Source organism: Mobula birostris, chromosome 6 (genome assembly GCF_030028105.1).
Source record: "Mobula birostris isolate sMobBir1 chromosome 6, sMobBir1.hap1, whole genome shotgun sequence".
Taxonomy (NCBI): domain Eukaryota; kingdom Metazoa; phylum Chordata; class Chondrichthyes; order Myliobatiformes; family Myliobatidae; genus Mobula; species Mobula birostris.
In genome coordinates this window covers 120,664,132-120,736,220 of record NC_092375.1, presented here as the reverse complement: position 1 = coordinate 120,736,220, position 72,089 = coordinate 120,664,132, and the positions used below count along the sequence as shown (strand labels likewise).

Genomic DNA, 72,089 nt, shown 5'->3' with positions numbered 1-72,089 from the left:
AATGAACCTGATTCTGATTCTGATCTATCTTGCACTCTGTGAACTATTTCGAGAAATTTCAGCCAGCTCTATTCTGCTGTCATCCCGCCAATATCCCCTTCCAATCCACCTGGGCAAGCTCCTTCTCATGCCTCTGGAATTCCCTTTATTCCACTGCGATACTGATACATGTGACTTATGCTTCTCCCTCTCAAACTGCATTATGAATTCAATCATAGTATGATCACTGCCTCCTAAGAGGAGGCACAGTTAAACCTGTGCTCTCTAGTTCTAGACTCCCCTTGGGGAAATAAAGATTCTGAATAACTATTTCACCTATGGTTTTCATAATTTTATAAATCTCTAAGATTACCCCTCAGCCTCCTACATTCCAGTGAGAATCCAGTCTCTCCTTATAACTACATCCCACCAATCCAGGCAACATCCTGGTGAATCTCTTCTGCACTCTTTCGTTGCCATCACATCCTTCCTGTGGTGAGGTGACCAGACCTGTACTCAATACTCTGTCTAACCAATGTTTTGTGAAACTGCAACATGACTTTCCAGCTCTTATATTTGTTATGTTGGCCTACGAAAGCTAGCATATCAAATATCAATTTTACTAACCTTCAGGGACTATGGACTTGCACCCAAGGTACCTCTCTGCATCAATGCTCTTAAGGTCCTGGTTGTAAAACTCTTGAATGGACCTCTTCTATGTTATAAATGAACTCTTCATCTCTCAGTCTACATTGTTCTGGTCCTTGCTGCACTGCATTTTCACTGGAACATATATCCTGTATTCTGTTATTGTTTTTCCCTTTGTGCTACTTCGATGTACTTATGTCTAGATGGTATGCAAAACTGTATCCACACACATAAAATACTGGAGGAAATCAGCAGGCCAAGCAGCAATTCCCAATTTACTCCATAGTCCTATCAGAATCTGACATCCCAGAGTGGATTACCTGATACTTGCCTTGATTAATTTCACCCACCCAGCTCTCTAATTGAAACATCTCCCCGCTGTGTCCTTACATAACCATTTATTAAATCTCTGATTCCACCAATTTTTGTGCTTTCCTAATCGCACACCCACATTCACATCCAAGTCATTTATACAAAGGTCCTAACAACCAGCTGAAAAACAGTACCGACCCACCACTACCCTCTACCTACTATCACCCAGTCAATCTTGGATCTACCTTGCAATTTTTACCTGCACAAACACACTATAGCAATGATGTTCCCCAAATAACATGATTTCAGTAAGCACTGTCACACACTGGCAGCGTGCAACAAGTTAGAATCACAGCTCTCGGGCAACTGATCAGATGGCTTAGAGAACAGGTCCTCGGTTATACTTGGGTAGTCAGCCCAGGCACAGTTCCTCAGCAAATGACTCTTCAATATTTACTTATCCATCTACCTATCTGTCCATCTATCTATCTATCTATCTATCTATCTATAATCCATCTATCTATCTATTTATCTTTTTATCTGTCTTGCACATGGCCATGAGGAGAGCATACAAACTCCTTATAGATGACGCTGGAATTGAACTCTAGCCCTTGGAACACCCCGATCTGTAATAGCACCTCACTGCTACGCTACCGCGGTGCCGTAGTCAGATTTTCTGCGCATTTGTGACTGACAGCACACAGGGTACGACAGGAAGGTGCTGTGGGCTGGACCTGTGAGCCCACAGGGTAGAAAGAATGGTGAATACCAGAGAGGGGACAGCTACAGAGAGAAGGGGAGAGAGGGCACCCATACAGGGAGGAAGGGAGAAGGCAGAGAGGTACACAAACAGGGAGAGAGAGCACCAGAGGAAGGGAGACGGAGGTGGAGGAGACAAAAACAGTTTGTGTCTGAGTGAGCTGGCACAGTGTGTGTTGGTCACTGGCTTATTATTGTCATAAGTACTGAGATGTGGTGAAATGCTTTGTTTTGCATATTGTTCATACAGAGCATTTCATGCACAGGAGTACATGGAGGTAGTTACAAAGAAGCAGAAGATAGTGTTCCAGTTACTGAGGAAGGAAGTGCTGTGAAGGTAGACAATAAGGTGCAAAGGACACGACGAGGAAGATGGAGAGATCAGGAGCTCACTTTTATTGTACAGAGGACTGCTGAAGAGTCTGATAATGGTGGGATAGAAGCTGTCCCTCAGCCTGGAGGTACGTGTTACTCAGGCTTTTGCATTCTCTGCCATGGAAAGGGGGAGAAGAGGGAATGTTCCAGGTGGAGGGGAATGGAGGCAAAGTCAGAGATGCGAGATGTTATGAGCGGTCTTAAGGCCACCTTGAGAAATATTCCAAGATAGTGATACTGCCCTGTGCCAGGCGTCACTGAGGCCCCACCAGCCAGTGTGAGTAAACCCAGAGGGTCTGTGGGACCCTGAACACAGGGCTCCTCCAATGGGTGATGAAGTCCATGGGTCTCTCAGTCTACTTCACACTAGAGATGAGAGCACCTCTTTTCCCATTTACAAAAACACATTCATTCCAACTTCTAGATTACTACAAAACAACGACAAAAAACTCACCAGAGGTAACAACAATAACTAACATGAACTAAATTAAGATATTCCCATCCTCACCTGGGGTGCCAAGAGTTCTCAGAATGCCTCCGTGGTTCCTGTGGAGTCCACTTGTTCTTTCCTCAGAGTTACCCGGGCATGGGCACAGCCCCAGAAAATCACCAGCTTGTCAACTGGGGCAGAGCCCTTGGCTACCTATCTCCAGGACCCACGGATAGCTTGGCCAACCTCAGGAGCAAGTTTACTAGAACATCCTCCTTCCTCCTTCCTCCTCTCTGTATTGGATGACCAAATATTAAAAGGGTGGGGCTAAAGTGCATCTAGAAGGCAAGGAGTAGCCCCTTCAGATGTACGAAAAGAGGCTGCAGCCTCGCACACTCCACGTACTTGTGGTACACGGGCTCTTTCAGTCGGCAGGAGCGACAGACAGCTGAGAGATCTGCAGCACCCTCCACTCAGGTCTCAATACACAAGGGAAGGACACCTGTACAAGGAGGCTTCTAAGGGAACCCGACAGAAGGGAGGAGAAGATGGCGGCGCGACGCAGCACACACGGCCGTTCCGAATGATATTGATTATCTATAACTAGGGGGCCGTGCACAATCCGGATTTGATGGGGACAGCCGTGAGAAGCACAGAGGAACATCTGGAGTAACTTCTGAAATGCCTGCTTCACTGCCGCTGCTACTGTGTGATCGAGAATCTCCGGGGACGAAGGCCCCAAATCCTTGGTTTTGTGTATCCCCTGTTGCCGGGGCTGGGGCCGGGGTCAAAGCGCTCGGCAGAGATGGTGCTCGGTGCTCGGTATCGAATATGTGGTGGGAGGCTCGGAGTTTTTTGGACAGACTCGGAGTCGGACTGTGGTCGGATGCTTCCAGGATGCTACACTGGCGCGGGAGGTTTACCGTCTGCATGAGGTGATGGGACTTTCGAGAGACTTTGAGACTTTTACTGTGCCATGGTCTGGTTTTATCAAATTACGGTATTGCTTTGCACTGTTGTAACTATATGTTATAATTATGTGGTTTTTGTTAGTTTTTAATTCGGTTTGTCATGTGTTTCTGTGATATCATTCTGGAAAAACATTTTATCATTTCTTAATGCATGCATTACTAAATGACAATAAAAGGGGACTGCGTGTCCTCATAATCATAAAAATCTTCACTCCCAGGTAGAAAAACTGCATGCCACGCTTGTCTGGACAGTGAACAAGGGCTAGGAAGCGGAAGGTGTGGAGCAGTAACACACATACATCCCTCCTACCTGCCCCTCGGAATGGGACTGAGGGCATCAGTGAGAGACAGCTCAAGTTACATCCTGATGAAGGGTCTTGATCTAAAGTGTCAACCGTTTATTCCCCTGACCTGCTGATTTCCTCCAGTATTTTGTGTGTGTTGCTCAGGTCGTGTGGGACTGGCTCCCAGATAAGAGTCTGGGGCCTGGGTCTGAGGGGTAGACCATTCCCTCAGCTTGGGTAGGCACCACCCCCCCACTGGTGGAGAATGGTCCCGGCTGGAGGACTGTATTCCAGGCATTCAGTAGGTCCTGATAGAAGCCAAGCGACTCCCCACACCCTACCCACCTCCACAAACTCCCCCCACCAACCCACCACATTCCCACAGAGCTGGCTGTAACCACATCCCTTCATGAAGACGTCAGCCTCTCTGGAGAGAGCACACCGCCCGGGAGGATGCTAAGCAAAACAGGAACCTCTGGGCAGACAACCAGCTCTCCACAACAACCAGTGTCCGCCCACCCTCTCCAACCAGGACTCTCAGGACCGCTGCCGAGACCCAGTGTTTCTTACTGCCCCAGAAGAAGTCTATCATTAACTTCCTCCGCTTTCTTGCAGCAAAGGCAGCGGGTGGGGTCAAGGTGGCCCAGTCTGGTGCCACAGCATGGAGGGCACCTCCTGGTTTTTCACCACCACCCTGTCTCGGTAGCAAAACACCCTGAAGAGGCCTGCAAGAAGGACTCGGCAGCAGTGTGATCTTTCATATTGGGTCTCAAGTTCTTCCATCAGGGACCTGATCTGGGATTGTTAGCGCAAACACGAGGAAATCTGTAGATGCTGGAATTTCAAGCAACACACATAACCCTCCATTTTTCTATTACCCATGTGCCTATCTAAGAATTTGTTAAATACCACTAACATTTCTGCCTCTACCACCACCCTGGCATGTGTTCCACACACCCACCATGCTCTGTGTAAAAAACTTACTTCTGACATCTCTTGATACTTTCCTCCAATCATCTTAAAGTTATGTCCCCTTGTATTAGCCATTTCCACCCTGGAAAAATCTCTTACCTATTCACTCTATCTGTGCCTCTTATTATCTTGTACACCTCTATTAAGTCACCTCTCATCAACCTTTGCTCCAAAGCATAAAGCCCTAGCTCACTCAATGTATCTTTGTAAAACATGCACTCTAGTCCAGGCAGAACCCTAGAGGTAAATCTCCTCTGCAACCTCTCTAAAGCTTCCACATCCTTCCTATCATGAACTGAACACAATACTCTAAGTGTGGTCTAACCAGGGTTTCATAGACATATAACTTTACCTTTCGCTCTTGAATTCAATCCCCTGACTAATGAAGGGCAGCTCACCATATGCCTTCTAGAAACATAGAAACATAGAAATCTACATTGCATTACAGGCCTTTCGGCCCACATTGTTTTGTCGAGCATGTAACCTGCTCTAGAAACTGCCTAGAATTTTTCTACTGCACAGCCCCCTATTTTTCTAAGCTCCATGTACCTTTTTAAGAGTCTCTTAAAAGACCCTATTGTATCCACCCCTACCACCTTCGCTGGCAGTGCATTCCATGCACCCACCACTCTCTGTGTGAGAAACGTACCGCTGACATCCGCTTGGTATCTACTTCGAAACACCTTAAAACTATGCACCCTCATGTTAGCCATTTCAGCTCTAGGAAAAAGCCCCTGACTATCCACACGATCAATGCCTCTCATCATCCTATACACCTCTATCAGGTCACCTCTCAATCTCCGTCGCTCCAAGGAGAAAATGCCAAGTTCACTCAACCTATTCTCATAAGGCATGCTCCCCAATCCAGGCAATATCCTTGTAAATCTCCTCTGCACTCTCTCTTTAGTACCCACATCCTTCCTGTAATGAAGTGACCAGAACTGAATACAGTACTCCAAGTGGGGTGTAGGTAAGGTTTTATACACCTTAACCATCTTGTCAACTCGTGTGGCAATTCTGAGGGACCTATGGACATGGACCCCAAGATCTTTCTGTTCTTCCACACTGCAAAGAATCTTGCCATTAACCCTGTATTCTGCCTTCAAATTCAACTGACCAAATTGATAACTTCACAAATTTTCCGGGTTGAGACATTTGCTTAAAAGGAGGTCAACCAACCATCGACCAGATGGATCTCTGGGGCAAGGCTGTCTGCTGGAGAGGATACACCTGTGTTTCCTGGAGCATAGAAAACTGATTGAATCTGGGAGGTAGGAACTTGGCACTGAAATCAACTGTCTGGGGTGGAAAAGTGCAGATTCTTGGTCCCTGTACCACACAGCCAGAACCAGCTGTGGGTGCTCGGTATTCAAGTACACTGAAGAGTGAGAAGCTGAACTTCAATGAGGATGCGCTGGTGAGGGAAGGAGAGATTCACTGAACAGGCCGAGGGGAGGATTGCATCTTGCTCAGTCTGATGCAGAAACTCTGTAGGTCAGATTATTACCCTCAACCATCAGGCTCCTGGGCCAATGTGGACAACTTCACTCACCTCAACACTGAACTGATCCAGCAGCCTATGGACTCACTTTCAAGGACTCTACAACACATTTTCAGAATTATTTATTTACTTATTTATTACTATTAGTCTCAAACAACAGGAATTCTGCAGATGCTGGAAATTCCAGCAGCACACATCAAAGTTGCTGGTGAATGCAGCAGGCCAGGCAGCATCTCTAGGAAGAGGTATAGTCGACGTTTCGGGCCGAGACCCTTCGTCCTGACGTCCTAGACCCTTCATCCTAGAGATGCTGCCTGGCCTGCTGCGTTCACCAGCAACTTTTCTGTGTGTTGCTGGGATTGTTAGGGTGGATTCCCTTCATAGCACGCCTGTGCGTGACTTTGTTTAGTGCGGGGAGGTTGGTGCATGGGCAGTCACCACACGGTCCTTGACAAATCGGGGTCAGAGTTCAACGGTGCGGAATGTGAGACGACTGGGGACCCTTTTCTGCTGCAGCCGTTGTCCGTCTTCAGTGCCATTGTGATGCGATGTTCAGTGAGAGGCTAAAGTTGCCTCTGCATTTTAAATGCGCACTCTGCAGGTGTCGTATTACTTGAGTCTGGCAATTTGATTGGTTAACTGTAATCAAAGGAATTTTCTGTTATCTGTACGAGATGACCATGGTACTCTTGCTCTCTCTTGTTTTCTTCGTCTTTCGCCATGCTTTTCCTTCACATTCCTTCTTGCTCTTGTAACACTCGTTAAAATGATTGTAACCAACCAGTTTTATGCCTCATTCTTGAGTTCTGAAGAACATTTCGGTCACAAAAGCATCAGGAGTGGATAGGCTTTGCACTGGCTCAGTGTGACCTGGTGCTTGCAAAGGATATAAAGATCAATTCAATTAAAGAAATGATAGGCAGTGTATGGCTGGAATGCACTTTGAATTGAATTGACTTTATTAGTTACATCCTTCACATACACGAGTAAAAATCTTTACGTTACCTCTCCGTCTAAATTTGCAGTGTGCAATCATAGTGATTCATAGTAATTTATAATTAATAGAACAGTCAATGTAACATAGAAATATATTCAAATCAGTGTGAGTTTATCAGTCTGATGGCCTGGTGGAAGAAGCTGTCCCGGAGCCTGTTGGTCCTGGATGGTAGCAGCTGGAACAGTTAGTGGTTGGGGTGACTCAGGTCCCCAATGATCCTTAGGGCCCTTGTTACGCACCTGTCTCTGTAGATGTCCTGAATTATGGGAAGTTCACATCTACAGATGCACTGGGCTGTCCACACCACTCTCTGCAGAGTCCTGTGATTGAGGGAAGTACAGTTCCCATACCAGGCAGTGATGCAGCCAGTAAGGATGCTCTCAATTGTGTCCCTGTAGAAAGTTTTTGGGATCTGGGGGCCCATATCAAACTTCCTCAACTGTCTGAGGTGAAAGAGGCACTGTTGTGCTTTTTCTCACCACACAGCTGGTGTGCACAGACCACGTGAGGTCCTCAGTGATGTGGATGCCGAGGAATTTAAAGTTTCACTGTTCCTCAGTACAAGAAATGATAAGTCAATTTCCATTTACTTTTGCCTTATTATTTGGAAGGGCAGTTCACCCCAAAACATCCACATATGGCTGGTAACCAGTGCTCCAATGAAATCACATTAGTTGGTTTCTGTAAGTTACTCCCAGCTCAGGAGCATCAGGAGAAGTGAATGGGCACATGAGACAGAGAGATAGGCTACAGGAAGTATAGTGTAGAATGGATAGCTCTAAAAACTGCCACAACCTTGATGGGCCAAATGGCCTCCATTGCTGCTGTAAGAAAAAGTTGAAATATTGCCTCTTTAGATAGTACGAGCATTTCAAAATACAGTTATCAATGCTCATTTATGAGGCAATTTCAATAGACCAGATTTTCAAGTGTTGTGACAACGAGCTTTCTACCGTGTCACCGCTACTCTCTTAGAAGTCTGCACAGTTTCAGCATTTCATCTAAAACTTTGACAAAGAATAGTTGTACAGTGGAGATATGTCCTGACCAGCTGCATCATGGCCTGGTATGGAAACACCAAGGGCCAAGAACAGAAAAGCCGACAAAAACTGGTCAAAACAGCCCAGCCCTCATTGGCAAATCCTTCCCCATCTTTGAGCAAGGAGTGCTCCACCACCATCTAGTCCTTGCTTCTCTTCATTTCCTACATCGGGAAGGAGGTACAGGAGCCTTGGGTCTCATACCAGTGGGTTCTTGAACAGTTATTATCTCCCAGCTATCAGGCTCCTGAATTAGAGTAGATATCTTCACTCACCTTAACCCCAAACTGATTCTACAACTTATGGACACACTTTCAAGAAGTCTGCAATTCACGTTCTCAGGATTATTTATTTACTTTTTTTGTATTTGCACAGATTGTCTTCTTTTGCACATTGGTTATTTGTCTGTCTTTGTGTCTAGTTCTTCATTGATTCTGTTGGATTTCTCTATTCTACTGTGAATGCCTGCAAAATAATGAATCTCAGGGTAGTCTATGATGACATATACGCATTTTGATATAAAAAAACATGGAATTTTGGACTTTAAACTCTGAATTGATGGCAGTTGTAGGGCTGCCAGTAGATGGCAGCACAGAAGTCCATTTGGTATGAGACTATTGCAATCCTCTGGCTGGGTAACAATGTGCATTCAAGCAAACTAAATAAAATATCTTCAATTATAAAATGTTGCAGCAACAAAACAGCCAATAAACGGTTCTAATGTTTGCTTGCCTCAAAGGGCTAGGGATGTGGAGAGGTACGAGACCTTGGTGAGGTCACGGGAGGAGTTTTGTGTGTTTAGATTACAGCATATGAGAAGTTCCTGGGAGCAGACCCAAGAGAATGCAGATGCTGGAATCTGGAGCAACAAAACTCCAGCTGGAAGAACTCAACAGGTCGAACAGCGTCTTTGGAGGAGGTGGTGTGTGAGGGGATTGTTAGCATTACAGTCAACAGCCTGCAGCACTTCTTGGGCGTGTCTTGTGTGTGAAGAAGTGAAGCAAATCTGTGGAAGTGCTGCTTGCCACTTGGGTGTAACATGGTTACTGCTAGTAAGAGTCAACCTGTCTTCTGCAACCAATGTAGATGACATTTATAACCGTTCTTGTAAAAATTGATTATATTCTATACTTGTTGTGAGTACTGCTGGTATGATGTAATGGTGAAGCTCATGCTGCTGCAAGTAAGCTTTTCAGTGGTAAATTGGTTTATTGTTGTCACACATACCAAGGGACTGTGAAAACTTTGATTCTTCTGCCTTCCTGACTGATCATTTTATCACATTAATACAAGGGAGAATCTATGACAGAGTGCAGAATAAAGTGTTACAGTTACAGAAAGAGTGCAGCACAGGCAGCCAGTAAGATTCATGGCTCTAGCAAGGTAGACTGTGAGGATCCCACCACCAAACCGAAACTTCCGCCATCTCCAGCAGGGTTCCACCACCAAGCACGTCTTTCCTTGCCCCCACTTTCTGCTTTCCGCAGGGGTGTCTCCCTTTGTAACTCCCTTGTTCATTCATTCCCCCCCCCACTGATCTCCCTCCTGCAATCCGAACAAGTGCTATAGCTGCCCCTACAGCCCCTCCCTCAGTACCATACAGAGCCTAAACAGTCCTTCCAGGTGAGGCGACATTTCACCTGTGAGTCAGTAGGGGTCATTTACAGTGTTTGGTCCTCCTGGTGTTGCCTCCTGTATATCAGTGAGACCCAACATAGATTGGGAGACCGCTTTGCCCAGCACCTACACTCTGACCGTCAGAAAAAGCGGGATCTCCCAATGGCCACCCATTTTAATTCCACTTCCCATTCCCATTCCCATTCCGCTATGTCCATCCATGGCCTCCTCCACTGTCGTGAGGAGGCCACACTCAGGTTGGAGGAACAGCACCTGATATTCTGTTTGGGTAACCAGCCTGATGGCCTGAACATCGATTTTTCAAACTTCCAGTAATGCCCCCCACCCCTTCACCATTCCCCTTCCCCTTTTCCCTCTCTCACCTTATCTCCTTGCCTGCCCATCACCTCCCTCTGGAGCTCCTCTCCCCTTTTCTTTCTTCTGAGGCCCTCTGTTTCATCAATCAACTTCCCAGATCTTTACTTCATCCTCTCCCCCTTCAGGATTCACCCATCACCTTGTGTTTTCCTCATGCCTTCCCCTACCTTTTAAAACTACTCCTCAACTTTTTTTCTCCAGTCCTGCCGAAGGGTCTCGGCCCAAAACGTTGACTGTACTCTTTTCCGTAGATGCTGCCTGGCCTGCTGAGTTCCTCCAGCATTTTGTGTGTGTTGCTCAGACTGTGAGGTAAAGAGTCCAAAATTATCATACTAGGGGACCATTCAATAGTCTTGGACAATTCTCAGAGAAGCTGGGTGATCTGGGAACTACAGCATTCAAAAGGGAGCTGGATAAGCAACTGTACAAAAAGAGCACATAGAGTAATGGGGAGTGAGTCTGTACGGCAGAAGACATCACTGTTGTTGAATCAAGGAGTCAAATCTGCGTACAAGAGCCACATAGGGCTCTGGGTTACAAGAGAAACCTCTCACTCAATGCCAGCAAAACAAAACAAAACAAAACAAAACCAGCAAAACAAAGAGCCGATTGTTGACATCAGGAAAGGTACAGAAAGCGCACATCTAGCAGTGAATCGGTGGTGAAGGGGGTCAGCAGCTGAACTGAATTGAATTGACTTTATTACTCACGTCCTTCACATGCACGAGGAGTGAGAATCTTTATGTTATGTCTCCGTCTAAATGTGCAATGTGCAGTTTATAGTAATTTTCACACGCCTGTTGCCAGGCAGTTCTGGGGCAGATGCCAGTGGGGATCAGCACGCAGCCAAGGGCAAATGTAGGAGTTGATGGGGAGGTTTTGGTGAATGAATGCAATTGCTGCTAAGTTTGTAGAGAGAAGTTTGGGAGAAAAGCTGAAAAGAGTAATTGAAGACCACAGTAAAAATGATGATGCATTTCTACAGTAAGTGTAGAAAATGCTAAATCGTTGTCTGGATTGTGAATTGAAAGGCATCTGACTTGCAAGACAACACAAAGGATTGTGAGGACTGTTCAGAGGATCATTGGGATCTCTCTTCCAACCATCCAAGATATTTATCTACAGCAAGGCCCCTAGCCTTGTCAATGATCCATCCCATCCGTCCAACAATCTCTTCGACCTCTACCATCAGGCTGGAGGTACCGTAGCATTAAGACAAGGACTGTTAGGATGGGAGATATCTTCTTCCCCCAGGCGTGAGATTACTGAACTTCCTGCCACCACCCAGGTTTCATCACGTTCGAAGTGCTGGTAGTGTTATACTGTTTTCTTCTTAACTTGTGTTGCAAATGCGCTTTATTAGTTGTTAATTTACTAGTGGTAATATTTACTATATGGTAATATTACTTTGTGTATTCTGTGTGAGTTATATATAGTGTTGTGCACCTCGGTCTGGAGGAGCATTGTTTCATTTGGTGGTATACGGTACATGTGTACAGTTGAATGACAATAAATGACCTTGAACTTAAACTTGTGCAGAATTAGGCCATTTGGCCAATCAAGTCTGATCTGCCATACCATCCTGGCTGACTTACCACTCTCAAAGGCACTCTCCTGCTTTCTCCCTGTAACCATTAACGCCCTTATTAATCAAGAGCCTATCAACCTCCAGTTTAAATATACCCAATGACTTGGCCTCCACAGCCGTCTGTGGCAATTAATCCCACGGATTCACCACTCTCTAGCTAATGAAATTCCTCCTCATCTCTGTTTGAAAGGGACATCCCTCTATTCTGAGACTTGCGATTACAGCTGGATGAAATATTTGTGGGTACATGCTCAATATCTGAACAAGTTTATTGCTCATCCATTGGACAAGCTGAAAGCACTTGGAGATTTAATATGAGTTTAGAGTTCAAGGGTCTGGCGTTTGGGGTCCTGATATCGGTTAGTCCTGGGGCTGATACTGAAAACTGAAGCCTGAAGGTTAATCAGAAGTCTGGATGTCAAAGCCCTGTTATACGAGTCTAAGAGGCCACCGGAGAAGCTGGAGCCCATTGTCTGCACGTTTGTGAGTCTCCTGGTGGATGGAAGCCCGGAGGCCTGTTCTGGGGTGTGTGGGCGAGTGGGAGTGAGGAAAGAGGCTTGATTTGCTGTTTTCCTGTTGCTTGCCACGTTCTGCGTTGTACTGCTGAGCATTGTGGGCATGCTGTGTTGGCACCAGAGTGTATGGTGACACCTGCGAGCTGTCCCCAGCACATCCTTAGGTCGTGTTGGTTGTTAATGCAAATGCCGCATTTCACCGTAGGCTTCGATGTAGACGTGAAGAATAGATCTGGGTGCGGATCTGAATCTGAACCTAGATCTGGATACAGAGGGGTATAGTCACTGCTGAATGTGGAACTTTCTGGAGTCCACATGGCTCTGCAGAGAAAGCCACAGTGAGAATGAGCAGCAACTAATCTGCTGAAGGAACTCAGGACCATTGACACAGAGTTTTGACCCAAAACATCAACAATTCCTTTCCTCCCACTAACATTGCTCAACCCTCTGAGTTCCTTCAGCAGATTGTTCGTGGTTCCAAGTTCCAGCTTCTGCAGTCTCCAGTGCCTGCTGGCTTGTCAGTGAATTGTTCCATTTAATCAAATACCTCTGTTCCTTATTTGAATTGCTGGTCACTTTACCAGTATCTTAGAGAGGAGAGCCGTGACAATGGTGTTGGACTATTTGATGAAACTATGAGACCTCAGTGACAAGCTCAAATCAAAATACTTACTGAACATTGGGGGTGATCCCTCCTTTTTGAGAAAATGAGTGGACATTTGCCAACAGGGGACTGTGTGACTCCAGTGAAATGGTGGCTCAAAGATGCACAGCTATCTGGATATCTAGATAACTAACCCAGAGACAGGAGAAGATAGAATTTGTGTATACTGAGCTGGCTATGGTGGATTAAAGTGCAAAGAGAGGTGAAAATGCAGTATCCCATCGGTCACAAAGGGATAGACTATGAGGAAGAGGCCAATTTATTACCTCTTTTATCTCTCAACCCCATTTTCCTACATTCTTCTCATAATCTCTGACGCTGTTATTAATCAAGAACCTATCAACCTCTGCTTTAGATACCCCAATAGCTCATCCACAGCCATGGGTAGCAATAAGTCCCACAGATTCACCACCCTCTGCTTAAAGAAGTTCCTCCTCATCTCTGTTCTAAAAGGACGTCCTTCTATTCTGAGACTGTGCCCTCTGGTTCCAGACACCCCACTATAGGAAACATCCTCTTCGCATCTACTCTATCTAGGCCTTTCAAAATTCGATAGGTTTCAATGGGATCATTCTTGTAAACTCCAGTGAGTACAGGCCCTGAGCTGTTAAATACTCATCATTGGAGAGAATTGTACCATACGTGGCCTGGCTCATTTTACAGAACCAACTCCTGTTTTTCACCCTGGAGACCATTAGTTGCTCCACAAGTACACTGAAAGCTGCCTGGATGACCATGTGATTAGGAGTAAAGTGGGGGGACCGTTTGACACTTCCTCCGTGGATCTAAGTCAACAGCGGTGTCTCAGATAAGTTGTCCCCACTCATCGAGGATCAGTTCAGTTGTGGCATCCAAGAATGTAGCCCGGAAGAGGAGCTACCAAAGCCAGGCTAGAAATGCTAGTTGGCCAGCAGCAGGATGTAATAGTGTGGTCACTCAAGTCAAGTATGATGTTCTCCGGAGGGGTTGTCTATTGGTGAATCCTCAGATGCTGTAGAGGCCTATCTGGGATCCACGTATTCAACGGGACTTAATCCAGGGTGTTAGGGTGGATATTCTTAATGGTGAGTACCTGTGGGTGACTTTGTTTAACGTGGGGAGGCTGACGCATAGGCAGCCTCCACATGGTCCTTTACGGATTGACGTCAGGGTCCAGTGGCAAGGAGTGCAAGGAAATTGGGGGCTGCAGCCTTCCTCCATCTTCACTGCCGTTGTAAAGTGTCACTGTCTCCCACCAGCTCCTCCATTCAGGTCTTGGCCGGATCGCTCTTTGTCTGGAATCTCCCCCTTGACCTTGCTGCCATGGATGACCCTACAGGAGCTAAGCACTAGATGACTAAACTCCAGACAGCATTGCTCTTGGGACCTCAGAAACTCACAAGCCTCTCTGACATGACAATGTGACGATCCGCTGAGGAGATTCAGTGGCAGGTAAGGAAAAGGCAGGATATGGAAAGGACAGCCCAGGCTGCTTAATCCTGCGACTATTACCCGAGATGTATGAACCTCCAGCGGCTGACCAAGAACGTGGAAGGGTGCTGTTTAGGTGCTTGTAAGCTAACAGTCAGACAACTGAAAGGGAGTGTCACAGCAGAGCCTGTGTCATGATGCTTTGGTGATAAAAGGATTATGCACGGGCAGAAGCTTCCTGGAGCCTTGGAGCGTTGATCTTGCAGGAGGGATAACTGAGAGTATGTGGCAGAGCCAAGTAGAATGTGAGAAGGAACTAATCACTGTGATCCTTTGAGTGGAGACGTTTCATCAGCAATCGATTTCCTCACTGACAGACCCCAGCCTGTACAACAACATCTCCTTCGCAATCACCACCAGCACAGTTGCACCACAAGGCTGTGTGCTCAGCCCTCTGCTCTACTCTACACTTATGACTGTGTGGTGAAGCACGGCTCCAATGCCATAGTTAAGTTTGCTGATAAGGCCACTGCTGCTGGCTGAATCGAAGGTGGTGACAAATCAGCAGGTAGGAGTGAGACTGAAAATCTGTTTGAATGGTGTCACAACAACCACCTCTCACAGAACACCAGCAAAACCAAAGAGCTGATTGACTCCAGGAGGAAATCGGGGCTTCAGCAGCCATTTGTCATTAGGGGATCAGAGGTGGAGAGGGTCAGTAATTTCAGAATTTCTTGGCATTATCATATCAGAGGATCTGTTCTGGGACATGACACAATCGCCATCACAAAGAAGGCACAACGCAACCTCTACTTTCTTAGAAGTCTGAGCAGATTCAATGCCGTCTAATCCTTTGATAAACATCTAAAAATGCACACTGGGGAGTATCCTGACTGGTTGCATCACAGACTAGTGCGGAAACGCCAATGGCCAGGAAAGGAGAAACCAGCAAAAAGTAGTGGATACGGCCCAGTCCATCACAGGCAAAGCCCTCCCCACCACTGAGCACATCTACAGGGAGCAGTGCCACAGGAAAGCAGCATCCATCATCAAGGACCTCCCCCATCCAAGTCATGCCCCCTTCTCACAGCTGCCGTCGGGAAGGAAGTACAGGAGCCTCGGGTCCCACACCATCAGATTCATGAACAATTATTACCCTTCAAGCATCAGGCTCCTGAACCAGCATGGATAACTTCACTCACCCCAACACTGAACTGATTCCACAGCCCATGGATTCACTTTCAAGGACTCAACAACTCATGTTCTCAGTATTATTTATTGTTTATTTTCTATTTGCACAACGTCTTCTTTTGCATGTTGGTTGCCTGTCAGTCTTTGCGTGTAGTTTCTCACTGGTTCTGCTCTATTTCTTTGTTCTACTGTGAACTCCTGCAAGAAAATGCATCTCCGGGTTGTATACGGTGACATATATGTACTTTGATAATCAATTTACTTTAAGCTTTGAACTTTGAATTTGAGTAGGTATTGATTATCTGTGCAGAAATCACAGTGCTCTCGATCCTTGCTGTTTAGGCTGTCCAGAGAACACTAAAGAGTTACAAAGAGTGCAGGCTTACAACATGAAGCTTCAGTATCATCTGGGCTAAGACCTGCGTGTAACTGGTGCATTCAGTCGAGCCAAAGACATGAGATGCCACAGGTATATGCTAACCTGTTGGCCATTGACGCCACAGACTTCAGGGGTTATCAGACAAAGCTGCGACTGATCCAGACAGGATGGAAGCTGGCAGCACAGAGCTAAACCTGTTCTGAGACCACACATTCACACGAGAAGTGAGGCAAGGCTGGGGGCAGTCGTGGGAAAGGCAATACTTGTGAGATTGGTGGCATGAATGATGTATAAAAGGAAAATAGCAGAGCAGATGTTTTGTGAAGTTTGAAGTGCTGCCATTGAGATCAAAGTGCAGATTTTGGTGAGCGACAGGCTTCATTGAAAGGTAAGGTTTTTTTTCTCTCTTGATGGAAGGGACTGGAAATAAAGCATAGGGAGGCTGGGACTGTGGTTTGCTCCCCAATGTTGAATGCAGAGCAAGGTGGGAATGCTAAATTGGAGCCAGAATGCGTGGTGCCCTTGGCTGTGTTGGTTGTCAAGACAAACGATGCAGTTCACTCTATGCTTCAATGTAGATGTGACAAACTTGAATCTTGAATCTACATTTCAGGAAGTGTGGCCCCTGCTATAGTTCCTGTCGGGCTGCGTCAAGCAGTTGGACCTGCAGATGGACTCTCTCTGAAGCATCCAAGTCGCAGGAAATGTGGAACATTCACTGAGTTACTCACACTGCAGGTACAGGAAGGGCAGTAAGCACGTGCAGATTACACAAGAGTCCCCTGTGGCCATTCCCTCCTCAAACAGATACTGATGGGGAGGCATGGCCTCCCAATGGGATGAGGCAACAGCAGACGGGTCTGTGGCACCATGGTTGGATCTGCTGAAAGGCAATGGACAGAATAGTCAATGTGCAAAAGAAGACAAACTGTGGAAATACAATAATAATAATAATAAATAGTTAAGTAAGTGATACTGAGAACATGAGTTGTGGAGTCCTTGAAAGTGAGTCTGTAGGTTGTGTTCAGTGATCAATTCAGTGTTGAGGTGAGTGAAGTTATCCACACTGGTTCAAGAGCCTGATGGTTGAGGGGTAATAACTGTTCATGGACCTGGTGGTTTGGGACGCAGACCCAGGGCTCTGTACCTTATTCCCAATGACAGCTTGGAGAATTGGTTCGTGAGGGGAACAGATGGGTGGATGAAGGGTCTTGGCCCGAAACGTCAACTGTACCTCTTCCTAGAGTTGTTGCCTGGCCTGCTGCGTTCACCAGCAACTTTGATGTGTGTGGGTGTTTCTGAAGCCTGTTTTAGAAGGTGTGTCTGGATCCTCAATTTCCTCACTTCCAGTCAGTTCGGCTGGTCAAAGCATCCCCTCCACAATCTCCATCAGCACAGGTTCACCACAAGGCTGTGTGCTCAGTCCCCTGTTCTACATGCTTTACGCTTATGACTGCGTGGCTAAGCACAGCTCCAATGCCAGACACCACTGTCGTAGGCTGAATGCAAAGTGGTGATGAATTAGCATAGAGGAGGGAGATTGAAATTCTGGCTGAGTGGTGTAATAACAACAACCTCTTACTCAGTGTCAGCAAGACCAAGGAGCTGATTATTGACTTCAGGAGAGGGAAACCAGAGGTTCATGAGCCAGGCCTCATCAGAGGATCAGAGGTGGAGAGGGTCAGCAACTCTAAATGCCTCGGTGTTATTATTTTGGAGGACCTGTCCTGGACCCAGTACGTAAGTGCCATTATGAAGGAAGCATGGCAGCACCTCTAATTTGGCATTACATTTAAAACTTTGATAAACTTCTATGGATGTGTAGTGGAGAATATATTGACTGGCTGTTTCATAGCCTGGTATGGAAACACCAATGCCCTTGAATGGAAAATCCTACAAAAAGTAGTTGCCACAGCCCAGTCCATCATGAGTAAAGCCCACCCCACCATTGAGCACATCTACATGAAACGTTGTCACAGGAAGACAGCATCCATCATCAGGGACCCCCCTCCACCTCCCATGCTCGCTTCTCACTGCTGCAAATCAGGGAGAAGGTACAGGAGCCTCAGGACTCTCACCACCTAATTCAGGAACAGTTATTACTCCTCAATCATCAGGCTCTTGATCCAAAAGGGATATCTTCACTCAACTTCATTTGCCCCATCATTGAAATGTTCCCACAACTTATGGACTCTCTTTCAAGGACTCGTCATCTCATGTTCTCCACAGTTATTATCATTGTTTCTTTCTTTTTGCAATTGCACACTGGTCGAACACCCAAGTTGGTGGGGCCTTTCATTGCTTCTATTATGGATGTATTGAGTATGCCCGCAAGAAAATGAGTCTCAAGGTTGTATATGTTCTTTGATAAGACATTTACTTCGGACTTTGAACTTTGAGTGAGATTCTAGAATGGTAAGTTCCCTCAGGGATGTTCAGGATCAGGTACAGAAGATTTTGAAGGAGCTTGGAGACCAGCCAGAGGCTGAAGTGCACATTGGTGCCAATGACATGGGTAGAAAGAGGGATGAGGTTCTGCAAAGTGAGGTTAGGGAGTCAGACATAAAGCTAAAAAGTGGGAGCTCTTGGGCTGCAATATCAGATTGACTCCCCGTTCACCTGCTAGAGAGTGTAGGAACAGGAGAGTCAGACAGGTGAACGTGAAGGTCACTGGGATCACTTCTGGGGCAGTGAGTGTTGTAACACAAGGACAGGCTGCACCTGAACTGGAAGGGGTCTGATATCACTGCCGGGAAATTTGCTCACACTTTTCAGGAGGGGTTGGACTAATTTGGCAAAAGGGTGATGGGGAGAGGGAAAGTGGAAAGAACTGTAGCAGTGCCTCAGGTGGAGAGGAAGATGTTCAATGTTCAAAGTAAAACCATTATCAAAATGCATATACGTCACCCTATACCACAAAGAAGTCCAACAGAATCAATGAAAAGCGACACACAAAGACTGTCAAACAACCAAGGTGAAAAGAAGGCAAAGCGCAAATGCGACACATAAATAAATAAATAAATAAACGAGCAAAATAAACAAATAAGTAAAGCTGGTAACATAAGTTGTAGAGTCCGTGAAGGTGTGCAATCAGTGGAGGGTTGAGGTTCCTCATGCTGGTTCAGGATAAGTTGACAAGTTAAGGAGAAGTTATCAGATGTGGAGCGTAAGTTGAATGGGCAGAGCAGGACATTCGCTGGGCATGGAAGAGACACCCAGATGGTATGTTGCCTCCCAGATGCTAGGGTTAGGGACGTCTCAGATCTGGTCCACAGTATACTAATAGAGGAGGCTGAGCTGCAGGAAGCCATGGTACCCAATGGTCACAATGACCTTGGCAGGAAAAGGGAAAGATCCTGAGGACAGAAAAGGGCCTCCAGGGTAGTAACCTCTAGATTGCTGCCTACGTCACATTCCAGTGAGCGTAAGAGTATGATGATTTGGTAGATGAAAGTGTGGCTGAGGAATTGGTTAGGGTTTCAGATCTCTGGATAATTGGGATCTCTTCTGTACAAAAAGGACAGGTTATACCAGAACATGAGGGGGAACCAATATCCTTGCGGGCAGGTTTGCTACAGCTGTTGGCAGAGGGATGGGAAAGTGAATGATAGGGCTGAGGATGGGGCAGTTGGTATACAAGTAGATCAAGTCAAGTTTATTCTCATTTAACTATATACATGTATCTAACGTATATAAATGGAAACAAGACAACATTTCTCTGAACCAGGGTGTAAAGTACAGTTGCACACATAACACACGTGACACACGATAACTTATGAAGGTAAAGATAAAATCTACGGATGAATCACACATAAGTAACAAACCAAAGTGCATTAATATTAAGTATTGTAAGGTATGGAACAGATTAACCAGTGGCACTTCGAATACAGTGCGACTGGGAGCTCAGAAGCCTGATGGCCTGGGGAAAGAAACTGTTTCTCATCCTGACCGTTCTTGTTTTTATGCATTGTAGTCTCCTGCCTGATGGTAGAAAGTCAAATAGGATGCTGGATCCTTAATAATGCTAAGGGCCTACATACGCAGCACTCCTGGTAGGTGTCCCTGATGGATGGTAGGGAGATCCTCTCAGCTGTACTCACAGCCCTTTGTAGGGATTTCTGGTTCGCTGCTCAGCTGCTCCCATAGCAGACGGAGATGTACTGTGTAGTGAGACTGTGAGGAATGGCAGGCAGATGATGGGGCAAAATTGCAGTCAGTGGGGTAAGTTGAAGTGTAACATAAGGAAAAATGGAAAAAGATGGTGGATGCAGACTCAGTATATGGAATAAGGTAGTCGCTTTTATGGCACAGTTAGAGATTGGCATATATATTGTGAGTATCACTGAGTCATGGCTGACAGAAGATCGTTGTTGGGAGCTTCATATCCAAGGATGCATATTGTATCAATGGGATAACAGGGTTTGCAAAACATTACTTCCTACAAAGCGAAACCCAATAGCATGAATGGCAGCAATGCTTCACCACCAGATGAGCTCAACACCTTCTATGCCCACTTTGAAAGGGAGAGCACAACTACAGCTGTGAAGATCCCTGCTGCACGTGGTCGCCCTGTGATCTCTGACTTGGAGGCCGATGTTAGGCTGTCTTTATGGAGAGTGAACCCCCGCAGGGCTGGTAAAGCTCTGAAAACCTGTGCCAACCAGCAGGCAGGAGTATTCAACCTCTCACTTCTACAGTTGGAAGTTCCCACCGGCTTCAAAAAGGCAACAGTTATACCAGTGCCTAAGAGGAGTAGTGTGAGCTGTCTTAATGACTACCGCCCAGTAGCACTCACATTGACAGTGATGAAATGCTTTGAGAGGTTGGTCATAGCTGAATGAACTCCTGCCTCAGAAAGGACCTGGATCTACTGCAATTTTCCTATCGCCACAATAGGTCTACAGTAGATGTAGACCTTTACATGGCCTTAGATCACCTGGACAACACAAACACAGGATGCTGTTTGTTGGCCACAGCTCAGTGTTTAATACCATCATTTCCACAATCCTGATCGATAAGCTACAGAACCTGGGCCTCTGTTATCTCCCTCTGCAATTGGATCTTTGACTTCCTAGCCGGAAGACCAAAATCTGTGCGGATTGGTGATAATATCTCCTCCTTGCTGATATTCAACACTGGTGCACCTCAGGGGTGTGTGCTTAGCCCACTGCTCTACTCTCTCTATACATATGACTGTGTGGCTAGGTACGGCTCAAATAGCATCTATAAATTTGTTGACGATACAACCATTGTTGGTAGAATCTCAGGTGGTGATGAGCGGGTGTACAGGAGTGAGATATACCAACTAGAGGAGTGGTGTCATAGCAACAACTTTGCACTCAAAGGCAGTAAGATGAAAGAGCTTATCGTGGACTTCAGGAAGGGTAAGATGGGGGAACACAAACCAATCCTCATAGAGGGATCAGAAGTGAAGATAGTAGGCAATTTTCAAGTTCCTGGGTGTCAAAGTCACTGAGGATCTAACCTGGTCCCGACATATCAATGCAGCTATAAAGAAGGTAAGACAGCGGCTATATTTCATAAGAGTTTGGAGAGACTTTGTTTGTCAATTAAAACACTTGAAAAGTACTATGGAAAGCATTCTGACAGGCTGCATCACTGTTGAGTACATGGGGGCCATTGCACAGGATTGAAAGAAGCTACAGAAAGTCGTAAAATTAGTCAGCTCCATCTTGAATACTTGCCTCCAAGTACCCAAGACAACTTGAAGGAATGGTTCCTCAGAAAGGCAACGTCCATTATTAGGGACGCCCATCACCCGAGACATGCCCTCTTCTCATTGTTAGCGTCAGAAATGATGAGACACAGAAGCCTGAAGGCACACACTCAACGATTCAGAAACAGCTTCTTCCCCTCTGCCATCCGATTCCTAAATGGACATTGTACCTAGAACACCTCACTTTTAAATATATATATATTATTTCTGCTTGCGCACTATTTTTAATCTATTCAATCATCATCATGGCTTGGCTTCACGAACGAAGATTTAGGAAGGGGGCTGCCCACGACCGCTGCAGGCTCGCTGGTGGCTGACAAGGCCAATTCGGGACAGGCAGGCCCGGCTGCAGCGGCTGCAAGGGAAATTCTGTTCTGGGTTTGGTGCTGCTGTGTCTTCTTCCTTCTCCTTTTGTCCTCAATGCCAGGAGGAAGGCGGTTCTTCCTCCTTCTCCTTTTGTCCTCAATGCCAGCCCTGCGTGCGTTCTCGAAGGAGGAGACAGACTGGTGAATGGTGTGTTGCCAGGCCTCGCGATCAGAGGCTAGATTAGACCACTGGCGATGGTCAATGTGACAGGCACCAAGGGATTTCTTCAGAGAGTCCTTGTACCTCTTCTTCGGTGCCCCTCCGTCACAGTGGCCAGTGGAGAGTTCGTCATACAGCACAATCTTGGGCAGGCGATGATCCTCCATCCTGGAGACATGCCCTGCCCAGCACAGCTGCATCTTCAACAGCATGGCCTCGATGCTGGTGAGCTCTGCCTGTTCGAGGACTTCGATGTTGGTGATGAAATTACTCCAGTGGATGTTCAGGATGATGCGGAGACAGCGCTGGTGGAAACGCTCAAGGAGTTGTAGGTGGTGACGGTAGGTGACCCACGACTCGGAGCCGTACAAGAGGGTGGTCAGTACAACGGCTCTGTACACGCTGATCTTTGTGCCTTTCTTCAAATGCTTGTTGTTCCAGACTCTCTTGTACAGCCTGCTGAATGCGCTGTTTGCCTTTGCCAGTCTGTTGTCAATCTCTTTGTCGATCTTGGCATCTGACGAGATGGTGCACCCCAGGTAGCTGGACTGATGGATTGTCTTCAGCTCTACCTCACCGATGGTGATGCGGGGAGGGTGGTAATCTTCCTGAGGTGCGGGCTGATGGAGAACTTCTGACTTCTTCAAGCTGACTTCCGGTCCGAAGAGCTCGGCAGCCTCTGTGAAGCAGGATGTTGTACGCTGCAGGTCTGTCTCTGTGTGGGCAACAAGGGCAGCATTGTCGGTGAAGAGTTGCTCTCAGATGAGTTGCTCCAGTGTCTTGGTGTGGGACTGTAGTCACCTCAGGTTGAACAGGCTGCCATCGGTGCGGTATTGGATGTAGACACCATGCTGGTCATCAAGGTCTTCTGTGGCCCTTTCAAGCATCATGCTGAAGAAGATGGTGAAGAGAGTCAGTGCGAGGACATAGCCTTGCTTTACTCCATTGCCTATTGGGAAGGGTTCTGAGAGGTCAATGTTGGCCACTCTGATCTTCAAATAGCTGGATGACCATGCTGAGGAACTCTGGGGGCATCCCAGTCGTTTCCTGATTTGCCACAAACCTTCCCTGCTCACGGTGTCGAACGCTTTGGTAAGGTCGACAAACGTCATGTACAACCCCTTGTTCTGTTCCCTACATTTCTCTTGGAGCTGCCTGAGAACAAGTACCATGTCGGTGGTGCTCCTGTTGGCTCTGAAGCCACACTGGCTGTCTGGGAGGTGTTCTTCTGCAATGATGGGCATCAATCTGTTCAGGAGTACTCTTGCAAGGATTTTCCTGTGATAGAGAGAAGAGTTATTCCCTGGTAGCTGGAGCAGTCGGACTTTTCGCCCTTGTTCTTATACAGGGCACTGAGGACTGCATCATGGAGGTCCTGTGGTAGTTCACCTTGTTCCCAGCAGCAGACAAAGAACTCATGGAGTTTGGTGTGTAATGCTGGGCCCCCATGCTTCCAAATCTCAGGTGGGATTCCATCAACTCCTGCTGCCTTGTCATTTTCAGCTGCTCTATGGCCTTGACTGTCTCTTCTAGGGTTGGAATCTTGTCCAGTTCTGTTTTCTCTGGCTGTTGTGAGATGCGATGAATTGCTGATTCTTGGACCATGCGGTTGGCGCTGAAGAGAGTCTGGAAATGTTCTGACCACCGGGTCAGGATGGGTGCCTTGTCTGTGAAGAGTGCCTGATCGTTTGTACTGCGTAAGTGTGTGTGTCTATACATATATATATATAGATACTTACCGTAATTTATTTATCTATTTATTTACTTTTCCTTCTAACAAATTTCATGACACATGCTGGTGATACTAAACCTGATTCTGATTCTGACAGGTGAGTAAAGGGGGTGGGTGGCTCTGTTGGTAAAAACTGTAATCAAATCTTTAGAAAGAGATGCCATGGGATAGGAGGATGTAGAATCTTTGTGGGTAGAGTTAAGAGACTGCAAGGGGAAAAAGACTCTGGGAATTATATGTTGTTGTTCGTCCATCGTCAACGTCGATGAGGACCTCGACACCATTATTGATGGTGTCGAGACTAGCGCGTGATTTGGATTTAAGTGAGGCAGAGTTGCGCAGCGTCAGCCTCACTCTCCCTTCCCAATTCCCATCTGGATCCAGTGGCAAGACAGAGTCTAGACAGCTGGAGATGGGACTAGGCGCAGTGGATGACCAGGACGTCTTCTGTGTCTTGTCCTGCTCTGCACGTTCCACAACGCTTGCAGAGACCGCCTTCTTGACCGTTGGACCTTCCATTGGTCTCGTCCGCTCAATCCGCCGGAGTCTGTCTTCACATGCTGGGATAGACAACTCCCTATCTCACCGAGGGTTTGAGACCCGTCAGCTACCCTCGCCTGGTTTAGCCGGCTTGTCGAAGCCGTTGCCCGGGGTGTGGTCGCTGTCACATGCAAACAGCTACAGGGAGCCACAGGTGAGAGCTGAGTGCCAGGTGGGGACCAAAGGTGGACTAACCGCCCTGAAAAGGACGCGACATGTTCCCCCACCAGAGGTGCTACCCCTCCCTGACACCCCATACACCCCAATTATATACAGGCTTCTGAACAGTAGCCAGGATTTGGGATACAAATGACAATGGGAGATAGAAAAGGTGTGTAAAAAGTGCAACATTATAATAGTCACGGGAGATTTCAACATGCAGGTAGTTTGAGAGAATCAGGCTGGATCCCAAAATAGGGAATATGAAGAATGCCGACAAGATGGCTTTTTAAAACAGCTGTGCTTGACCCCACTAGGTGAAAGGCAATTCTGTATTGGGTGTTATGTAATAAACCAGATTTGATTAGAGAGCTTAAGGTAAAGGAACCCTTAGGAGCCAATGATCATGATATGATAGAATTCACACTGCAGCTTGAGAGGGAGAAGTTGTCAGGTGTATCACTTTTACAATGGAGTAAAGGGAATTACAGAGGCATGGAAGAAGAACTGAGTCAAAGTTGATTGGAAGGAGATTATGGCAGAACAGCAATGGCTGTAGTTTCTGGGAGCAATTTGGAAGGCACAGGATAGATACATCCCAAAGAAGATGATTCTAAAGAGAGGATGATGTGACCATGGCTGACAGGGAAGTTAAAGACAGCATAAAGAGAGGGCATATAATATATAATAAATAATGGGATTGGGAAGCTTTTAAAAACCAAGAGAAGGCAACTAAAAAATCCATATGGAGAGAAGCAATGAAATATAAAGGTATGTGAGCCAGTAATCTAAAAGAGGATACTGTATAAAAAGAGTAAAAGAGAGATGAGAGTGGATATTAGACTGCTAAAAGTAGTGATGAGGGACAAAGGAATGGGAGACAAATTTAATAAGTATTTTGCATCAGTGTTGACTGTGGAAGACACTAGCAGTATCCCGGATGTTTGAGTTTCACAGAGCAGAAGTGAGTGTAGTTGCTTTTACTAAGGAGAAGATGCTTGGAAAACATCAGTCTGAAGGTGAAGTCTCCTGGATGAGATGGACTACACCCCAGGGTTTGGAAAGAGGTAGCTGATGAGATTGCGGAGGTATTAGTAATGATCTTTCAAGAATCACTAGATTCTGGAATGGTTCTGGAGGACTGGAAAATTGCAAATGTCAGTCCATTCTTTAAGAAGGGAAGGAGGCAAAAGACAAGAAATTATAGGCCAGTTACCCTGACTTCAATGATTGATAAGGTGTTGGAGTCCATTATTATGGATGAGGTGTTGGGGTACTTGGAAGCACATCATAAAACAGGCCAAAGACAGCATGGTTTCCTTAAGGGAAATCTTGCCTGACAAATCTGTTGGAATTCCTTGAGGAAATAACAAGCAGCATAGACAAAGGAGAGTCAGTGGGTGTTGTTTACTCGGGTTTTCAGAGGCCTTTGACAAGGTACCACACAGAGGCTGGTGAATCTGTGAAATTCATTGCCACAGACAGCTGTGGAGGTCAAGTCATTGGGTGTATTTAAAGTGGAGGTTGATAGGTTCTTGGTTAGTCATGGCATCAAAGGTTATGCGGAGAAGACAAGAGGATGGGGTTGAAAGAGATAATAAATCAGCCACGATGGAATTGCGGAGCAGACTTAATCAGCCAATTCATTTGTCTAATGGTCCGACAGTGATAAGTTAGGGAGCAGAGGAGTGCTGGCGGCATATATGAATTTACCCAAATCCAGGAGCCTCACAGACAAGTCAGAAAAGCCACGAGCATAGATCAGCAAAAGGAATTATGATACTATTGCACTCCTGGAAACATGGTTGAGGGAAGAACAGGACAGGCAGCTCAGTGTTTTGGGGTATACAATTTTCTGATATAACAGAGGGGAATGCAAACTTAAAATGGAAACTGAAGGACAAACAGGGGTTTGAAATATATTTGGTACTTATGTTCAAGGAGGACCTCAAGGTCAAGGGCGAGCGGGAAAGATGAACTGGCTAATTGGATCCAACTTAGCGGAGTCCAACATTGGTGTATTGGTGGATTCAGAAGGGTGAATCTGTGACCACTGGTGCACTACTGCAGGGATCACTACATGAAAGCTGGTAATGTTGTAGGTAACAAGGAAGGTTAACCAAGGCTACAGTAGGATAGAGATCAGATGCAAATTTGGGTGTAGCATTGGCAGATAGAGTATAATCCCAACAAGTGCAAGAAGATACGTTCTGGGAAGTGAAATAAGTGTAGGACTTACTGAGTGATTATATTTACTTATTTAGTAATATAGCATGGTCACAGGCTCTTCTGGCTTAACAAGCATGCACCACCCAATTACACTCGTGGGAACAATTAATCTTCTAACATATACAGTGTCCATTTTTCTATTTTCTATTTATGATTTATAATTAAAATTTTTAATATTTACTATGGATTTGTAATCCAGGGAGCAGGAAGCGCAGAATCAAATATCGCTGTGATGATTGCACGTTCTAGTATCAATTGTTTGGCGACAATGAAGTATAAAGTATAAAGCATTATGGGGCATGGTGTACTGCTGCATTCACCGGACTTGTGCTTGCCCTCGCTGAAGAGGCCTGCAGCTTGCACTGCCCTCTTGGATGCTCCTTTGACCAGTCATTGGTCAGGGATCGTCAGTAGGATATTACATTTCCTCAGCAGAGTTTTTGAGTACAATTACACCTGTCTGCCAGGCAATCTGACCCCATGGCAGAGCTCAGAATTGTGCCTTTGACTGGTGTTGGGCTTGTGAATGATGGGATCTGGCTAATGTAGTCCTATGATTGTAATTGGGGCCTCGCTGTTGAGGATGTTGTAGTAGAGTGAGCACACGAACCGAGTATAATGGGGGTTGTTGGATTCCCTTCATGAAGAATATCTATGCATGACTTTGTTATTAACATGTGGAGATGGATGCTCAGACAGCCACTACACAGTCCTTGGCAGATCAGGGTCATGGAATGCAAGATTAGATTATGAGGATGCTCAGTCCTCGTTTATTGTCATTTAGAAATGCATGCATTAAAAAATGATACAACGTTCCTCCAGAATGATATCACAAGAAAACACAGGACAAACCAAGACTGAAACTGACAAAACCACGTAATTATAACATATAGTTACGACAGTGAAAAGCAATACCGTAATTTGATAAAGAGCAGACCATGGACACAGTAAAAAGAAGTCTCAAAGTCCTGATAGACTCATCATCTCACGCAGGCGGCAGAAGGGAGGAACTCTCCCTGCCACGAACCTCCAAGCGCTGCCAACTTGCTGATGCAGCACCATTGAAAGCACCCAACCGCAGCGGACTCTGAATCCATCTGAAAACTTCGAGCCTCCGACCAGCCCCTCCAACACAGCCTTTCCAAGCACTTCGATCCCGCCCCGGCCACCAAACAACAAGCAAAGCCAAGGACTCGGGGCCTTCTCCTCTGGAGATTTTGGATCACACAGTTGCAGCAGCAGCGAAGCAGGCATTTCAGAAGTTTCACCAGATGTTCCTCTGTGCTCTCACATCCGTCTCCATCAAATCAAGATTGTGCGTGGCCCCCTACTTGACAAATAACAGACATCACCACCGGAGTGGCTGCTGCGAACTGCGTCGCGCCGCCATCTTCTCCTCCCGCCTATCCTGCCAGATGACTGGGGACCCTTCACTCCTGCAGCATTCCTCTGCCTTCATTGCCGCTCTTCATCTGTCTTCATGTCTTCATCTTCCACCAGCTCCAGTGTTGAGGCCGTGGTTGGACCACTCTTTGTCTGGAACCTCGCCCTTGACTTTCCCACCATGGGTGACCCTACCAGGAGCTTACAGCCAGATGACTAAACTCCAGAGAGCATCACTCCGGGGATCTCAGGAACTTACAAGCCTCTTATTTTCATTACAACGGAAACATTCTCCAATACAACTGAGGTAGGCAGAAGGACACAAACTCCAATTATCTACAAAACTTTGTTTATTACAACCAGAATCAGGCTTATTATCACCGGCATGTGCCGTGAAATTTGTTAACTTAGCAGCACAATGCAATACATAATACAGAAAGAAAAAAATAAGTAAATCAATTAGAGTGAGTATGTATGTATATTAAATAGCTAGATTAAGAATAGTTCAAACAGAATTAATATTTAAAGAAGTGAGGTAGTGTTCATGGGTTTGATGTATATTCAGGAACTGTGTGGCAGAGGGAAGAAGCTGTTCCTGAATCACTGATTGTGTGCCTTTAGGCTTCTGTACCTCCTTCCCTACAGTAACAGTGTGAAGAGAGCACATCCTGGATGATACTTGTCCTTAATAATGGACACGGTCTTTCTGAGACACCTCTCCTTGAAGATGCCTTGGATACTAAGGAGACTAGTACCCAAGATGGAGCTGACTAATTTTACAACTTTCTGTCGCTTCTATTGGTATACAGGCAGAATAGCAAGCATTCATACGAGGTGTGCATGGGCCCCTCTCACTGCAGCACGCCTCCCTCTCGATCCGTGGTGTTGCTCACAACCAGCCTGCTGTTGAAGTCTTGAAGAACTACCCGCAAGCCCCCTGACCACTATATGTCTATACCCTCACCACTCATATGAAATTCTGCGGTAACTGGATTGATACACTAGCACCAGCTCAAACCATCGAATCAGAACTGAACATCACTTGTCATCACTCTTCACGAGTCCCCCTCATCCCCACAGTAGTATTTTTTAGATTATGAGGACACTCAGTCCTCATTTATTGCCATTTAGAAATGCATGCATGCATTAAGAAATGATACAATGTTCCTCCATTCTCATTGCATTCTCATGCATTCTCATGGTTGTATTCTCATAGTAGTAATCAAAGTTCTGTTACGTTCAAGACCGCAGTGGTGGTGAGGCATTCAAGAAGCATACCGGTGAACTCTTTACAATACATTACACCTCTCAAGTGTTGCAACCCCATTACATCCAGCCCAGAGGCTTTAACTGAACCCCTGCATATGTCCCACCATATTACAAGCAAATTGCAAAACTACTATGCGTAAAAGCTACCCCAGAGCACTATGGTAACCCACCAGCCTGCTGGCACTCTAAAGGGCCTCCAGCTCCCTCCCAGAGTATAATAGCTACAGGATTGATCCCCCACTTTACGTATCCTATCTACCAACTGTTGGATACGGTCAGCCAAATCTGTTCTCCGCTCTGACTTATCAGGGGTGTATGTACAACACTCCTGGCCTGATGACAAAGGCACCTCCTTCCTTTGCTAAGATATAATCCAAAGTCTTTCTATTCTGTAGGGTCACTGTCCCCATGGCTACCATCTCGGCTGAAAGCCATGTCAGCACCTGCTTTGTTCCAAAGCCAGCACAGTCCCGTTTGCCTAGGCTTCCATGGCTGAGGCCATCAGGATGGCCCTCCTTGATAACAGGGCAGTACCATATCATCCACAACTCTGTGATATCCCTTTCCTGACATTTCGACTTGTGGATCGGGTAATCGGTCCGATCGTCATTGTAACACGCATCAGCACAACAGACCCCAGGCAGCAGCAGGTAGATCGGCCTGTGGAAAGTCAAGGGCAGGCCTGGGAGCCACACACCCTGTTCGTACCCTTCAACGTGGGAAACACACCCGCCCCAAAACAGTATACTCCCACTGTAGTAGTGCTGCACTGTCCTGTACCATTGGGGTGCGAAGAGGTACACAAGCTATTCCCCATCGGAACCTGTCCATCACAACGGCAATGGCAATTACTCCCGGATCGTGGTACAACATTCAGTGTTGGTACCTTGGTCTTCCTCTGATCATATGCTGGTACTGCTTGAAGTTCACCTCCTTGGTCAGAGGTGCGATTAAAGGGACTCCCATTTGGCCAGTCCCAGCAGTGCCATCAATTCAGCCACCCCAAAGCCTCCCCCATTAGTCTGCGGGAGCCTACCTTTCAGCATATTCATACCCAAAATGTAGCTGGGGGTTGCTGAGACTAACACTGACAGAGGTCCTGGTTATTCTGAGCTGATAGCAACCCTTACTGTAACTGTCCGGGCTGGGATGAGTGACCCTCCCAATCCTTCTCACATCACCCAGGGACCTCTCCACCTGCTGGTGTTGAATGAGATGACAATGTGCTCCGTCCCCGAATTCACTAGTGCTATCCATCATTGCTCATCTCCCTTTCGCCCATTGTATCGCAATAGGCATGTAAGGCCTCAGGTCTCCCAGCTGGGAAAGGGTTACTGAGCATAACCACTGAAAGTCCTAACGATAGCAGTTGGGTTAGCCCTTGTCTTTTTTTCTGACATACCCCTTCTTACGAATGTGCAAACTAGAACAGTGTCCTGAGCAGCTTGGTTTGTATGGATGGATGTCCAGGCACACGTGGAAATGGAATAGAGATGAATTGTATTGAATTGAATTGACTTTATTACTTACATCCTTCATATACACGAGGAGTAAAAATCTTTACGTTACGTCTCTGTCTAAATGTGCAATTTATAGTAATTTATAATAAATAGTATGTACAACAGGACAGTCAATATAACATAGAAATACAGTTGCGTCAGCATGAATTAATCAGTCTGATGGCCTGGTGGAAGCCTGTTGGTCCTGGCTTTTATGCTGCGGTACCGTTTTCTGGATGGTAGCAGCTGGAATAGTTTGTGGTTGGAGTAACTCAATCCCCAATGATCCTTTGGGCCCCTTTTACACACCTGTCTTCGTAGATGTTACATTAATTGTTGCAAGCCCTTTGCCCTGGATATGTTGGTACAACGATGCTGGGACTCGGAAACATAAAGCCCTTTCTCCTCTTACCAGTACAGCCAGAATGTCACTGGGCACAGATGAGGATATAAGTTTGGAAACAACGAGTGTTGTAGAGGATTGTATATACCTCCATAGGACAATGCTAACCCCAGAGTAAAAGGACTAAGTGTTGATGCGGGGAAGGTAACACTTGCCTTTGGAACTGATGAAACAGACAGGAACTGATGAACAAGACACTGGCATTGGAAAAGTTAGCAGATGAAACTGCATATGTTCTAAATCAAACCTGACAAGCAACATCTAAATTGTTGACAAAATTGGTGGTGGTCCATACAGTAGCATTGCAGAAAAACTTGAATGGCTTTGGACTTCGTTTTATCCAAGAAAAGAGGGACATATGCTCTGATTGGACAAGGATGTTGCACTTACATACCAGATGAATCTGAATACGTAATTCACTTTGTGGATCATATTCAAGAGGCCACCGGAAAGATTACGAAAGTGGGAGATCAGTTTCACAATTATAACATTCCAGAAAGAGGATGGAGGGCAACTATCCTACATTATGGTATGATCACTGGTATAATAATAGCTGTTATTCTTTTGTGACTTATGTGTAGTAAAGTAGGACTAAGGTGGGGAATATATTGAAAATGGGTACCTGTTGGCTGGGACTAGGAAAAGGGGATTTTGCTTAACTAAAGTTCTGAGACTGTATCATTATATAAACGTTTGGAATCACTTTGATTACTGTACTCGTATCTTAACAATAGTGTTTTGGTGATTATGGTGTTGTCATGAAATGACAAAAAGGAGGGAATGTGAAAATAAAGAGAAGAGGCTGTACTTGATCTGGAAATGAACCTGGTCAGGTGTCAGATATCTCAGTGGTAGAGCGTTTTGGAGATAGTAATCACAATTCTATCTCCTTTGCCATAGTATTGGAGAGGGATAGGAACAGACAAGTTAGGAAAGTGTTTAATTGGAGTAAGGGGAAATATGAGGCTATCAGCCAGGAACTTGGAAGCATAAATTGGGAACAGATGTTCTCAGGGAAATGTATGGAAGAAATGTTGCAAATGTTCAGGAGGTATTTGTGTGGGGTTCTGCAAAGGTACGTTCCAATGAGACGGGAAGTGATGGTAGGGTACAGGAACTGTGGCGTAACAAAGGCTGTTGTAAATCTAGTCAAGAAGAAAAGCTTACGAAAGGTTCAAAAAACTAGGTAATGATAGAGATCTAGAAGATTATAAGGCTAGCAGGAAGGAGATCAGGAATAAAACTGGGAGAGCCATGCCAGAAGGGGCCATGAGAAGGCCTTGGCTGACAGAATTCAGGAAAACCTCAAGGCATTGTATAAGTATGTGAAGAGCAAGAGAATAAGATGTGAGAGAATAGGACCAATCAAGTGTGACCGTGGAAAAGTGTGTATGGAACAAAGGAGATCACAGAGGTACTTAATGAATACTTTGCTTCAGTATTCACTATGGAAAAGGATCTTGGCAATTGTAGGGATGACTTACAATGGACTGAAAAGCTTGAGCATGTAGATATTAAGGAAAAGGATGTGCTGGAGCTTTTGGAAAGCATCAAGCTGGATAAGTCACTGCGTCCAGACGAGAGGTACCCAGGCTACTGTGGGAGGCGAGGGAGGAGATTTGCTGCGCCTCTGACAATAATCTTTGCATCATCAATGGGACGGGAGAGGTTCTGGAGGATTGGAGGGTTGCGGATATTGTTCCCTTATTCAAGAAAGAGAGCAGAGAAAGCCCTGGAAATTATAGACCAGTGATTCTTACTTCAGAGGTTGGTAAGTTGATGGTGAAGATCCTGAGAGGCAGGATTTATGAACATTTGGAGAGGCATAATATGATTAGGAATAGTCAGCATGGCTTTGTCAAAGGCAGATCGTGCCTTATGAGCCTGATTGAATTTTTTGAGTATGTGACTAAACACATTGAGGAAGGTAGAGCAGTAGATGTAGTGTATATGGATTTCAGCAAGGCATTTGATAAGGTGCCCCATGCCAGGCTTATTGAGAAAGTAAGGAGGCATGGGATCCAGGACTGGCTTGCCCACAGAAGGCAAAGAGTGGTTGTAGACAGGTCATATTCTGCCTGGAGGTCAGTGACCAGTGGTGTGCCTCAGGGAGCTGTTCTGGGACCCCTACTCTTCATGATTTTTATAAATGACCTGGATGAGGAAGTGGAGGGAATGGTTAGTAAATTTGCTGATGACACAAAGGTTGGGGGTGTTGTGGATAGTGTGGAAGGCTGTCAGAGGTAACGGCGGGATATTGATAGGGTGCAAAACTGGGCTGAGAAGTGGCAGATGGGGTTTAACCCAGATAAGTGTGAGATGGTTCATTTTGGTAGGTCAAATATGAGGGCAGAATATAGTATTAATGGTAAGACTCTTGGCAGTGTGGAGTATCAGAGGGATCATGGGGTCCGAGTCCATAGGACACTCGAAGCTGCTGCGCAGGCTGACTCAGTGGTTTAGAAGGAATATGATGCATTGGCCTTCATCAATCGTGGGATTGAGTTTTGGAGCCAGGAGGTAATGTTGCAGCTAAATAGAACCCTGGTCAGACCCCACTTGGAGTACTGTGCTCAGTTCTGGTTGCCTCACTACAGGAAGGATGTGGAAACCATAGAAAGGATGCAGAGGACATTTACAAGGATGTTGCCTGGATTGGGGATCATGCCTTAGGTTGAGTGCCTTTTCTCCTTGGAGCGATGTTGGATGAAAGGTGACCTGATAGAGGTATATAAAATGATGAAAGGCATTGATTGTGTGGATAATCAGAGGCTTTTTCCCAGGGCTGAAATGGCTAACGTGAGATGGTACAGTTTTAAGGTGCTTGGATGTCGGTACAGAGGAGATATTAGGGGCAAGTTTTTTTACAGAGTGGTGAGTGCGTGGAATGGGCTGCCGGCAACAGTGGTGGAGGCAGATGAGATAGGGACTTTTAAAAGACTCCTGGATAGGTACATGGCGCTTAGAAAAATAGAGGGCTATGGGTAACCTTAGGTAATTTCTAAGGTCAGGACATGTTCGACACTACTTTATGGGCCAAAGGGTCTGTACTGTGCTGTAGGTTTTCTATGTTCCTATATCAGTAACCCTGAAGTCCTTATGAATTTGTAAAATGTAATGTGACATAATGGAGTCTATGAAATCCCAATGTGTTTTGCTGTCTTGCATGGGAAGGTGTGTGTGTGTGTGTGTGTTTTATGACAGGAATATATGTTTTATGTGGGGGAGGGTGGATGTTTTGACTATAGAGGTAAACAGGATAGAGCTTCTAAAGAACAAACATGAAAACAAGATAAAAGTAAAGATACTGTAGGTATGTAATGTTATGGAATGGAGCAACCTCTGTTCTCTTGTGGAAAAAAATATTTTGGTTGAAACATAAGATCGAAGCTATTTTCCAGATGATACTTGGCTGGAAATATACCTTCCCTTGCAAGTAAAATAATAAATACATTAATAATGTGATCCACTCTGAACTTGTTGAAGTTTCTAGATTGAGCTGTATGGTACATGACACACTGCAGCTTCTGAATGCAGATTCAAATTGCTGTACCAGGTGGTGATGCTAACATGTTGCAGATTAATTCAACTGCAGTGTGAATCTTGTTGAAGACAAAGTGCAATATCACACAAGAAAGACTGAGACAAAGGCCTTGCATTCTGCTCAAAGTTGTCGTGATGACAACAAAATTTAGATGGATGGTCCTATGATTTGTAGAGCAGATCTTCAGCCCACTGGGATGTGTTTGGACCTTCCTGCAGGTTCTGTCATTCAAACCTTCCTCTGTTCTTGCCCATTGATGGGGAGGATCAGCATGTTTTTGGATTTAGACCATAGGAGCAGAATTAGGCCATTTGACCCATCGAGCCCACACCACCACCAATCATAGCTGATCTTTTTTTTCCCCCTCCTCAGCCCCACTCCCCGGTTTTCTCCTTGTAACCTTTGATACTGTGGCCAGTCAAGAGCCTATCAATCCCTGCCTTAAATACAACCAAGGACCTGGCCTCCACAGCTGCCTCTGGTAACAGATTTCACAAATTCACCATCCTGTGTCTAAAGAAATTTCTCCGTATCTGTTTTGAATGGACGCCCCTCCAGCCTGAGGCTGTGCCCTCTTGTCCTAGACCCCTCCCCCCATCATGGGGAAAAACTCTTCCCACATCTACTCTTTCTAGGCTTTTCAACATTTGCAAGGTCTCAATGAGATCCCCCCTCATCCTTCTATATTCCGGAGTACAAGCCCAGAGCCATCCAACATTCCTCATTTGATAATCTTTTCATTCCAAAATCATCCCTGTGAAACTCCTCTGAACCCTCTCTAATGTGAGCACAACTTCTCCCAGATAAGGAGCCCAACCCAAAACTTTTCACAGTACTCAAGGTGAGGCCTCACCAGTGCTTTATAAAGCCATCACATCCCCTCTCTTATATCCTAGACCTCTTGAAATGAATATTAACATCACATTTGCCTCCTCACCACTGACTTAACCTGCAAGTTAATCTTTAGGATGCTCTGCACAAGGACATCTCAGATTTTTCGATTTTCTTCCAGCTTAGAAAATAGTCTGCATATTTTTCTTCTTCCAAGGTGTATGACCATTCATATTCATTTTCCAACATTGTATTTCATTTTCCACTCTCTTGCCCTTTCTCCTAATCTGGTCTAAATCCTTCTGCAGTCCTCCTGTTTCTTCAACACTAACTGCCCCTCCACCAATCTTCGTATCATCTGCAAACTTGGCAACAATTTCCCATGCAGTTTCTGACCACTATCATCCATTCTTTAGATGAGTTTCTTGTTGGATCTCAGCTCTCACATCCCTGTAGAGCTAATTTTTTTCCCTGTGATGCTGTGTAAGTTATGGCAAGGCAAGGGTTAAAATAATATCTAGTCAAGGGTACGGTGTAAGAAGGGTCTTTGAAGAACTTAGTTTCCCTTTGCGCAGCAGGACACCAGAGCCATTTGGGCATATGGAAATAAGGTTAAGTATATAATGAAAGGAACACACCGATTAAGGGACAATTACTTTATTAACCTTAAACTATTGTCAGTTGTTGGCCTGTAGTTGCTATTGATTTTTAACACCTGTATTTTGAATGGCTGATCTTGCAAGTAAGGAATTTGAAGTGCAAGAGTTGAAGAACCCAAAGGAATTTAAACATACACAGGTTACCATTTGGTCAATATGCATAACTGCTAGTCAATTCTGTATAAAAATAGAATTTCTCTGTTCAGACTTCAGAACAGTGTGATGACAGGGGCCATGTTGTTCTCCTTGTTCACAGGTGTCCAGTTAATCAGCAACAACCAGTGCATGCCAGTGTGTTTGTAGTTATTTAGCTTCCCAACCCAAGTATTTGTAGCTACTTAGCTTCCGGTTATTCTCAACAAACCAACCTTGCCGATCAGGAAGCTGAGACTCTTAGTAAATGATAATGGTGAACTTCAGATCTGCTTAAGGATCGGGAACTTCGTAGCTTCTGAAGGTTACCAGGCAGCACCTCTTGGATAACCCTTGAGCTTTCTTTGCAAAGTCATCGAGAACATCAACACTGATTTTCTTGCAGCAAAGTTCCCATTGACATCCGGTAAGAAGGCAGCATATTCAATTGTAATGGCCTCCACCCGGTCAACCAAAGGTGTTATTATCCATTTTAAACATTTTCTTTATGATCGCAAGACCCTGCTGGACATTAAGAATTTAAAGTACTCCAGGGTCAACCCCATCAGTTGCTCATTGGTGGAGAAACTGAAGGAGCTGGACTTGGTGTGGGTTGTGCTGTTGCTTGCCATCACAGAAGTTGGTGTGCAGTCTTAACAGTGAGTGATCGTCTTATTTGCACTACTTGTGATTGCAAGACCCTGTTGCACATTGTTAATGCAGAATGCTGCAAGTCCACTTTGCTCTCTCTTGGCAGAGAGATAACAGAATTGGTTTGGCGTAGCGTTTAAACTGGAGTCGATGCTGCCCCCCAGTGTTCACTTGGCAGAAGACAAGCTGCATTGTGGTTGACTGCAGACTACTGCAACATTCATGGACTCCCTCTTAGACAATTTTTTTGTGCGTCTGACTGTATTTTGCTGATATCTTATGTGTATTGTGCTATGTCTAACAGTTGGTACTATATTTTACAGCTTAGTGCCAGAGTATTGCTGTTCCATTTGGCTGTATTCACCTATGGGTGAATGACACACTTGAACTTGAATTTGACATTGGTGTTGGGGCCCAGCTAATGTAGGAAAAAATTGAAGCAGCAGTTCATCTGGTGGTCATCAGCTGCTGTCATGATAGAGCTGATGGACATCGCATTGAGCTTTCTCAGTTAAATGCAACTATAATCTTATTGGCACATGATGGTTCAGGGCATTGCCATGAGGCTTAATTGTCATAGTTGTACCTATCTTTATGTGTCCAAAACCTTCTGTAATACCTTGACAGAAGAGTCTGTGTGTGACTTCCAAGTAAACTAAGCAGAACGCTACTGCAGCAATAGAAAGGCTGCTGGAGGTGAAGATGTGCCAGAAAGCAAGCTTGGCATTATCAGTGAGCCCTGACAGTGTACCTAGCCAAGGGCCAAAAACCTGCACTAACCAACTGGCTGGAGAGTTCAGACACATCTTCAACCTATCACTTCTGTGGTCTGAAGTTCCCTCCTGCTTCAAGATACTGTTGCAGTATGGTGACTTGCCTCAATGACTACAGTCCAGTAGTGCTTATATCTACCATAATGAAATATTTAGCAATATTTCTTATGGCTCAAATTAGCTCCTGCTATAATAAGAACCGGAACCCTCTTCAATTTGCCAATTACCACAGTAGGTCTAAAGCAGAGACTACCTTGTTCTCTATTCTGCTCAGGGCCACCTGGAACAGGCTGTTTGGTGCTATACACACAGTCCCCTCAAAATTTATCGTGTTCCAAGATCTGGACCTTCCTTTTACAATTGGATCTCTGACTTCCTCTTTTGGAAACCACAATCAGTATTGATCAGAAAATGACTTGATGAAACCCCTCATGGTAGATTTATCCAGGAAATTAAGCAGCATTGGATCCACAGTCAATCAGCAATTGACTTAATATTGTGAGGCTGCAGCCCATTAACCCTTTTAAATAAAATCAGCAGGTTATGCAATAAACAAGATTTGATCTAAAGCACAGGTCTCACCCAGCAACTTGGACTGTTCTTGTACTTGATTGCATAGTTCTTGCAAGTACTGCTTTGCAAGTCACATGACAAAGAAGAAATCCCACAGCTTAAATAAAATGGAAACACTCAAAACAAATGAAGAAAAAAAAACAAGAGACAAGGCAATTTCTGCTGAAGTTTAATGTTAATTTTGTATCAGATATTCAAAAGCATTTCACACACTTGTTATTCGGTACCACAGACTGTGCACTGGTACAAATCCTTTAACAGAACAGCCTTTACAACATGAACCCAGATTTATGGATACGAACAAATATCACTCTATGGGATACAGGTATAGCCCCATGAAAAAAAATCAAATAACTTAATTGGAAGGAACTTTAAAAAAAAGTCAGTAGTTAACCAAATTCAGTTAATTGCCATTAGTTGACAGGCATGGTGTAAGTGTTGCCTTTCCCCAAGTTCTTGTGATTGAAGCTGAAGTTTCCTGTTGTAGAATCTTAAACAGTCAAAATTCCATTCACCATACTTACACAAGAGTTTGTTCGAACATTAACTTGTAATAATTTGTATTGTTTTTCAAATTTAAGATTTAAAATTCACATTGTAAATAAAAACTTCAGAATTCATGGGACTAAACGGAAAAAGAAATGAAGGTCGCCACCAGTACAAATTGAATCTTATACATCAATATTAATTTATCACCAAACTTCATTTTTTTTATTTAATGAAAGAACTGCAGCAGCTCAGTATTTTAACATCTCATTATGTTCTCTACTCTCGAAGCTGCTTAAGATTACAAAGCATATTGTTCTAGCCCAAGAATATAACAAAGAGTTATTTTATTGATAACAACCCAGTACAACCAGAACATTGTTTTGCACTAAACACTGGGGTGGGGTACCCAAACACAAACATGACTAAAAATAATCATATCATTCAAATGAAATCTTCAGCAAATTGATCGGCTACAAGTCTGTTAGCCTTACGTTTGCCATTTGGATATAAAGGATCTTCAGTAACGACCTGAAATGAAAAGTTATTTGTAGAGTTTTAAAATTCTTCTGCACAGTATAGTTTCCATTGGCTATTGCCAATGCTTTTTTTGCTCCAAATTGTACTAAGCCATAAACAACCTCCTTTAAGGTCAAAAGTCAACTATTTTTCAGTACTTCCAGAGAGCAGAGCTGAATTCTACCTACACATAATCTAATTTTCTAAATGATTTGTTAGCCATTTTAATGTTTAAGGAGACTGACAAACAGAATTCAGATTTTAAACTGCCATAAAATGTTTCTTGACATGAGAATGCACAGAAGTAAATATAGCATTTCAGCACAGTCAAAACTTTGGTTTTACAAGCAATGCAGTGGAAAATATTACTGGATTAAAATCCAGAGATAAGTTAAAATCTTATAGTTATTTGCATTTTGTGTGTTGCTGCAACATTATCAAGAACGTCTACTGTTCCATTTCTAAACTGTACTTTGGGAAATTTGATTATCTGACTGCCCCCCTCCTAGCTGCACACAGGAAATAACTAAAGTCCAAGGCACCAGAGTTAAGGACAACAAAGTGGCCACGGGAGTTAGAAGAGTGGCTAAGGGATTGCTTTGTGTTGGAGGACTGGGCCATATTCAAGGATTCAGCAGACCTGAAAGGATACGCCACAGTTGTCACATACTTTATAAAGACATGTGTAGATGAATGCGTCCCCACAAAATCACTCAGTCTTCCCTAACCAGAGGCCCTGGAAAAACAAGAGATTCAAAATCTGAGGGCAAGATCAGTTGCATTTAGGACTGGCGACCCAGGAAAGTACAAGAGGTCCAGGTGTGACCCAGACAGTCTCCCATGCAAAGTGGCAATTCAGGATTAATCTTGCATCACAAAGTGTTGCGCAGCAATTCTGACAGGGCTTGAATGCCACTACTTTGGGGCCTGAGTTATGGGGAAAGGTTGAAAAGTTTAGGACATTATTCCTTATAATGTAGATGATTGAGGGGAGATTTGATAAAGGTATACAAAAATGAATAGTACAGATAGGGTAAATGTAAGCAGGTTTTTTCCACTGAAGTTGGGTGAGACTAGAACTAGAGGCCATGGGTTAAGGGTGAAAGGTGAAATATTTAAGGGGAAACTTCTTCACTCAGAAGCTAGTGCGAGTGTGGAAGAAGCTGCCAGATGTGGAGGATCTGGGTTTGATTATTAACACCTAAGATTAAATTAGATAGGTACAAGGGCTACGGTCCAGGTGTAGGGTTGATGGGACTACATCAATTTTCCCACTGGCAGGCTCCAGTACTGATCAGCAACATCTCCTCCGCAATCACTTTCTGCATAAGTGTACAACAAGGATGTGTACTTAGCCCCTGCTTAACTCACTTTATACCCATGATTGTATAGCTAAGTACAGCTCCAATGCCATATTTAAGTTTGCTGATGACACCACTGTTGGCAGCTGAATCAAAGGGGTTGACAATTTGGCATATATGAGGCAGATGGAAAATCTGGTTAAGAGGTGCTGCAACAGCCTCTCAGTATCACCAAAACCATGAGCTGACTGTTGACCACAGGATGAAGAAACAGGGCATTCTTGAGCCAGTCCATATAAGGAGAATGGTGGTGGAATGGGTCAGCTGATTTAAATTCCTTGGCGTTTCCATATTAGAGATCTGTCCTGGGATCAGCACACAAGTGCCATCACAAAGGCAGCACCTCAGCTACACCACTTAATCTTAACACCAATGCCTAGGAATGGAAAAGGTTACAAAAGTGATGAATATAGGCTAGTCCATCACAGGCAAATCCCTCCTCATCATTGAGTACATCTACAAGTAGCACTGCCACAAGAAAGCAGCATCCATCATCAAGGACCCCCACCACCCAAACTTCAAAGTAAATTTTATTATCAAAGTACATACATGTCACCATATACAATCCTGGGATTCATTTTCTTGTGGGCATACTATTCTATAGATTTGCTGAGTAACAATAACAGAATCAATGAAAGACCACCCAACCAGGGCGTTCAACCAGAGTGCAGAAGACAACAAATTGTGCAAATGCAAAACAAAGAAATAATATAAAGAACAAATACCGAAAACATGAGGTAAAGAGCCCAGGCCATACTCTCTTTTTGCTGCAACCATCAAAGAGATGGTAAAGAAGCCTTAGGTCCCATACCTCTAGGTTCAAGAGCAGTTACCATTCTACAACCACCAGGATCCTGAACCAGCATGGGTAACTTCACTTACAACAACTCTGAACCAATTCCATAATCCACAGACTCATATTCAAGGTCTCTTTACAAGTCACATTCTCAATATTTTTTTCCCTTTGCATAACTTGTCTTCTTTTGGAGTTTGGGGTTTGTCAGTCTTTTACTTGCATATGGCTTTTCATAAATTCTATTGTTCTTCTTTATTTTCCTATAGTTACACACCATGGAAACATGCCCTCAGCATTAACACAGCCATGTCAATAATGACACCCATCTAATCTAGTCCCATTTGCCTACATTTGGCTCATCTCTCTCCTATCCATGTACCTGTCCGAAAGTACAGCATATAGTTTTGGTCACCTTACCTAAAAAAAATTAATATCGGAAGCAGTACAAAGGAGGTTCATCAGTTACTAGCTGGGACGAGAGGGTTGTCCTACCAAGCCTGCACTCCTTGTTTAGAAGAATGGAGGGTGACTTTATCCAAGGATACAAGGTCCGGAGCAAATTTGACAGAGTAGCATGAGAATGCTTTGACTTCTTTCACTTGTGGCTGTCAAATTGGTGGGGGGTGGGGGGGGGCAGAGAGAAGAGGAAGAGGTGGGCAACCTATTTTGGTGGTGGAAGTTGGATCATTGCAGTATTTACATTGGAGGTGGGTAAATATTTGATGAACGGAAGAAAGAGGCATGGACATATGGCAAAGATCAACCATGGTAATATTAAACAGTAGGACACTCTGTTCCATTTTCTTGTTTTTGAAACTTCTACCATGAGTAAAAGATTTTGACTATTTTAATCTCGCTATGCCCATCATAAGTTTATGCACTCCTATTCAAGTTAATCCTCATCGTTCTTCTCTTTGGGAACAGAGCCCAGCCGATACACTCTCCCCATGACTAAAATACTCCAATCCAGACAACATCATGGTGAATCTCTTCTGCACTATCTTCTATATTCCACAAAGGATTGGCCAGTACAAAGTACTGGCATAATTTACATACTACTATTCAACTATTTATGGTTCTATTACTATTTATTATTTATGGTGCAACTGCAACGAAAACCAATTTCCCCCAGGATCAATAAAGTATGACTATGACTATTATTGTAGTTGGCTATATCCATTACTTGCTTCTTGCTGTGAAATATCATTCTAGATTCATTACATAAACTCAATACGAAGCAGCCACATGGCTCTGTGGACAAATAGAAATAACGCACCCCAGTACAATTTATAACCTGTGCAGGTCAGTAATTATCCTTGTTGAGGGACCAATTTCTGATTCACAGAGCAGAGTAAAATACCAGGACAGAGGCAGGGCCTGTCATTTCTAAAAGATTCCCCAACATAAAATTGCTGAACATTACTACAAAAATCCTATATGTAGAAGCAACATGGTATATTGGTTCACAATCAGCAGAGAAAATCAAAGCTCTGCAGTCTTGTCACACTACTAGTGCACGGTAGTGGGCAAAAGAACTAAACGAGACAGCTGCTCCAAGAACATTTCCATCCTTATTCATGGGAAAACCTAGCAAATAAATGCAAAAGGCAGGGCTGAAGCATTCATTGACCTTCAGCCATAAATGCTAAATTAGTAACCCAGTGTAGTTTCGCTTGAAGGTCCCAGCATCATTCCAAATGATAAATAGCTACATCAAAGGGCCTGACAAAACCCCAGCTGCAATGTAGGCAAGCTCTGGAGGAACATCACATCTCCAGCTACATATTTCTGTACATTCCTAACATCAACAAAATGTGGAATAATTTCCCTAGAATGTTCTGTCTACAAAGGAACAAATCCAGTCCAACTAATTATCATATACTTAAGTCTACTTTCAAAATGTAAGGTAGATGGAAGGTATTGCAAACAATAGTTCAACTGCATCTATAAATTCACAGATGACATCAACTTTGTTGGCGATGGAGACAAACAGGAGACGGATTAGCTGGTTAATGTGTATTTAATATTTCAGTAATATTTGAGTAACCTGGTAAATGTTGATTAAGCATTGCTTAAATAACTCACTATGGGTTATATGTAAAAATAAGTAAACTGCATACGTCATGACACCACCACGTGATACATGAGGACTTCGCTTAAAGTAAAACACAAAGTTTCGTACTCCTTGTCTTTCTTTTAATTAGTTTAATGTTTCGTTGTTGCAAAACATAACACTGGTAAAGTATTTTTAAAATGAACCGGAGATGACTAACTACCAGTGGAAGCACAGCGAGATGTTCAAGTTTTTTTTTAAAAAAAAGCCCAGCACAGCACATGACATGTTCTTTGGAAGGGAAGACATGATCAAGTTTTAAAAAAAACCCCACAGAAATGGCTACTTCGGAAATATAATCGTGTTCGACTGATCAACAGGTAATTGGTTCATGTATACTGAGCTAATTACCAGTATTTAGAAGCAAATGGAATAGCCAGTGAGGAATAAGTACCAGTTTTAGGTTTAAAGGCATACAGTTTGCTTCAAAGTTTAACTGCTCTAACCAAATCAGCCAAAATGAGCCTTGCTGATTGCAGAATGCTTTAGGTTTTCTAAATTGTGAATCAAAAGAAAGGGGAGTCCATTTCAGCGCACGAGGCTGAATCGAAGAGATTGAGCACTGTCAGTTCAATAACGGGCTTAATGATGCACTGAGTTATCACTTAGTTTGTAGAAGAAAGCATTCAAAATGGCTCCTGTCCTAACCGAAGCACAACTAAGAGCAGTTGAAATAGCTGTATCAATAGAAACAACAGAGACGCAATGAGTTAATCAGGAATGAAAGTGACCGTAAACAAAACTGTAACATCTAAACACAAACCCGCCTGGCTGAACAAACTGTATTAGCCATTGCAGCAGGGGCTCACATACATATATCTGAACAATGAAAGTTCAAAGGTAAAACTTGCAGAAAATATCACAAAGTAGCACATGTACAAACAGCATGTCAGGAGACCAAAATAAATGGACTGCACAAGGAACAGAGAAATATAAAAAATTGTAGTTTAAAAAAAGCACAATCTGTGAGCTGTTGATGAAAAATCTGATAATGACAGAGGACTGGGTAGCCTTGAGATTTAGTATGTAAAACTAACAATAGACCAACAAAATGGTTTACACCAGAAGTGAATGGTAAATCAATTAAAATGGAATTGGATACCGGCTCGGCTATTTCACTCATTCCACAAAATGAGTTTGAACAGAATTTCAAAGGTACCAAACTGAAGCCTGCAGATATCCAACTTATACTGGAGAAAAGATAACTGATGAGGGAATGACATTTGTAACTGTGAAATACAACAACCAACGAGCACATTGAGGTTGCATGTGGTGACTAAACAGGCGGGCCAGCATTCTGTGAGGGTCTAATTGGCTGAGACAACTACAACTTGATCAGAGATCCACCCACTATTTGCATGCCACATCCCCTATAACAGTGAACTGAAAGTGAATTAAGGAAGGTACTGGATGATGCCATAACCATCTCCATGTTGGACACCGTGAACTGTGGCCTAACAGAGGGCAAACCAGTGCTGGTGCCAGCCTCTGTTTTAAAAGCATACTGGACCATCGAAGTACCATGCTGCTCAGAGAAATCGTGTAAGTGATGAAAGCAGTGGTCCAACTACAACAGCCTTTGTAGGTAACATATCTGAGAAAGCATCTGATAAAGTTAATCAGGCAGTTACTTGTGAAATGTGGCTTGGTGTTAAGTTGGAAAAGAGTTTAAGGAGCTTCAGGAAGTCCGTAGGCATTCAGCTTTTGAGAATATAAAGAAACAATCTATTCTGTGTGTATTAAGGTTATCGCATGAATTTCAAAAGGGAGACAAAAAGTTGTTTGTAAAAGTAGATGTAAAGACCAAAGCCCAGCTGGATAACAGCTAAAAAGAAAGGGGTCAATGGAGATACAAAAATAGAGGATTCATCACAATGTTGTGGATGAGGAGACAAGAGGAGTGATCAGATCATTAAGGGAGCAACAAAAGGATTAATAAGAAAGTACTCTAGCGAACTAAATGCACCTTCCCAAGATCAAGATACACATCCTAGAAAAAAAAAAAGAGCAGAAACATGAGAAAAATAAGTCAGGACCGAGAGAGAAACAAGGGTCAATACAGACCCAGAGAAAAAGAGCCAAGTAAAGGAGAAGAAAAGAATCCATAGCTGTCAGATCCACTTCTTGCAATCTTAAGAGTCAACTCCTACAACCAGTACGGAGGACGTCCTAGAACCTGACATTGTTTTCAGAACCTAAGTCTCAGCTGCCAAACAGAGTGACCTCCCTTGTCAGGAAAGATGTTATCCCACAAGAGTAAGAAAGCCTCCACAGTGATTTAATCTTTAGGCCTGAATGGGACAATTTAAAATTTACTATACTACGGATGTCTGCATATAGTAGCTGTATTATACAGTATACAGTGTATATAGTTGAGATGCACTCTCTATTCAGTTGCAGTTTATAGCTAAGGAAGAGTGTTGTGTATTTAATACTTCAGTCATATTTGAGTAACCTTTTAAATATTTTGTTTATTAAGCATCGCTTGTTTCAATTATTATGGGTTATATCTAAAAATGAGTGAATTGCATATGTCATGGCGCTACCACGTGTTAAGTGCAGACCCTGCCTTTTTTAAACATGAAGTTAGACTCACATTTCGAACCCTGTGTCTTTCTATTAATTAGTTTAATGTTTTGGAGTTACAAAACATACCAGTTGAGTGGTGCTGCAATAAAAATCTTGCACTCAACATTAACAAGGGATTGACTGGAGACTTCAAGAAGGGGAAGCTGGAAGAACATGAACCAGTCTCATTGAGGGTTCAGCGGTGAAAAGGGCGAGTAGCCTTAAGTTTCTGGGTGTCAACATGTCAAGGGTAACTGACTTGGGCACAGCACACTGATGGAATCATGAAGAACACACATCATTGGCTCTATCTCATTAAGAGTTTGATGAGATTTGGCATGCCACCAAGAAGTTCGTGGAAATTTCTACACATGTATGGAGGTGAGTATTCCGACTGGTTGCATCAATGCATAGGCCTGGATTGCTCTAATGGATAGGACTGAAAGAGGCTGCAAAGGGTTGTAGAACCATCCAGTTCAATGGCAGGCAGAGCCCTCTTCTCATAACAGGGAGGAAGTCCAGGAGCCTAAAGATACAAACTCATTGATCCAGGAACAGCTTCTTCCCCTCTGCCATCATATTTCTGAATGATGCATGAACACTGTCTCATTATTTTTTGCATCATTTATTTTTGTAGTTTATTTTAATTTTATGTCTTTGCATTGCATTACTGCCCCAAAGCAACAAGTTTTACGTCATATACAAAAGTGATCCTGAAATCTCTCCACCTTATTCTCAAAGACAATAGTAAGCAACAATTGCTGGTCTAACAGCATTACAACGCCATGGTGGCATTCAGACAATGCGATTTAGGATTAAGAATGTGACAGGCAATTACAATCCTGAATCAAGAACAAATAGTTGTTAATTCAACTCACTGCAGTAGCTCTAACTGGAATAAAAGCTGGGGAAAATGGGGATCAGTATAACTAAGTGCTTAAAAGTCTGCATGGACACAGGGCCTCCAAGGTCTGTTCCACACTGTATATTTGGGCCCCATACGACTCACTTCCCAGAAGGAATTAAGGAATACTTTCATCAGAATCCTCTCAAAAGTTATTTTTCCATTTGTCCCCATTCACAATTATGAACCCTTAAAGTTCTTGAGACAAATGTATCAATTTATCTTAACATTAGCTTGTGATAATTGAGTAAGCTTTCCTTACGTGGTGAGTAGGAGCGTGATCTGGAGCGAGAACGATAGCCACCTCTGCTGTAATATGGAGAGGGAGAACGCCTCCTGAAACAAAAAAAATCTTATGAAACATGGTAGACAGTGACTGCAACATATCAAAACTTCTTAAGGAACCAGGTGTTTTGCTGGGAAGAGGACCCTACTCCACAATAAAGAAACAAAATTTGCAGTTGGATTTCATTACGCAAACAGTGCTTACTGAGCCAATGAACTGTAGATTAATGTGTACATTGGTGTGATGCACTGTGGTAAGGAAAGCAAATGCAATGTTAGCATTCATTTCACGAGGACTAGAATATAAAAGCAGGATGTATTGGTAACCTTTCTTTTAAGGCACTGGAGAGCGCTCAGAAGAGCCAAACGAGAGTGATCCTGAATGTTTTGATGTTTCAATATGCGTATGACAAATAAAGCTCCCCTCCCCAATCTTTTCTCAATTATTAACTGAGCACAGTCTTGAGGCCAAACATAACATTGCAAAAGCTGGAAGATTTTAGTTGGATTTCTGCACATCATCCTTTCAGGAAATGAATGTTGCACACAATTCATTTTTTAAGCTATATCTTGATGTTCAATCTCAGCTTGGTTAAGTTAAAGATTTCAAAATTACAGGACACAATTGATGCAGATGGTCAAGAGCACAACATCAGAACTTTCTAAGAAACAAGTATCAAGAGCAAGAGTTAGTGCAGACAAAATAGGCAGCACCTGATTGTCATCTTTAAAGGAAGCTACATGTTGCATTTTCTCCTGGAAATTCTCAGTTCAAAGACAGCATAAAATTACTGCCTGCCCACCTGTAGGACCTGCTGTAATAATCTCGGTCATCATATCTGTCATATCTGTCATAACTGTCTCTGCGACGTGAACTACTGCAAAGGAAGGGTAAATAGTTAAAGACAATATATAAAACTAAACACAACAGAAGATCATAGGGTGGAAATGAAATAGGTTTGTGAGATTTACGCAACACAAATGCACTGGAGTTACAACCTTCAATATGTATACATTAATCCTCATAAAAGTAACTGTATCCAACATTTATTCTGCATACTTTTATAATAAACTATTTTAATAACAGAAATATTATACTTACAGTTACTACTAAGTTACAATGCTACTCCTTGATCATAAATTCATTTTTTTAAGACAACATTCACACTTCAATTTCTCATCCTGTTTCTTTAGGCTAGACCGGGAGTTGTCAAGCTTTTTTATGCCATGGACCTCTACCATTAACTGAGGGGTCCATGGACTCCAGGTTGGGAACCCCTGGACTTGTCCTTCGGTATTAGTTAACTTACTAAGTTGGTCTTCCCATGTAGATACCAGGGGTAGGTGTATGAGCTCTTTTAGTAATGGAAAAATCAACACGGATTCTGCGTCCATCTAATTCCATTCCATTTGCACGTTCTTTAGCCTGGCAGGAAAAAAAAGAATCAGAATACAAGTCAAGTGAAATTTATTGAAAACACACAGTTTATCTTTGTTATGGCAATACAACAGATTAATTACAACAAAAATACCATCCAAAGTGGCTTGGTGAAGCAAACTGATAATCAAGTGAATTTAAAGGTGACTTTCCTACCTCTTTAGCATCATCAACATTCTCAAAGTAGACGAAAGAAAAGCCCCTGGAGCGATTTGATTGTTGATCATAAACAACATTGACACCTGCAAGAGGGCCATATCTTGAAAAGACTTCTCTTAGATCTCGCTCGGTGGTGTATAGACTTAGTCCAAAAACTCCCAGACAAGTGTTGGGGTCAGGGTTAGCCTGTATCAAAGACACAACACTAAATTAGAAAAGCCAGTCACCTTGGGCAGAAAAAGGATCACTAAAATATTCATGGACTCAATCTGCTGATATTAATTCAAAATTTCATGTGCATTTTCACTTTATTAATGCTCACTGTCAGCTGCTTTGAACCAACATTAAATACCATTAAGTTCAAACCAAAGTTCTCCATAGTTTCACTCAGCAACTGCTTCGTGTTTACAATATACTGTATACAACATTAGCAAACCTGAGTGGAGTTAATGAGCAAACATTAAACGTTGACAGCACAAATTTTAACTGTTCACTATCTGCCTCACATCAGGGTTCTTTGAATATCTGTTTGGAAAGATAGCCTGGATTTCTCTACTGACCAAACTACTGACGATCATCTTCAACTTAGTTCAATAGTGAAATGATAACAGATGAAAGCTAATATATCTGTCAACAATGAAACTCTCCCTGCATAAAACAAGGAAGCTGGATTTAAAGTAACTGACTATTTATACAAGGTTCAAAGAAATAACTGTCAAACTACCTTTCAATACAAGCATGACAAATTTAAAAATACAAATAAATGAGTTTCTTGCTTGTCACATATAGCATACTATGAAAGACTTGAAAGCAAACTTATGGAAGCAAATAGAACACAAGCATGGTAGATAACTGGCCTCACACAAAAAGAGGGCAGTAGTCACATACAGTCACACACCATCCACTGGACTCCTCACTTCCACCTCAATAAAGTGACATGCTGGAGCAATGGCTAAGATCATGCCTTCAGTTCAGGGCCAAAGGCACAATCAGTTAACAGGTGCTCCTTCATTACCATGAAACAGACTTATACCAGTGTATTAACAATTTGGGAAGCATTCACATGGCACTCAATAACTATCTGGTGAATTATTCAAATACCCAGCACCTGAGTAAAAAAACATAAAAAGCTGGTTTTACTAATGCTGCACTACTGCTTTTTCAGGAAAGAAGTCAACTATCACAGTCAACTAAAAAGAAACAGAAAGAGGATGACATACAGTGCAAGAAAAAGTTTATGAACCTTTGCGATTACCTGGCTTTCTGCATTAATTGCTCCAAATGTGGTCTGATCTTCATCCAAGTCACAATATTGGACAAATACAATCTGTCTAAACTAATAACATGCAAACAATTGTACTTCTCACCAATACTGAGTATACCATTTGAACAATCACAGTATAGATTCAAAATGTGAGAACCTCTGGGGTAATGCCTTCTATAAAAGCATTTTGAAATCAGGTAGACCAATCAATGAACGCTGAAGGAAGTGAAAAAGAATCCAAGGGTAACAGCAAAAGACCTGCAGAAATCTCCAGAACTCTGTTCATGTGTCCACTCGAAGAAAAACACTGGACAACGATGGTGTTCACGTAATGATACCATGGAGGAAACCACTGCTCTCCAAAGAAAATAACACTGCTGCATAGAAAGATCGCAAAAGACCACCTGGATGTCCCACAATGCTTCTGTGACAATGTTCTGTGGACAGATGAGACAAAAGTTGAACTTTTTGGCAGAAATGCTTTGTCTGGAAGAAAAAGGGCACTGCACACCAACACCAAAATCTCATCCCAACTGTGAAGCATGGTGGACGGAGCATCATAGTTTGGAGTGGTTTTGCTGCCTCAGGGCCTGGACAGCTTACAATTGTTGAGGGAACAATGATTTCAAAATTGTATCAAGACATTTTCCAGGAGAATGTCTAGGTAGTGGTCCATCATCTGATGCTTAATAGAAGTTGGATGATGCAACAGAATGATCCGAAACACAAAAGTAAATCAACAAAATTATTTAAAAAGAAGAAAATTTGTGTTTTGGAACGACCAAGTCAAGAGTCCAGATCTCAACTTCAGTGAGATGCTGTGGCATGATCTGAAGAGGTCTGTTCATGCAAGGTTTCCCAGAAATACTGATGAACTGAAACAGTTTTGTACAGAGGAATGGTCTAAAATTCCTTCCCATTGTTGTAAGTCTGATCAGCAGCTACAGAAAATGTTTGGTGGAGGCTACTGCTCCTAAAGAAAGTTCTACCAGTTGTTAAATACAAGGGTTCACATACTTTCTCTAGCCTGGATTATGAACCATTAAACAATGCATTCAATAAAGACATGAAAAGTATAATTAGTTTAGGCAGATTGTGTTTGTCTACTATTGTGACTTAGATGAAGATCAGACCACATTTTATTAATGCAAAAAAACAGGTAAACGCAAAGGTTTCACGAACTTTTTCTGGCAATTGTAACTGCTATGGAAACAGAAGAGGATAAACGAGACCCAATTTCTCGAGAAATTAGCAAATTCAGAGATACTTTATCTTCTAGCTTGTGAATAAGGTAAGAAAAAGACAGACAAATTAAAAAGGAGAGAAAAGATAGGCAAAAAGATGTGAAAGGAAGAAGGAATGTAAGAAAGAGTGGGAACGAAAGTGTGGCAAGACCACGATAAGAACTGTGAGAGAACCACAGATAAGGAAAGGAAGCACAACCAAGAAGGGAATAGACCGTGGGATAAAAAGTGAGAAGAGCCAAGGAGAAAGAAGTCCACAGCCACCAAAACCACTTCTTGCCGTCTTGCTCCTACCACGGAGGCCCCAGAATTGAGATTCTTTCACAGTCACAAGACTCACCAGCTAAGCAGTGATCCCCCTTGTCAGGAAAGACATTATCCCACAAGTGCAAGCAATCCTCCACAGCATTCGAATCTTTAGGCCTGAATAGATGTATTACACAGTATACTGTGTATACGGTTAACATGATGTCTCTATTGAGTTGGGAGTTTACAGCTAAGCAGGGAGGAGTGTTGTGTATTTAATATTTCAATAATATTGTAAATATATTGTTTAAGCATTCTTTGTTGTTTACGTAATGCATTGAGGGTTATATGTAAATGGCATACGTCATTATGCGCCACATCAGACGTGTGTACCTTGCTTACAAGTAAAAACAAACTAATACCCATTCTCCTGGGCCCCCATCTTTTTCTTGCAAATAGTTTTATGATTTGGAATTACAAAACATAACAATAGTGACCATAATTCAAAACTTCAAGGTAGTTACAGAAGAGAATACAGATGGAATTTTGAATTAGGAAAGCCAAATTAATTTTAGGACAGCATCTGATGGAAGTAGATAGTTGCAGGGAGGTTTACATTAGACAAGTCATTTAGAAGTGAAACAACAAGAGCTCAGGGCCAATGTGTTCCCATATGAGAGAATGGGAGAAGGGACCATTAAATGATATCAGAAGACTTGCAAAAATAGAGGGTTAAGTGGGAGGAAACAGTTAGGTTGATCTTGGAGTAGGTTAAAGGGTCGGCACATTACTGTGGGCAGAGGGGCCTGCATTGTATGTTAAGCTGGCCATCAATTTTAACATAGCTAAATGTAAGATAATGCTTTATACAAGGATGAGTAGATGGAACAGACTTCTTGGAAAACATAATAAAAAATGGATAGGTGAATAGAGTAACGGTGATTAATAAAGTTACTAAAGAGAATAATAATAGAATCAAGAGATTATTACAAGCCAGTAAGTAATATTAAACAGTGGAAATCTATTTTCTAAAGCAGACCAAGGAAAGCAGTCAGAACCAGTGCTGATCACTGAGTACCCTTTTACACCCTACCTCCCACTCCACCATCACTCACAAAGGATAATTTCCAGTGACTACTTAACTTACCACTTTTGAGATGGGGTGGAACCCCACACAGTCATGGGGAAAATGGGCAAACTCCACAGATAGCACCCAGTGTCGGGACTAAATCCCAGGTCACTAAATCTCTAAGACGTGATCTTAATAGGTGTGGCCCAGATGGTAGAGATTCCAAGTATTGATTGAATATGATGTATGTAGATACAATTGTACAAGAAAGCAAGGCCAGGCCAGCAGCGGGGGCTTAGAATTGTTGAAAATCAAATTGAGAAATTCAGTAGAAACTTCTATTCCCAGAATGTGAATTTACTATCACGAGTAGCAGATGTGAATATCTAGACGCACTTATGGAGTAGCTCAGCCTGAGAGACAGAATGTATGATTTCATGAGGTAAAAGGCAAGTTCTCCAAGCAATAGACTAGTCAGGACAAATATTCTGTGCTTAGCTTATTCAAATAAAAATACCCATCTCTTACCCGATTACCAATATGGCGCCTTCGGTTTGACATGGGCGAGCGACTGTGGCTACGACGTCGCCTATAGTCAGGGCTGTAGGACCTGCTCCTGGATCTCCTACGGCGAGAGCGAGATCGGGATCGAGACCTTGAATAACGCCTCCGAGAACTCCTCCGCGATATAGACCTGCTAAATCAGGAATATCTTAGCTTATTTTTGAATGCAAATTAGCTTCAACAAGACACTGAAGATTGATAATTCTTCCTACATAGTAAAATAAAGTCTTAGAACTCTTCTTCATTGAAGTCGCCTGCGCTCTTTTAAAAAAATGGTCTCTTCTTCAAAGCCACTGCAGATTACTGATTGTATATTAACCAGATCAATTCATTCACCTCATTTATTGCTCAGTGAGCAGCACATTTGTCCAACAGGACCACAACCATGTCATGGTTTGGAGGCTTGCATGCCTCAGAGTTATGTTATCTGGAGTCAGAGCTTTATGCTTCGGCTCTTGGTAGAGTCACCCATGCCAAACAGGTCAAAGGGTAGAGGCCAGACTAAAGAGTGGTTCGGTGGTTCATCTCCAGGCTAACAACCCCAAATGGCAAAACAAAACTGCCCCGGAAACAGCAATGAAGAATCCTCTACATCTGAGTAGCCAAGGACAAACAGAGATAGGGGACCTTCATTGCTGTTCAAAATGCCAATGGCGTAGAAGACAGACCAGCAAATTTTTTTTAAAGAGATTCAACCAGTTCCAATCTATGCTTCAACCCAGTCCAAATACAATATGAATATGGTTATGAAAATATGAAATCTATGAAACTGAGATTGAAACTGATTTTATGAAATAAAACACCACATTCCTAATAAAGATAACTGAAATCATGGTCACATCTGAAGTTTGGGGGGGGGGGGGTTGTGTTGTGTGTAGAGAGAACATACACAGAGGTCTGCCTACTTTAGTAGAGGAGACGCCATTGTTCAAGATGACATTTTAGAGACACTTGGGTAGAACGTCTCATAGTCAGAGCAAATGTGATGGAACAGAGGAATTGAAAGACCATAAGAAAGAATGGCATAGAATCCTTGCAGGATGGCAATCAAGGCAGGTGAGAGACCTAGATGGCTTGCAGTGGATATTGGTTATTTGTCAAAATCCAGGAAGGGATTGTGTGAAGGTCACAGCAGGGTAGAATTGTTAAATTTGAAATAATGAAATCTTCGAATTCTGTATGAGTGCATTAAGTAGCAGAAATGCAGTCCTAAACGTGCTGGAAAACACTGGGGGAGTGGGCTCACACAGGGCTTAAACAAGGACTGCACATATCCCACAAGAAGGCAAGCATACCCTGTGAGGGCCAGAACTACACCTTTGACAGAACAAGCAAAATGTTCTGCTGAAGGAATACAAAAATTGGGATTCAAATTAAGAGGTAGACTAAATGATGATGATATCTAGATCAGCACAAGTCACATTAGGTCATGGTTCAAAGGCTGGTACAAGAGAACTGTATCACTAGAATCTGTCCAGGTTTATGAAGTAACTAAACCTACTTTTAATGGTCATAGATTATATGGTTAAGAGTGTGATAGGGAGAGAGAGGGAACAATATAGATTCTTACAGTTGGACAACATGGCAGAGTAGTAAAATCGCTGATAAGCACACCTGCATAAAAGTTTACCTGGAATTAAAGACACAGCAGGGAAAATGGCACCAAGACAAAATTAGAGGCTGTTTTTCTGAATGCATCCAGCATTATGGGTTAATTAATGGCATTCTCAGAACTAAATACATACAATCTAATAACTATCTAATAACTACTAAATAAGATTAAGCTGAAAGGGAACTAAATATTCAACCATCTTAACATTAAGAGATGAGCAAACTAGAAAGAAGGTTTACCAGGTTAATATGCTGGAATATGTGGATGCAATGAAAGAGGTGGTGCTGGAACTTTTGAAAAAACATTAGGATAGATAAGTCCCTGGGGTCGGAGGAGATACACCCTAGATTACTACGGGAAGTGAGGAAAAAGACTGCTATACATTTTGGCAATGATCTTTGTGTCCTCGATGGCCATAGAAGTAGTATCAGAAGATTGGAGGGCGACAAATGTTATTCATTGAATCAAAAAAGGGGGTAGAGATAACACTGCATATTATCAACCAGTGAGTCTTACTTCAGTGGTGGACAAACTATTAGAGAGGATTCTTAGAGACAGGGTTTATAAGCATTTGGAGGAACACAGTCTGAACAGGGAAGTGGAAGGGGAGTTAATAAGTTTGCAGATGATGTGATGGTTGGTAGAGTTGCGGATAATGTAGAAGGTAGTCATAGGTTACAGCAGGGCACTGACAGGATGCAGACCTGAGTTGAGAAGTAGCAGATGACAACCCAGAAAAGTGTGCAGTAATAGATTTTGGAAAGCCAAACCTGAATACAGGGCAAAAGGCAGGATTCTTAGCCAAATTCAAAAGTTTGAAGTAAATTTAATATCAAAGTACATATATGTCACCATATACACCCCTGCGATTCACTTTCTTGTGGACATACTCACAAGAAAATGAATAAATAAACACAATAGAAGCAATGAGAGACAGCACGAATTTGGGCGTTCAACCAGTGTGAAACAGACAACAAACTGTGCAAATAGAAAAATAAAGAAACAATAATACATTAAAAACATTGAGAACATGAGATGAAGAGTTCAAGAGCCTAATGGGTGAGGGATAACACTCAATAGTGAGGGCTTTACTCCTGATGGACTGGCACATATCCACTATATTTGGTAGGATTTTCTGCTCAAGGGCATTGGTGTTTCCATACCAGGTTATGATACAGCGAGTCAATATACTCTCCACCACGCATTTATAGAAGTCTGTCAGTCTTAGATATCATGCCAAATTGCTACTGCAAAGAAACAGAGGGACTGTGGGGTCAATGTCCATAGATCTCTCAAAGTTGTACACAAGTTGTTCGGGTGGTTAAAAAGATGTATGATGTGTTGGCCTTCATTAGTCAGGGAACTGAGTTCAAGAGCTATGAGGTATAAAACTCTGGTTAGACATATTTGGAATATTGTGCAATACACATAAAAGTTGCTGGTGAACGCAGCAGGCCAGGCAGCATCTCTAGGAAGAGGTACAGTCAACGTTTCGGGCCAAGACCCTTCGTCAGGACTAACTGAAAGAAGAGCTAGTAAGAGATTTGAAAGTGGGAGGGGGAGGGGGAGATCCAAAATGACAGGAGAAGACAGGAAGGGGAAGGATGGAGCCAAGAGCTGGACAGTTGATTGGCAAAAGGGATATGAGACGATCATGAGACGGGAGGCCTAGGGAGAAAGAAAGGGGGAGGGGGGAAGCCCAGAGGATGGGTAAGTAGTATAGTGAGAGGGACAAAGTCATTGAAACCTATCGAATATTGAAAGGTCTAGATAGAGGGATCATGGAAAGGATGTTTCTAATAGGAGTCTAGGACCAGAACGCACAGCCTCAGAATACAAGGACATCCCTTTAGAACAGAGATGAGAAGGACTTTATATAATTTGGGGGGGGGGGGGGGGGGGGGGGAATTTGTGGAATTTATTGCTACTGACAGCTATGGAGGCCAAGTCATTGGGTACATTTAAAGCAAGTTCCTAATTAGCAAGGGTGTCAAGGGTTATGGGGAGAAGGCAGGAGAATGGGGTTCAGAGGGATAATAAATCAGCAATGATGGAATGGCACAGCAGACTCAATGGCCTAACTCTGCTTCTGTCTTATGGACACAGTATCAAAAAACTTATTGCATGTATGAGGAGAAATGCAAGCAGAAATACGTCAAATGAACTGGATTTACAAGGACATCCCTTTAGCCCTTTAGAACAGAGATGAGAAGGACTTTATATAATCGGGGGGTGGTTTGTGGAATTTATTGCTACTGACAGCCATGGAGGCCAAGTCATTGGGTACATTTAAAGCAGGTTCTTGCAATTGAAACTTGTATGCATTGCATTCTACATGAATACTAAAGGTGGAATTGTAGAAGAAGCAGAAATATGCAAAAATGTCAGAATCCGTGCCATTGAGTCAAAATCATAATCTAATTAACTTGAAGCTGCAAAGCAATGTTAGCCACTTACCTGGATTTGGATCGTGAACGTGACCGTGACTTGGACCGGGAGTGCCTTGACCCATCCTTAGAATGAGAGCGTTCCGCAGAATTTGCTGGAGACTGGCTGGCAGACTTGCCAGATCCACGAAGACTTGAACTTGCTGATTTAGATGGAGAACGTGAATCCTATATGCAAAAATATATGTATTACATTTTTACAAACCTAGGACATGGTTCTATTAAAATAAGATCTGATTAAAATCTTAAAAGCATCTGAAATGAAATAAACAAGCAACCTAACTCGTATCCCAGTTTTGCCTGTACGGTTTCAATTAGGAATGCCCAGGCATAAATACTTTCCTAGAATAAACTAACAGCCCTAGGGTGTATTCTTCTACCTTGGTTTGTACAGTGCATGCATTTGTTTTTAGTACAATATACAGGTACGGGCTTACGTTAGCCAAACGATTTGAGTGAATTTATAAATACATTCAATTCAAAATTAAGAGCTCTGGTATGTGAAAATAATCAAGCTAAACAAGTTTTCATGCTTATTTACTTTTTAAATCAAATTTCACTCAAAATTAAAGTACCTTGAAGTGAGGTTTCACTCAAGGCTTCGTGATACTACCGCAAGCCCCGCACGTACACATAAACAGACTAGAAATTACTTAGCGTAGTGCTTTCTGATTCCAGATACTTCTGATCTTAACTTCATTCTATTTCTTTTCTTCATTCTTCAGTGTCAAATTCTCACTTGGTTCATCTTCCCACTTCACACACTGCACACATTCTATTTGTGGGACTTCGTGTCTTTTTTTTTAGCATGCATTCTTTTTTTTCCCCAATTCAGCTTCACTTATTCCTGAGCTTCAATTATTACACAAAACTTGTCAAATGACTTCTTCCACATTTCTTTTCTTCATGAACATTAACCTTAACAAAAAAAGAACAGGATGAGGCATGTAATTGCAGAGAAAACCCTGTGCTGAGATTAACCAGTTACAACCAGTGAAATTTTCATCAAAGATTCTCATCTGCAACAACTGTAGTAATAGGATGTAAAACTATGCCAGGCAGTGATAATTTATAATGGCCTTGGGCAGTTTTCCACTCGGCAACACATAGGTCACTGCTAACTATGGGTATTTGGTTATAAACCACAATCCAAAACTCTCCTACTTTAACATACTTCGCAATCTATAACTGGCAACAATCATTTTAGAATGGAATAATCTCAGCTATTTTTATGGTCCAGTTTGCATCTCACTTATTGCCCATCCTCCTCTGATGGAAGTATCTGGGAATAGGCTTCCCCACACCAGTTATTAAGCTCACTCTGGTCATCAAATATGAGGAGAAATGCAAGCAGAAATACGTCAAATGAGCTGGATTGAAAGACAACCTTCCAATTTGGGTCAATTGATCCTACTGTTAACACTAAGTTCAAGTTCTTAAGGCTTCAAGAGTCAGTACAAACATTATCAGGTAGTCATCAGACTGATACTCACCACCTCTTACCCCAAATATCTCTTACCTGGAGGTGCACATAATGCTGAAATATTAAAAATTGATTAATCGAAAGTCAAACAGTGGTAAGTGATATTGTAATTAGTTAATGGGATTCAACAAGCCCGATCGTCATGACCCCTATAAAGAGGTTGAACTATTCCCCCTCGAATCTTAGAATTAATACCACTGAACAAACAGCCCCAAAATACATGCACCAATCAGTCAAACAATAGTGATAAGCCGGGCAAGTAGTGCCCACACTAAGTTTATGCAAGCCTTTCATACCATAAAGCACAAATTAACACACCTCCAAAGGTAACAACTTCTATTTGGGTCTGTCCCATTTTCTTTCCTTATTCAGTTATGATTTAATTTTATTTAACTAGTAGAATGGTATGAGGAAATTGCTCCATAATTCTGTATTTTTAAGATCAAACAGTTATCTTGAAATATTAACTTCAGCTACAGGTCTTGTACTGGAGCTCCTTATATTACTATATTTACGCACTTAGCAAAATGCCATTAAATAAGTTAATCCTATGAGGCAACTAGGCACAAGGTATCCAAGCTTCACATTCAAAATACTGGTCCTCCACAAATCCAAATCCAGGGAAGAAAATCAGATCCAACTCAATAGCATGATTTCTTTAGAAAAGAGTTGTTGGTTGGAAATCAGTCAACATTAACATTCGACCAACCCAAGCTTCACTGGTTTTAAAGGCCATCAAGGCCATCTGGAAAACCAGTCCAATTTCCAATTACCTGGATGAAGTACAGAAATTTCATACTTTTCACTTTGTTGCATTTAGCAATAAACTAGTATAATGACAAGCTTGAAGGGCAAACTAGTGATGACTATTCCAATAATATTCTATTAAACTGTCCAGAGAGCTATAGTTTCCAAAAAGTGAACGTGGACAATGATAATTCTAAAAGTTTTGATTTGAAAACACTGAGGTAAACACTGGGTAATAGCTATCATGCCCTACTACCAAACACTTCTTTACTACACCACCCCACTCTCCACAGGGATCTCTCCTTCCATTAATTCCTTGTCCACCCCCACTAATTTCCTGCCTGGAACTTGTCCCTGCAAGCAGAAGTGCTACACCTACCTAGTCAACTCCTCCCTTGCCTCCATTGAGGGCCCCAAACAGTTCTTCCAGGTGAGGCAACACTTCACCTGCAAATCTGTTGGGGTTGTCCACAGTATTCAACACTCCCATTGCAGCCTTCTCTACATTGGTGAGGCCAGACGCAAAGTGAGGGACCACTTTGCTCCATCCGTAAAAAATCTGCAACCATTCATATTCCAATATGTCCGTCCATGGTCTCTTCTACTTCCATGATTAGGCCACTCTCAGGTTGGAGGAGAAAAACTTCATAATCCACCTCGGTAGCCTTCAACCTGATGGCATAAACATCGATTTCTCCAAATTCCAGTAATTCCCCCCCCCCCCTTACGTCTTCTCATCACCTGCCAATTCACCCACACCCCCAGTGCCTCTCATCCTCTTTCTTCCATGGTCCACTCAGCTCTCCTATCAAATTCATTCTTCTCCAGCCCTTTACCCCGTCCACCTATCACCTCCCAGCTTCTTACTTCATCCCCACTCCCCACCCATCTGGCTTCATCCATCACGCTCTGGATAGTACTCCTTCCACCACCCCTCCCACCCACCTTCTTATTCTGATTTCTTCCCCCTTCCTTTCCAGATCTGAAGAAAGGTTTTGGCCTGAAACATGTATTGTTTATTCATTTCCATAGATGCTGCCTAACCCACTGAGGTCCTCCAGCACTTGTGTGAAAAACCACCATGTGCTGGTTAGCAGCTTTTGCCACAAGTATAAATCTTAGCACAACAGTACCTCAGAGAATGCACCACCAGAAACAAAAGTGTTAATGGAATCACTATTAAGATGCACTATTGGGTGTATGACTGCACCAGAAACCTTGTGCAAACCCAGCAATGATATGGAGAGGCTGTCTGCAGGCGCTGACACCCAAAGGAGGCAGTGCAGCATCCTACTGGATGTAACAAAAGCTGCAGCCCCTTCTCTTTTTTCGACTGCAGATCTCTCCCCAGTAATTACTGTTGAATATTACGACTGAAGAGCCTCAATGCTGTGGAGACCTGAACAGGCAAATGAAAAGCAAGCGGGACAGAAGCTTCCACCATATTTCATCAGGTGATGAGAGAGACCGTAGGATCTAAACAGTCTATCAAAACAGGGACGAGATGCTTTCAGTCATGATAGCTTGACCATCACAGCAATGAAATTATCCTATTCACTCACATGCAGCCTCTCCACATCAAGCTGAAGGACAATTCACTGCTGAGATGAAGGGTCAAACCATTTATTACTCCAGGCTCCTAGTACTGTAACGGCAAGTGCATGGGTTTCTGGCACAGCAGAGCACTACCTAAGCAGTTACCTATTTTGAGTATGTATATTTGAATGCTCAGATTGGAGGATCAGATCAGCATAACTAATGAGCATTCTGTAGGATAACATGAACCAGATTTCCAATGTATAGTGTAATAATTCTATGGGAAAAGTGTGTTAAGCAGTTAGTTTGTAAATCTGCACAACAGACAAATGAGGACAATTAATTGAATCCAACAGCAGACTTAAAAGCACATAAACAAAATGCAGAGCATATTGGGAATCTGAAATTAAATTAGAAAATGCTGAATAAACTCAACAGCTCCCAGAATAAGCTAGCTGAGAAAAACTGTGTTCACATTTTTGGGTCAATGTTCTAGGGCACTGATTCTTGATTTCCTTCAGATGGTCTCTGACCTGCAGGGGACTTCCAGCACTTTCTGTTCTTAGAACAGTATTAAGACAACTGAAAACACTTTCACAACACGAGTTTTGAATTAGAAAGAATTTTAATAATTATTTAATATTGTTCAACTTCATCTTATAATACTGTTTCTCAATATAACAGAATATTAGGCAGATGAAATACAAGTATTGTCAGCTGCTGATCATATTACGGTGATAAGATTACAAAATAGTAGTTGAGTAGTGAATCACACTTGATGGCATGTGTGACTATACCCCAATCCTGTTTCTTATATTTATATATAGCAACGAAACTGTTCCCACTACCTTATTATACCAGTATCCAGGATTCCTAATACTAAATTGGGCACACATTTTCTCCCAAAAGGTACAGCTGACTCACCTCAAAGTGTTATAAAAGTGATTATCAGAATACTACCTCATTAAGTATCAAAAGAAATAAACCCTCCACTGCCTTCTGTACCAAAAACATTCCTATTAGATATGCCTGTTAAGAATATGAATATGAATCTGTTCAGCATCAGCCAATGAGTATTAAACACTGCCTGCAAACAAGAAAATCCCAAATACTAAACATTCCAGGTTTGTTTAAAAGCAGTAAATGTGCATGGCATGCTAGTTGGCTTTCCCCTACCAATTTATTTTATAGATGTCCAATAAACACAGGTACTAACGGACTGAGTTGATGTGAAGAGCATTACCTAATGCAGTAATTATAGAGTATTTCTTTTGTTAAACCGATGTCAACTTTCACACTAAATTTTGACTAATTTAAATAAATATTTGAAGATCAATGACTGCATTCAACCTCAATTAACACTAAATATGCAGATTCCAGTTCTTTCAAATGCTTGAAATGAGTATAATTTATCAAAAATAAACCGGGATTCTTGTTTACTGGATTCCACAACAATTTGAAATACTAAAGTTCATTTGCTGACAAGGTTTTAATAATTGCAATACTTTAAATTTCACAATTGAAATACAATACATTTCGCTTAATTGGACCATCAGTTAATCAGGCCAGCTGCTTATAAAAACTAATGGAGAAAATAGCTGGGATTCCCTTTGTTTATTTAGGACACTATGCCTCTTAAATGGGACAGGAAACTGTTGCCAACAGTTTCAAACTAGTGTCGGTTGTGTGTACTTGTGCGGCAGTTAGACACTACACCATGTTATGTATAGACAATCATCTTGAATGTTACAACAAAAATGAAGATTTGGAGGATGCAATCGTTGAAAGCATTGTATGAAGACAGTCCATTATAAGCAGTAGGTGCCTGCACTGATCTTGTTCATTTAGTCAAAAGAACATGGCAGCATACACTATGAATTTGATAACTAAGCTAGATCAACTTGATAACTATGAAAAATGAGAGTTTTATAGTGCTGTAGTATTCTAATTTGTTCTGCATTTCATTTAAATACATAACTTGTTACTCAGTTTAACAATCATTTGTCTTTTTTTAAATACCTTTCTAACTATTTTCATTAAACTTTAGCTAATTGGGGGCAGTCACTTAATTGAGACAAAACGTACAGATCCCAATGTGTCCCAATTAACTGGAATCTACTGTAGTTTAAATCTTTACCTACATATTGAATAACATGCTAGATCTTGCAATATTGCAAATTGGTGCACTACTACTGCAACGTTACACTGTATTGTGGAAGGCAAACTCAGAATGTAATTCATTAAAGTACTTATTGCACTGAAACATTAGTTTTTACACAGTTGAAACAAACACTTGGCCAAGTCCCTTGATCTCTAAACAATGAGGGTATGTTGGGATATTTCTCTTAGCTTCGGGTGGCAAGTCATATAACAAGCAATAATGCCAACCTTAAGGTAACTTTTGCCTTAACTATGGATGGAGACTGCATGCTTGGGAATAGGTTCATTAAACATTACCACTTCCCTGCCTCTGCAAAAATTTGGAATCAAAGAATTCATAATTTAATAATTTCAAACTAATTGCGTAATTTTCCGACAACAAATACAGGTACATCACTCAGGAAGAACATAAAACATCCTAACAATGAATTCAAGCCAAATGTTAGAGATTAAATAACTTTCTCCCATTGGATGACAACTACTGATCCAGCATTAAGCAACTAATAAGCAATAATAAAGCAGATCCTTAATGTGACATCAAATATAGAGACAAAGAAAACTGATTGAACTCCAGGTACCAGAATACTAATGTTCTAATTTAAAATTATCACTATCATTAACAGGTAGTCCAGCTTTGAATTATGGCAATCAGTACTTTCCACTACTAAACAAATAGGTGAAAATGTTCTGTTTTGAAAAATTCACTGCTATGCCAATCAGGAACTGAGGCTACGTCCACACTAGACCGGATAAATCCGTAACCAAAGCGTTTTGACCCTCCGTCCACATTGAAACGGCACTTTCCTCCCCTGAAAATGGAGCTTTTCAGAAATGCTTTCCAGAGCGAATAAATCTGAAAACGCCTCATATCCAGTGTAGTGTGTACGGGGTAACCGACTGTTTTTAAAACCGATGTCATGACATGCCGGAACAAATGGTGGCGGCAACACGGCATTTCATTGTTTTCTTGAACGCAAACTCCAACACCAGAACAATATCTGACAATAGATGTGTAACAGCCTAATGTAACATTGTATGGAAGTACAAGATAACACTGATGCAGCCATGTTTTATACATTTAACAAGGTGCTTTATTAATGTATTGCTTGTGCAAACATTCAATAGATGCAATTGTCACTTTTGCCCAGTAACTCATTCTATTGCACATGTTAAATACAGCAAAATAATACACAAAGACATGGCAAAAGGCAAAAAGGTAACAGCAAATTTCACTTTTGCCCAGTAACAAGCCTTATGGCATTTAGTTGTAGCTGTCGTCCCTTTCATTGGTGAAGAGACTATGGCTGTAGGAAATATTTCTGGACAAACACGCACCAAGTCTTTCGTTTGGCAATTTCCTTTTAAGTTTTTCTAGTCTGTAACTGGACAATGTGCACCAAGTATACAGTTTCCTCTTCACTTGTTTTCTGTGTGTTCTGCGCATGCCTAGTAGGAGGAGATTTGCCCAAATATCCGTTTTAATGTAAACAGGTATTTTCAAAAACGCCTAGTGTGGATGCCTGTTGTTTTTACGCCTGTCGTTTTTACGCGAAACCGACTTTTTCAAAATTATCCGGTCTAGTGTGGATGTAGCCTTAGGCTACGTTCACACTAGACCAGATAAATCCGTAACCGAGGCTTTTCTAAAACACTCTCCAGAGTGCTTAAATCTGAAAACACCGGTTGGACGTTGTAGTGTGTACGGGGTAATGGAGGTTTTAAAAAACCTGTTGTCCCTTTCATCGGTGAAGATGCTTCCAGGGTGACCCCTCTGTGGGAGTGGGGAATATGTTGTTGGGGCCACCCAGGGGTCTGTGAGTCTATATGTGTAGCTATTGTAGTTGCTGTGAGGCTGGTATTGTGGCAGTGAAAAGTACTGGGGGTGGGGAGGGAGCCATCATATTCCTTATCATTGCAAATCCCTCTGCAACACAGTCAGTCAGTTTTTCAACGTTAGTCATCAGCTGGGTCATACTGTCCGTGAACTCCCTGTCAGTTGCCTCCATACGCTCCAGTGTTTGTTTTTCAGTTTTAAGTCCTCCTGCGCGAGAGTCAACAGCTGCCCGTCGTTTGGCAATTTCCTTTTAAGTTTTTCTAGTCTGTAACTGGGCAAACGCGCACCAAGTATACCGTTTCATCTTCGCTTGTTTTCTGTAGATGTGTCCTGCGCATACCCAGTAGGGGGAGATTTGCCCAAATACCCGTTTTAATGTGGATGGAGGTATTTTCAAAAATGCCTGGTGTGGACGCCTATCATTTTTACGTGAAACTGGCATTTTCAAAATTATCCGGTCTAGGGTGGACGTAGCCTTAGATTCAAAGGATTCTATTACACTCAGTCACTGTACCACATGAGATTAGTCAACTTTCACCTGACAATTCCAATCACCTCCCATGACACATACCCATCTCTCAGCTGATCAATACAGAATCTCACAATTGTTTGTAAGAATCTAAAAGCAAGAGAATTCCAAGGGCAATCCCCTCAGAACTTTCTTCATTATTCCATTTTTTTCTGAAATAAGATGAGCAAAGCAAATTAACACTATTGGAGATAAAAGCCTTCAATGTCAGACCTATACATCTCCTAAACAGACAATTATTTTCTTGCCCTTAAGCACAGAACTAATCTTCAGATGGGTACTCATAATGGGAAAGTCAGTTATAATAAAGGATTTAAAAAAAAATTAAATTGCCCGTTTCAGCTATTTAATACTTCCACAGTTCTGACTTATTTCTACAATACTGCACAGGGGGGAAGTTTGAACTGATTCACATTTGTCATATACAGATGAAAATCATGGTTCTATCAGTAATCCAATTTTCTAAATTAACACACATCAGTGAAAAAATTCTTTTTAACAAAATTTACGAACTACCCAAAACAAGTGATCAAACTGACTACTGGACAAACCAACTGCAATTCCACCAGAAACTGCAATATCACTGTTTTCAAACACAGCCATTCATTACTTTTGCACCCACTACACATCCATCTATTGAAATGCTTCTTATTTTCTGAATTTGCTACAACTTTTCTTAAATTCCTGCAGAGCAGGCTTCATATCTGAAGGATTACAGAAACAGAATCTGAAATACAAACTTCTCTTCACAAGTGGCTGCCTATTTTGCATTTTCAGCACTGCTTGTTTCAGAACTGATAATTGCACGTTATCTTTTCTATATTCTACCATGAGGTATGACAAATTCACACCAGTTTGTTAAAAGTTCTCAAAAGTTGGCACCAATTTGTAAGTCCCCTTACAGTAATAGCCAAATTGCCATTATAGCTGTCCTCTTCATCTTTCCACACATCTTCCACAAAGGTAAACAAATCCTTTCATCTGATAAATTAAAGAATAAAAATATCATTTGAGTACAACCTATGTACAGTTTTGCAATGTGAATGACCAAATGTTGCCATGCACTAACAAAGACCAGTATGAAGATTGATCATGGTAAAAGACATTGATTTACGGTTTGCACAGAGTGGTCAACACCCTGGAATTTTATAAAGTAGCAGATGGAATTAAAGTTTATAATTAAAATTACTTGTAAAATCCCATGCAAAATAAAAGGGAATGCGAGTTAACAACGTAAATCAATGGTCTCAGCTCTTGATGTGGAGTTCATTAAACTGTCCATACATTCAACACAGAAAATGAGTTATGTATGGATCAGATGATATCTAAAAGAGAAATGGACTGTACTTCAGATACAGACTTTCATTAAAGTTCAGGATTCAGAAATTCTAAGGGTTCCATCCAAAAATACTTTCTTCTCAGATGACAACTGACCCACTGGATGCCATCACCGTTTTACATCAAGGACTTTCAGAAGTTACATTTAAAATCATGAAGCTTTCAGACAGTGTAAATTACATTGTCTGAACTGCTTCAACCATGAACGTTTCCCAACATCTGAGTTGTCCTCTGTACATGCCAAAATAAATGCATTTGGCAGTGTCTGGAATTTCAGAAACAATTAATATAAATTAATATTGAACCAAAAATCTGTAATTCTCAACAGTACAGCTAATTTTGTGTCAAATAAGCCAAATTCATTAACTGGTCTAAGTGGCTCCAGTGGGCGAATAACCAAGTCATTAAACAGCATGTTAATACAAACAAAAAAGCCTTAAGAATAGTATCAACCTATGGTACAGTGTATAAATAATAAAAAAACAAACCTTAATGCTTCTATCTTCTTGTCTTGGGACTCTTCCCCCATCAATGTCACTGACACAACTAATAAATGTAAAATAAAAGGTGCTCTGACAAATACTTTAGGGAATCTACAGTCTGACTTGAATCAAATCATCTTTACTTGGCTAAAAACACAAACAAGGGATACCTCAGCTATATCCTAAAGCACAGCTGGGCAAGATACAAGGATTGCCATGTCAACATTTTAAAGCAGTATAGTACAAATAAATATAGGTCAGCTTTTTAATAGCATTGTAGAATTTAAAATACTGATCAATTATATTATGGATAGGCTAACTCCAAGTTAATAAGGAAATAATATATTGCTAAGCATGTAAAAGATTAATCTAAACTGCTTTGGGGAAAGGGATACGCACAGCACTAGGGTTTCACCAATTGTGGGAAAGCACTTTTGGAGATCTGTGCAGTGATATATAAGAAAATACGGAAGACCCTGGGAAAATTGGGTTATGAATATTCTTAAATTCGAAGTATTACTGCCAAACCCAGCTAACGCCTTACTTACATTTTGGATCTCCCTCCCCCTTGTCTTCTATTGTCGATAGCTTCAGTTAATTTTCACCAGGGTTTTTGGAGGATGATGGAGGAGGTTAAAGAGAAAAATATTTGCACAGTAATTTGGTAAAATACATTTGTCAGTAAAAGTTAGTCATCAAAACTGCTTCTTGCAGGGGTGATGTCACAACAAGGAATCAATAATGAAAGGTTAACCAAAAGCAGAACTGCTTATTTAACGTAGTTCATGCCCATCTCACCCATGTTAATCCAAAATTACAGACTGTAAATCTGTATTCCCTGCCCCTTCAAATCCTATCCTGCCGACATGTGCAGGAACAAATCCACACCCAATTATATTAACAAAGTCAATATTTTTACACATAATGCAGACAAGGAGAGAATTAAGTTATTTAGGCAGGAAAACAAACCGGTGAACGTCAGGAATTAACTTTTAAAGTTCAAATATGTTTCCTTCCACACACTGCAGAACAGGCAATTCAGCAAAATCTGACTGACATTCTATTCCTCAGTTGCTACAAATCTATTTACCAACTATTACTAATTAGTTTACTTTTATGACAGACCAGTCCTACCAATTTGTTCAGCATCCTCCCCTCCCAAAATGTGACATCAGATTGAAGTTCTGGGTTTAATTAAAAAAAAAACTCTGAGAGCATTTCTTTGTTGGTAACCCAGTATCCTCTCCGCACTGCGGAAATCTGGCGTACTAGACCAAGGCCTCAATGCATTCCAAGTAACCCCGCACCCAACAAAAACTGAGGGAACCAAGAGGCCTAGCAGCTGTGACCAATATTTAAATTCATGTTTTCCAATCCCATATCCAGTCCCAAATGAAACGTGAAAAGCTTTTAATTCTCATCTGTTGTGCATTTATAGCATTTTCCCAAAAAATATCGGGCAGTCACAATCTTAACCTGCCACTCTTAATTTGTGCAAAACTGGAATTTCGTGTTTTCTGACTGGTCTGTGGAGCCGGGTTATTTTTTAATTTCCCCAATAGAGTACGCCAGCGTTGCAGGGAGAGGCACGTGGCTCACCCGACTATAGAACAAGCACGTTCCACAGTCTAACCCTGCACGCCAATAGATTCAAGGACAACGTGCTTCGCAAAAGAAGAACATTAACATTAGAGGTACACTGTGCATTGCCCAGGGGGTACAGCAATGCAGAACGGCTGCAGTTAGTTGGCCCAACGTGGTGGGCGGCAGGACCCAGTGAACCCCCATCACCGTACTCCCGGGCCCCAAAGACTGGCCCGTCAGCGCTCCGCCGTTTACGCGCGCAACAGATTGACAACACTGCTGAGCCAATCATGTGGCGCGACGCCAGTCCGCTGGCACCATTCCACCCTCCTCATTGGTGGCATAGTACGTGACAGCATGGAGCACCAATGCAATGCACACAGGCCGACGCCTTGCCCGACCATTGGCCGTGCAGCCTCGCCGAGGGGCCAATCAGCCGACAGGAGAGGCGATAGCTCTGCACCTAGAGGCGGGATCCCACAAAACATACGCACTACTGTTCGAAAAAAACCATGGAGCTCGACATTAAAACAAAAATCGACAGTATTTCGACAGAAACTCACCCTTTCGATGTATGTTTGTTCTTCGGAATCGCTCATGTTGGCGGCTATAAAAGGGAAACTCCTCAAACTATTCAAGAGAAGGGGAGAAAAGGGGGCAAAGGAAAAAAAACCAGCTGAGCACCAGAGCCCCAAACCGACGCCACCTACCTCGAGCTCCCCACTGCAGGAAGTGACGTCGGGCACTGACGTGCTTCCGGTGGGGCGCCGTTGCTAGGCTCTTTTCCAGAGGAGAAGGCGGCCGCTGAGACGGTTGTGTCTACCGTCTGGCCGGAAGGGTCAGAGTTAGGTTCTGGCACTCGCAGTTCAGGCTGTGTGTTGTGAGGTACATTTCGACCCCTCTCCCCGCCTTTTGCGGCCAAAAATAAAAATATATGGTCTAGACTAGTGGTTCGGCTTCACTCTGGCGCTGACTGGATCCGTGGCTGTGGAATTACTTTGGAGACTGCGATATTTATTTACTTATTGTTGCAAGATTTGTTCTCTTTTTGACATACTGTGTGTTTGTCTCAGTTTTTCCTTAGGGGCACCATTATATTTCTTTGTTTTGTGGCTGCCTGCAGCAGGACGAATTACAAGGTTGTATTATGTAGGCGTACTTTGATAATCAAAGTACTTTGAACAATTTTATGTTACCGCCCCCTCGACTCCCAGACCACACCACAGCGCCCCTCCCCCACTCTCTTTCCGGCCATTACATAGAATCTATAAAGAATTCTGTTTTACAATGCACAGTGAAAGAAAATGGGAGTGACAAGTTATTCAAATCTAGAAATAAATTTATTTAATTACAGTAAAACAATTCTTATCAACAATTTTTAAGCATACATTAGTAGTCCAACTATTAAGTACTTTATTGCTTTTTTACCATTCAATGAGCTGGATGGACTTGGTTCATTTTCTCAGCATCAGGCTGAATGTCATTCAGAAGGAATTGCAGATCCTCACGTTCAGTCATTTGCAATCTGCTTTGTTGCTTTAAAAGAAGTTGAGTAACCGCGCTCCACTAAATATAATGTTGGAAAGACGATAAAGAATATCTTGACCTTTTTCCACAGTTGTAGGATAGCATTCAGAGATTTCTTTCAGCAACCAAGACTCAATATTTTCTGAAGCTCTGCTTCAGCTCAAAGTTTGCAGTGAGATCAGTACTTCCTCCATCCTTCCTGTTAATGCCTCACTACAAGTGTTCAGGAATGGATTTTGGAAAGAAGAGCTCTGACATATCTTTATGCAGCTCACTCTTGTGGCACAGTACACTTGAAGATTACCATCTGGTATTCTTCCTTTCTCTTCCAACTCAGAGAAGCTCAGAAATTGGAAAAGGTCGTGGCATCCAATGTTGTATTCAGAAAGGGTTAACTTGGACAGAAATGTGGAACGACTGTTTTCACTTTGATGAGATTCACATAATTTCTTTACAATTGAAGATTGATTTCATTAAACTTTGCAAATAATTCTGACAACTAAGCAATGCCATGCCTAATATTCTTGAGTTGATTACTGAATGAAGCATTCAGATTTTATCCTTTTTAAAAAGTTCATAAAATCATAAGCAACACACTCAAAAAATGCTGGTGAACGCAGCAGGCCAGGCAGCATCTATAGGAAGAGGTACAGTCAACATTTTGGGCCAAGACCCTTTGTCAGGACTAACTGAAGGAAGAGCTAGTAAGAGATTTGAAAGTGGGTGGGGGAGGGGGAGATCCAAAATGATAGGAGAAGACAGAAGGGGGAGGGATGGAGCCAAGAGCAGGACAGGTGATTGGCAAAAGGGATATGAGAGGATCATGGAACAGGAGGTCTGGGGAGAAAGACAAGGGGGGGATCCAGAGGATGGGCAAGGGGTACAGTGAGAGGGACAGAAGGAGAAAAAAGAGAGAAAAAAAGGGGTAAAGAAAAAAACCCACCCCTTATTTATTTATTTTTTTTCTTCACCCCTTTTTTTCTCTCTTTCTCCCTCTGTCCCTGTCACTATACTCCTTGCCCATCCTCTGGGCTCCCCTCCCCCTTTCTTTCTCCCTAGGCCTCCCATCCCATGATCCTCTCCCTTCTCCAGCCTCATATCCCTTTTGCCAATCACCTGTCCAGCTCTTAGCTCCATCCCTCCCC

The 72,089-nt window shown here is 42.6% G+C and overlaps 1 protein-coding gene across 2 annotated transcripts; it reads right to left on the bottom strand.

Moving 5' to 3' along the window:
- Window positions 1-38,802: 38,802 nt before the first annotated feature.
- tra2b (transformer 2 beta homolog) lies at window positions 38,803-70,149 on the bottom strand. 2 transcript variants are annotated; one of them, XM_072261189.1, is made up of 8 exons: window positions 69,981-70,149; window positions 57,735-57,892; window positions 53,630-53,798; window positions 49,276-49,464; window positions 48,992-49,107; window positions 48,485-48,559; window positions 47,659-47,732; window positions 38,803-39,666 (listed from the first exon to the last, which is right to left on the bottom strand). In XM_072261189.1, exons 1-8 carry the CDS (start codon window positions 70,014-70,016, stop codon window positions 39,656-39,658), a joined length of 828 nt encoding a protein of 275 aa, XP_072117290.1. In that variant the 5' UTR covers window positions 70,017-70,149; the 3' UTR covers window positions 38,803-39,655. The 2 variants fall into 2 exon arrangements, with proteins under 2 accessions (XP_072117290.1, XP_072117291.1); XM_072261190.1 differs by having other exon boundaries at window positions 53,630-53,795.
- Between the last annotated feature and the right edge of the window lie 1,940 nt (window positions 70,150-72,089).

Bases quoted from the DNA above. Each gene is read 5' to 3' on its own strand.
- tra2b (XM_072261189.1), bottom strand. From the start codon at position 70,016: ATGAGCGATTCCGAAGAACAAACATACATCGAAAGG. The intron at 57,893-69,980 runs GTGAGTTTCTGT...TTTTGCATATAG, and splicing joins AACAAACATACATCGAAAGG to GATTCACGTTCTCCATCTAA. The intron at 47,733-48,484 runs GTGGGCAGGCAG...TTTTTGTTTCAG, and splicing joins TATTACAGCAGGTCCTACAG to GAGGCGTTCTCCCTCTCCAT.